The 70,787-nt window shown below is 48.6% G+C and overlaps 1 protein-coding gene and 1 long non-coding RNA gene across 2 annotated transcripts; both read right to left on the bottom strand.

The window, feature by feature from the left end:
- Positions 1-36,901: 36,901 nt before the first annotated feature.
- On the bottom strand, positions 36,902-40,048 carry LOC115524001. Its single transcript, XR_003971905.1, has 4 exons — positions 39,986-40,048; positions 39,658-39,887; positions 37,408-37,537; positions 36,902-37,139 (listed from the first exon to the last, which is right to left on the bottom strand). It is a non-coding gene; the product is annotated as an uncharacterized LOC115524001 (long non-coding RNA).
- Positions 40,049-56,003: 15,955 nt separating this feature from the next.
- HES1 (hes family bHLH transcription factor 1) lies at positions 56,004-58,540 on the bottom strand. Its single transcript, XM_030330125.1, has 4 exons — positions 58,174-58,540; positions 57,942-58,037; positions 57,589-57,676; positions 56,004-56,928 (listed from the first exon to the last, which is right to left on the bottom strand). Exons 1-4 carry the CDS (start codon positions 58,279-58,281, stop codon positions 56,378-56,380), a joined length of 843 nt encoding a protein of 280 aa, XP_030185985.1. The 5' UTR covers positions 58,282-58,540; the 3' UTR covers positions 56,004-56,377.
- Positions 58,541-70,787: the final 12,247 nt, after the last annotated feature.

Here is a 70,787-nt window from a genome sequence, read left to right as displayed (position 1 = left end):
TGGTCTGGTGTTCTCACAGCCCTCCCCCATGGCACTCCCTGCACCTTGACTATTTTGCCCCAGGACACCGTGATGAACAGGAGAGCGGGGATTTCACGTCATGAACTTTCATTTTTCTTTGTGTCGGCCTTGCAGTGCTTACCGTACTCATATGGCACATGTCCCATGAGTGGATGAATTGGTTAAGTGCTCTGTGGAACATCCCTGACTTGGTAATTCTCAATCTGTTAACCAATGGCCTACGGGTGTGCTTGTGTCTATGGAGCGAAATACCTAACAGCACCGAGTTGCTGTGTGCAAATACGTGCTTTAAGGGACAGATGGGCGCCCGGGTGGCTCAGTCAGTTAAGCTCACGACTCTTGGTTGGCTCAGGTCATGATCTCACCCTTTGGGGGATAGATCCCCATGTCGGGCTCTGCGTTGACAGTGTGGAGCCTATCTGGGATTCTCTCTCTCTCTCTCTCTCTCTCTCTCTCTCTGCCCCTCCCCCCACTCACATGCACTCTCGCTCACTTTCTCTCTCTTTATTTTTACATAAACATGAAAAAATTAAACAAAAAAATAAAGAAGACCACCAAAGACTTCCAGGTGGAAATGTAGCCCAAATGAATTGGAGTACTCTTGGAAACCAAAAGGGGATCATGCCCCTTACTCTTCCATATTCCTCATCGTTCCCTACATTTACCGAACACTCAATGTGTCCAGACTGTAGCTAGGGATCTTACCTAAATCATCACCAACTCCCTTTGAGTCGGTCTTGTTATGCTCATTTTACAGATGAGAAAACTGAGGCACAGCAATGAAGTAATTCACCCTAGGACTCCTAGCTCGTGACAGAGGCAAGTGTTAGAGTCTGAGCTGTCTGACTCCAGAGCCCCACTCTCAACCCCTGAAGAATCACGGAAGCTTTGTCCCGGGTATACATTGGCGCTCACTGAGCATCTATGACACACTAGTTCCTGGTGGTTCAAATACATAAATGGAAGAGACCGGGTCACTGCCCTTGAAGTTCCCTAAGGAGGGGTGCGGTAGGAGCTCAGGCAAGCACACGCATTGTTGTCATAAGAGATGAAATGAAAGTGTCTTAAAGAAACACATGCGACAAAGAAGGAGCATGCAGCATCTGGGAGATGAATCAAGAGAGGCTTCTTGTAGGAGGTGGCTTGGGAGGTGAGTCTGGAAGGATGGGGAGGGGGGGATATATATCAACAGATCTAGACAGTGGCTGCGGCAGAGAGAACCAGCAGGCCCAGATGGGAACAGAGGGACGGGAGGCTGGGAGGTGAGGTGGGGCCAGCCCACGGAGGCCCCCGCCAGCTGCGGTGAGGGTGCCTCCAATCTGGTAAGCAGAGCTGGGGGCTATCTTAAATGAGCAGGTCCAGATGGAGGAAGCTCGGCCTGGTGGGTCTACAGCTCCAACCACGAGTTCAATGTCTCTGTTAAACGAGTTCCAAACGTGTCCCTTCTTTCCGAAGCTTCTGCCTCCACTGTGGGTGTGTAACAGTTCCCTACTCAGGCTCCCGCATCCCCGGCCCACCTCCATTCCCTTCTGATTTTGATTGGAGAGATTCTGGGGAACTTTATTACCCTTCACGTATTTGAAGGCGGTCGGTTGCTCGTTTCTCAGTCCTGCCTGCCGGAGCCTCTCTGTTCCCGCTCTGCACTCGTCCGCTCAGCAACCTTTACCTGCACCTCTGCTTCCCCGCCGCCCCCCCCATGGACCCCCACATCTTCAATATGACACAAATGGCCCTTTTGGCCCCTCCCAGCCCACGTAAACGTTATTGAAATCCCGCTGTCTATAAAGCGAGTAGAAATTCACTCATGAGAATCTACTTAATGGCTTGGAAACGAAACACTCACTGCCCAAGGGTTCAACCCACACGGCGTTCGTGGACGGGACTTGAGGTTGCCATTTCTGGGACAGGTTGTCTTCCAGGTCTGCCTGAACGTGACCAGTTGGCCGTCCAGCGAGGAGACCTGGTGCCTTCTCTCCTTCCCTGCGCCGCTAGCTGGGGCGCTTCCAAACCTCCCGCTGGAGCTCTGGTCACACCTCAGGAATTCGGTGCACCCACTTCTCCTCTCGGTCCCGTGGCTTCTGTTTGCTCATGCCTTCTCCTCCCTGTGGCTTACGGAGAGTGTATGGCATTCCAACACAGTCTTTGAGGGGGTGTCTGACTTATTCATCTTCGGAACTACTCCGCCTGGTGCCCGGCACACAGGAGTTATGCACGAAGTGTTTATTGACTTGCTTCTTCCCAGTTCACTGGGCTTCATGGATTTGAAATCTGTTTCCCAGCACTCCTCGGGTGGCTTCACCCACGAGAACAGTCCCAGGCATCCTGGCGCCCCTCACCTGGCTTCGTGGGTCTTGTTCCCTGACCCCTGTGATCATGTGTTCAGCTCCATTCTGAACCTCCTCCTCCTTATCATGTCCCCCTAAAGCTATCAGGCCTACAACTCGACTCTCAAAACGGAGACATGGCTTTTAAATTACTTTGTAAACTCCAAAGTACTGTGCAACTGCAGAGGATACAATATAATGGTGAGTTTTCTATGAAGGACCACAGTAGTTAAGAGGAGTGGTGGGAAGGAGGGATAGAGAACTACTCTATATGGACATGGCAAATGGCAGGGAGCTGAGTATAGCAATCTTAGGAGAATAATCCTTTTTTTTTTTTTTTTTTGCTTAAGAAATATTGATGAGATATATCTTGTGTATTTTTGGTTGGAAAACAAAATGGATTTCTTTCCGTGGTATGTTTATGATTTCATTCCAGCTACATCCAAAAACTATTTGACCCACATATAAGAAATCACCAACTAGGAAAAGGGGGACAAAATGTATCTATTTGTCCCAGCTTTAAAACTGTGCAATTTGTAAGGTGAAGGGGTTGGAACAGATAATCTGTAAAGTCTCTCCTGACACTGGTAGTCTACGGTTTATTGAAAAAAACCAAACCCTTCTCTTTGATTTCTTGCAGCACTGAGTTCCCTTCCCATGTGTGTTTTCTTGCTACACATCTTGTTATTTGCCATTCTTTGTTTAAGTATGGTTGTCTCCAGGGGCACCTGGGTGGCTCAATCAGTTAAGCGTCTGACTTCAGCTCAGGTCATTATCTCACAGTTCATGGGTTGGAGCCCCGTGTCGGGCTCTGTGCCGACAGCTCAGAGCCCGGAGCCTGCTTCGGATTCTGTGTCCCCCTCTCTCTCTGCTCCCATCCTTGCTCACACTCTGTCTCTCTCTCTCAAAAATAAACATTAAAAGAAAAATTAAAAAAAATTTTTTTTAAAGTATGGTTTTTGCCACTGGACCAGGAGCCCTCCCAGGTCAGGACTGTATTTTGTTCCCCTTTGTGCCATCCTAACACAGTGCCTGGCACGTAACAGATGCTCAACGAATATTGCCAAATGATGAGGTTGGAGATGCTGAAGACAGGAGATCAAGAGGTTGGGCTCGCGAATGAAACAGAACACTCCTGTACATGGAAAGGACTATTACTGGGAGAAAAAGATTTCAAACAAGCTATCTGAAAATGTTGTTCAGGGTCCGTTCTCATGTCACTGGATGTTGGTGAATAAGGTAAGGCTGAAAGGATAGCGTATCTCCACTGTACACGATATTTTCAGTTTACACAATTTTTTGACTTCTTTTAGATTTAGCTAGTGTCTGCTTGACACATTTTAATATTATAAGAAGCTTCACAGGCTGATGGAGAAAATCCTGCCATGTACCCCTGACCACTTGTTCAGGGGCACCTGGGGTGCTGTGGTTGGTGGTTCATCTTTCCATCCGAACTAAGGTGATGTCAAGACATCATTTATTTTACTTTATTTTATTTTATTTTATTTTATTTTATTTTATTTGAGAGAGAGAGAGAGAGAAAGAGAACGAGTACATGAGAGTGGGAAAGGGGCAGAGGGAGAAGAAGGGAGAGAATCTTAAGCAGGGGGAGAATACTCAGCATGGAGCCTGATGCAGGGCTCGATCTCACAAACCATTAGATCATGACCTGAGCCGAAATCAAGAGTTGGACACTTCAGCCACTGAGCCACCGGGGCACCCTAACACATCAGTTCTTAAATGAAAATGCACTCATTCAACCAGATATATGCCTTTGAAGAGTAAACATCCTGATGTTTGGCAACATATAAATACCAAGGGCCCTAGCATGGGGTCCATTAACTTGAAGGGGTCCAAGAACATCCTGAAAGTAGATACAAAAATATTGAGACCCTGCCAAGACTGCTGAGCTAGGGGGCTGACTGAATGATCTCTTCTGCATCAGAATGACTACTGTGGCCTTAGTTTGGTCACTGCTTTTTTTTTTTTTTTTTTTTGGCAGCTTACATAACTGTTGGATTTACTTCCCTTTGTGAAAAGTTAACTTCTTCTTCAATAGGATCATTCAAGTGGGGAATGTTGTTGGAGGATGCTACCCATTTGGTAACAGCCAGCATGACATCTCATGCATCAGAGTCCCTGGGTCTCATCTCCTTCAGGCCTGGAGAGGATCCTAGACAGGTAGGTTCCAAGGTCTATTGGCCACTGGAAGCCTCCTAGCCAAGGAGGTTCCATTCCTGAACAGATTCAGTGGGCAGAACGTACTCTGTATACCCAAGTCAAGAGCCTGGAAAACGATTGAACAAGGGCTGTGCCTTGCTTGGCTGAGCAGATAGAATGAGAAGAAAAAATAAAGAGGAGGACTGAATTAATTCAAAAAGTAAAATTCAGAGGTAGATAAATAGAAAGGGGAAATGTTTTACTGGCCTAAAATTGAGGAAATGTGGAATTGTGTATATAGGGACTTATGTAAATCAGTTCAATCCTCTAGTTCTATAAATAGGGAGGGTAAGGATTCTGAGAGGGGCCGGGACCCCCAAGATCACCCAGCTAGTTAGAGACATATCTGGAATTGGAAGCCGGGTCTCCTGACTCTAGTACTGGTAACGGGACACCATGAAGTAAGCCAAAACTTGTTTCACTAAGATCCTCTACGTTTATTTAATAGAGCCGGAGAGAGAAGAAACAATAATTTAATCACTTGTGATTCACCAATTCTCTTGGCCCTGATTTCCTTCTCTTTCTTTCTCATAAGAGTGTTGATTAAGGTTCAGCTGTCCTCCCAAGCTCTCCCTGTGGCTTTGAATCTTGCAAGAAACTCTAATCTCCTGCTTTGTCTCTTGGGAGGAACCTGTAAAAACACCCACCCGAGGGCTCACCAGGGCAGCCCCTCACGGAATGAGGTCTTATCCAAATCTCTTGTTTCTTTTCCAGTCTTTAAACATAGGACAATTCAAACCTTTCTCAGGTGGCATGTGCCTCCTTGTGTGACTGGGTGGCAGATAATATTATTGAAGCCTCATTTCCCCTCCCTCTTCCACCCCCAGCAGACACACACATCCGGGATTTCCCCGTGCCCAGAAGCTCTTCCTCTCCAATCCAAACAGATGGGACATAATCCCATCACTCCGCTGTTTCCAGGCTGGGTATGGCAGCCAGCTGAAAGCAGAGAGCCAAGATATCAACTCCTGCGGGTCACCAGGGACAGGGGATAAAGCTGGAAGCATAACCAGGGTCAGCTTATGAAGGTTTTAAGTACTAAATAAAAGACTTTCCCCCCCTGATCCTACAGGCTGTGGGATGGCCAGAGGAAGTCTTTAAAGGGGAAACACCAAACTTAGATTTAGTGTTTAGAAAAGACTGGCTGAACTGTGCAGGAGGAACGTAGTAACGCTGAGTTCAGCAGCAGGGAGACCAATACCCAAGGGACAGTGCTGATGGCTTGACCTTGGCGTTTCCAATAAGGATAAAAAGGAGATGGGTGCAATGGGACAAGAAAGAAAGGGAGGTTTGGTAGGATCTGGCTGTGGTGATTGAAGAGTGGAGGGAGCCATGGAGCTGGGGGAGGAAGTGAAGGAGGGGAGGTTGAGGAAAATGACATATGGGGCCTGGGAGCTACAACATGTCTAGGGGAGGATGGGGGGCAGAGAGGAGCGACAGAGGTGGGGCAGTGGGGGAGAGGGAATGACTGTTCAGCTTTCGGTGTGTTGAGTTAAAGAGCACATAGAAATGTCGGTGGGCATGCCCTATAGGGAGTTGAGACGCAGGTCTGGAACCAGGGAGAAATCACAGCTGAGCCTGTGGACTCCCAAGCCACATGGGGACAGAGCCACAGGCATGAGGCTCAGATTAGTTTATACCTAAACGGAGTCCAACCCCCTAAGCACAGTGTCTTCATCCTATACACTCACTGTGCTAATCCTTCTAAAGCACAACTCAGACCTGATTACCCCACTGATGTGCACAGCCTTCAGTGCTTTTTTTTTGAGAGAGAGAGAGCACGAGTGGGAGAGGGGCAGGGAGAGAGGGAGACAGAAGATCCGAAGCAGGCTCTGAGACATCAGTGCGGAGCCCAATGTGGGGCTCGAGCTCACGAACCGTGAGATTGCTACCTGAGCGGAAGTCTGACGCTTGATCAATCGAGCCACCCAGACGCCTACGTCAGTGGCATTTTAAGTGCAAAATGAAAGATTTCTTCCAAGGTCTTTCATGACCTGGCCTCACCCTGCTGTTGTAGAATTATTTCCTCTACGTGCCAACGCCCTTAGACTCCTTAGAAATTAAACTGTCTTTCCTTGAGTGTGTTTTATTTCTCATGTTTATTCTCTTCTGTCTGCTTGGAATGCTTCTTCTGTCCCTTCGTGTTGGAATCTTATTTGTCCATTCTTCAAAGTATCAAATGAAGTATTTCCTGGTCACCCCCATAAGTGGCATTTTGGATCCTTATACCTCTCAGTTTGAATTGTGATCATACCTTTGTTCTATGACACCCCTCCGCCCACCGCCACCACATACCTTGTGACCCTCCCCAGCCCCCAAAGCTTCCCTGCTGTATGCTTCAAGGAAGGGACACACATGCAGAATGCGGGGAACAAACAGGTCAGCTCTTGGCTTTTGAGTTTCAAAAAGGGAGAATGCAGAGCTACAAGAACCTGGACCTTGAGTCTGCACTTTCTATGATGGGTAACAGATTTGGAAGACGGGACGAACCAGCAGGCTCCCTTACCCCTAGATTAGACAAAGATTCTCCAGACTGTGGGGAGAAGAGAGCAGGAAGGAACTTGATGAAGGAGAGAGGTTTATGGGATTCTGCATCAAAGCCAGGTCTGGAGGGACCACTCGGAAAGGGGAGGACTCATTCAGAGGTCATGGGGGCTCTGCTCTGGGGGGAGGGGGGCAATGGCTGGCACTGGTGGCCGGAACAGTGCCGCGGATCACCCAGTCTCCGTCCCAGCAGGTCTCCATCCCACTATCATATGTGTTGAGGAACCACATCAGATGCCTTCCTGTTGGACACCCACCATGGACTCTCCATCACGAACCACTCCTGTTAGTGCCCAGAGACTTTGTATGGCCTGTCTGGCTTGTCCAAGGCGACTACCTTTCTACCTTTCCATCAGCTTGGGCCCCTTTTAAGCCCCATGAGAAAGAGCAGGACCCCAGACATCCAGAGGACTGCTGGTGGCATGAACTTTCCCCCTCCACCGTGTCTGTTACGTCTGTTGACGTTACATGGCAACAGCTCAGAATTTCCCTCTTGCGGAAATGCAGTCCTGTTACATATTTCTCTGTCGGCATCACGTGATACTTTTTCCTGTATTGTAGATATTAACTGCCACTGGACATCTTCCGTTTGCTTCTGGAGATGCACTCTCTACTCTTCTCCACTCTGCTTTCCTCCACAGAGGCTGGTCGGTGTGAGCTTCCTGTTGGGTTTGGCTGACGGGGAGCCCCAGCATGAGGCTGGAGAGAGTGGGGAGGGAGGTCAGGGCACGTATGTTCTCCAGAGAGCCCTTCTCTCTGAGTTCCTGTAATCACTCCCTCTTCCTGTTCCTTCCCAAGGGAGGCAGTGACAGTCTCTCGGTTACCAGCCCTCTCAGGATACCCCACTTAGCTCTTATTTCCCTGTACCCTGCTTATGTCTTTGTAACTAGTGCCTTTGTTAAGCCTCTGCTGGAACCCTGCTGCAGACTGTATTTTCCAGAGGTGGTTAAAACAATATCTCCCATCCCATATGCTCTTCTTAACAATGTGACTTTGAGGGGCGCCTGGGTGGCTCAGTCGGTTGAGCATCCGACTTCGGCTGAGGTCAGGACCTCGCGGTCTGTGGGTTCGAGCCCCGGGTCAGGCTCTGTGCTGACAGCTCGGAGCCTGGAGCCTCCTTCGGATTCTGTGTCTCCCTCTCTCTCTGCCCCTCCCCCGCTCACACTCTGTCTCTCTCTCTTTCCTTCAAAAATAAACATGAAAAACAAAAACAAAAACAGTGTCACTTTGACAGTTCTCCCTCAAGAGGAAGCGACACTGTGACTTCTGAATTAGTCCTAAAAGATGATACAGCTTCTGCTTGATTCTCTTGGGACACTCGCCTTTGGAGCCCTGGACTGTCTCGTAAATTGTCCCGGCCAGGCTGTGAGGAAGCCCAAGTTGCAGAAAGACAACAGGGGGATGCCCTGAGAGAGAGATTCCTGGCCAGTCTCTGCTGCTTCTGCTACCCCTGTCTGACTGCGGGAGAGACTGGAACCAGAATTGTCCAGCTGGGCCCCTCCTGATTCCTAGCTCCCAGATACTCTGAAAAATACTGAAATAGCAGCAGTAGATAAGCAGGACAGACCCTGACTGATAGGTTTCATACACACCTCTCCCCTGTGAGCCATGAGTTTCTTCTGGCAGCACACCTTATTACATTTCCTGGAGCAGCCATCACACGGCAGTTCATTCATGACTATGAATATTTGTGAATGGGTCCAAGGGATGTGGCTGATTGGAGTTTGGGTCCTCAAGGAAGACTTGAGTGCTCGGCTCACTTGATATAGGAAAATGGAGAACGTTGCAATTTTTTTTTTTAATGTTTATCTTAGAGAGAGAGAGAGAGAGAGAGAGAGCACGAGTTGGGGAGGGGCAGAGAGAAAGGCAGACACAGAATTCGAAGCAGGCCCCAGGCTCCAAGCTGTCAGCAGAGACCTGATTCGGGGCTCGAACTTATGAACCTTGAGATCACGACCTGAGCCGAAGCCGGATGCTTAACCAGCTGAGCCCCGAGGCACCTCGAGCATTGCATTGTTGACCACCTGAAGGCAGATGTGTCGATTCTATTTCTCCTATTTGCAATCCTGGAACCCCAGTGACCGAAAGCAGATGTCCCTCTGATTTAAGATACTCTTTGAAAACAGAATCTGCATGAAGAAGTAGAACACTAATTGTGCCAAAATGAGATTGCGGACTTTCCCAAAGGCTTATCTAAAGCCCTCACTAAATGCAGCTTCCCTGTTTTCTCCCATTTGTGTGTGTGGATTTTGTCAGTTCGAGGCCAGAATGAGAACTGTCCTAAATGGGGAAAGGGAGTTAGAAGTGGGGAAAGAGGCCACCGCTTGGATAACATTCCTGAGATGATGGGTTTGAAAAGTGGGTGTGCCAGAAATTTCCTGGAAAGTTTATTTTTGCTGAGTTTGAAGCCTGACTTCAGACCATTAGAGCTCTTGGATAATGCCAGTTTGTTGAAACATGGGGAGGGCCAGCTGTCCCTAGAAAGGAGGTTCTGTCTTGCCAGCTCAGAGTTTTGTGGTCTGGCTCGCCTATGTGCTTAAACACTTAACTTTTAAAGCAAATTGTAAGGAAAGGTCAGACAGGCTCTGTGTCGTGCAGATGCAGGGCCGATGGGAGTTCCTGTCGACCAGTGCCTCTCCCAGGCGAGCTTGTGAAAGATGCAGGTTCTGACCTGGGCCGTCCGGAGGAGGGCCGAGATTCTAGAGTTGCTCACCGGCTCCCAGGTGTGGCCCATGTGGGTCCACAGACCACACTTTGAGGAGCAGCCTTCTGGAGGTTCCCCAGTCTGACCCACCCACCTCCTGTTGGGTTTGAAAGGTTTTTCCATGTCAAGAATCTTCTGGCAAAATGAAAATGCCCTCAGGTTGGGGTGGGGTGGTGAAAGGGTCTCCACCTGAATTGGTCACCAAATTTGTCATTACTATTTAAAATAAACGTTCATGGGGCGCCTGGGTGGCTCAGTCGGTTGAGCCTTCCACTTCGGCTCGGGTCATGATCTCACGGTCCATGGGTTCGAGCCCCGCGTCGGGCTCTGTGCTGACAGCTCGGAGCCTGCTTCTGCTTCTGTGTCTCCCTCTCTCTCTGACCCTCCCCCATTCATGCTCTGTCTCTCTCTGTCTCAAAAATAAATAAACATTAAAAAAATTTAAAAAAAATAAAAAAAATAAAATAAACGTTCATTATAATAACGACTAAGCTGACTGAAAGGGACCCTTTGCTTGGGCTCCACACTAAGGGCTGTCCTGTTGTACTGACTCGTTTAATCCTTATAATCACCAGGTGAGCTGGGACCTCTGGTGCCCTTGTCACACACGAGAAGGGGGAAAGTTAAGTTACCTGCCCAAGGAGCAGCGCTGAGACTGGCTGTCACATCAGAGCCCCTGGCCCCATGGAGGAGGACACAGGAGGCCCCATATGTAGCAGGACGGTCAGGTCCAGGAGGAGGCAGGGTTAGAATGGAGGTGTCCTCCTAGCCAACCTCTTAGAAATTTCCAGGGACAACGTGGCTGCGGGTCTAAGCTACCACTTTATACCCAGAGTGGTGTTGTTTGGTCCACATTAAACCATCCATCCCGTCTTTACTTGTCACTTACAGACCCTGCACTAGGCTCTGGGGTCACACGGCTCCAAGCCCTGTGCCTGCCTTCAAGGCGTTCAGAGTTTCCTGGGGGAGGCCGGACTGCATCAGTGCCTGGATGCCAGAAACAAAACAGGCAACCACAGGCCGCTAATCTCATTTCCATTTTCCTGGCTTGGGAACAGACCCTTTCCAATGCTGCAGTTACGAAGTGCCTGCCCCCAGGTACTTAACTCTCTCAAGGATTTCACTGGTGCCTTGGTAGCATCTCAGTTGATATCCCTCGCGTGTCTCTGCCTCTCTGCCTTTGCTTACGCTGCATCTGCCTTCTAAAACGCCTCTCTCCCTTCCCCTCCTGTCTATCTAAATCCTACCTATGGTACAGGCGCTAACTCCATGAAAGCGGTGTAGATGTCCCTGCAACACACACCACGTGGGCCTCCATTCATCTAGGGTGATTCGTTTGCCCGGGACCGAAGAGTTTCCTGGCATATTGAACTTCTGCCGCGTAAGGAATTATCGCCACATAGAACGACACCCATATTAGCCTACGGTTCTGTAGGTGGAAGTCCAGGCATGACTGGGTAACTCAGAGGCTCAACGGCTGAAAATCGAGTGTCTGCCAGGACGAGTCCTCATCTGGAGGTTCTGGATAAAAATCCATTTCCAAGCTCACTCAAGTTGTTGGCAGATTTCAGTTTCCTCCAGTGTAGGGCTGGGGTCACCATTCTTTCGCGGCCGTCAGCCGGAGGCCACTCAGCTCCTAGGGGCAGCCACCCATATTCCGTGTCACGTGACCCCACATCTCCAAAGCCTTATTGAATCCCCTGTACTTCCAATCTCTCTGACTTCCGTCTTTGACCGCCAAACCCAGATTTAAAGGGCTCCTCTGATAAGGTCAGGCCCACCCAGCTCATCTCTGTATCTTAAAGTCAACTTATTTGCACCTGGAAAATCCCTTCACAGCAACACCTACATTTAATGTTTGATTGAAAAAGTGGGTGAAGTTGTGTGTACAGCAGGGGCCAGGAATTTGGGGAGTCATCCTAGAATTCTGCTTAGCACATCTGAGATGAAGGCTCTTGGTGCTAAAACTAGGACAGTCCCAGGCAACCTAGGACTGTTGGTTACCCTGTTAGCGTGACTGGTTATTAGCAGAATTGGCTATTCATTTCTCTTCTTGACTTCTGACCCCAGCCCGCGGGTCTGCACTTAACAGGGTTCTTTTTTGTTTTTTTTTAATGTTTATTTATATTTGAGCAAGAGGGGAGAGAAAGAGAGAGACAGAGACAGAGAGGATGAGCAGGGAAAGGGCAGAGAGAAGGGGAGACACAGAATCTGAAGCAGGCTCCAGGCTCCGAGATGTTAGCACACAGCCTGATGCGGGGCTCGAACCCATGGACCATGAGATCACGCCCTGAGCTGAAGTCGGACCTTTTAACCGACTGAGCCACCCAGGCGCCCCAATAGGTTCTTGATAAGATGCACTATATCTGTGTGACGAGGTGGCTAATGCTTTTCCACATGTATTGGGGCCACACATTGTCAGGGACAATTAGGGTATAGTGTTTGAGATCGTGAACCCCAAGCCAGACAAAGCTGGATTTGAATTCTAACTTACCAGCTTTGTGACCTTTGACTAGACGTCTACATTCTGGGAGCCTCGTCTATTTTTATTTTCTCCTATAAAATGGGGAGCGTAATCATACCCACCTGATAGCGTTGCTACGGAGATTAAATTAAATCATGTACATTAAGCATTGCATTCAAGGCCTGGTGTATATAGTAGGTATCCAGTGACACCAGTTATTATTATTATTATTAATTATTATCATCATCACGCCAGAGCCAGTTGAGTGCTACCAAACAGGTACCTCCTGGTGGCATCTGTAGGTGAGATGAGGAGTAAGAAGGCTGTCTGTCTGACCGTTCACAGTCCCCCGGCACTTAGAATAATGGAAGGGTTGGGGCGCCTGGGTGGCTCAGTCGGTTAAGCGTCCAACTTCGGCTCAGGTCGTGATCTCGTGGTGCATGAGTTCAAGCCCCGCGTCGGGCTCTGTGCTGATGGCTCAGAGCCTGGAGCCTGTTTCCGATTCTGTGTCTCCCTCTCTCTCTCTGACCCTCCCCCGTTCATGTTCTGTCTCTCTCTGTCTCAAAAAGAAATAAACGTTAAAAAAAATTAAAAAAAAAAAAAAAGAATAACGGAAGGGTTTTCCTGCCGTGGTGTCCTGGCCAGTAGGTAATTCCTTCGGCAATTTAGTGCAAGAAACACATCCTCCTTCAAGGTAAAACTTGTGGGTGGTAAGGTGGTACAGATGTTAAATGTTTTCTGTGGCTAATATTAATATTAGTCACAAATATGATTCCGGAGGGTAGCAGGGGGTGGACCGGTAATTCTGACTCCTCTGAACATCTTCAGCAGCCTCTCTGGATGAAAGGTGCCCGTCGGATGTGGCATTTTATGAAATTACCAAAATAGTAGCAATCTGCTGCTGAGACAGCTGTGGGCTGTCTGCAGTCCAGGGGGATGTCTGGGAGCAGTCAGTGTGCCTCAGGGCACGGGGCCTTTGGGAAGACATCTGGAAGCTTCACATCCAGCTTCATACATGGCAAATCCAGGATGAAGTTGTTTATTGAGGAATCCCTCGGTTCCAGGGCATTTCACGGTGAAAAAAAAAAAAGGCAGCCTTATACTGCACACCTGTGCCGTGAGACGTGTGCTAAGGGTGGGGGCGGGGAGGGGGGTTTATCGTTTTCATTGAAATAATTGCAACTTTAAATGATTCTTTGCCAAACAACACACAGGCACAGACAAAAGGCAGACAAGCATCCCCTTCCCTTCCTCCTCCTAAAGGATACAGCTTTAGCCTCAAAGGGGGACTTACTTTGTCCCGGATCCAGCGAACGAGGTGGTCACACCATCGGCACACCAATAACAACGACAGACATTATTTTCTACTTCGCGGCCATAGACAAACACTGAGCAGTGGGGCAGAGAATGCCTGGAACATTAGCAACGGGGGTAGAAAAGGAAGACAAACAGAACTGTGCCCCGAGATTTAGACGTGGCCTCAGGCAGAGCTTAAAAAAAAAAAAAAAGGAAGAAGACTGGGGCTCCTGGGTGGCTCAGTCGGTTGAGCGTCCAGCTTTGGCTCAGGTCATGATCTCCCGGTCTGTGAGTTCGAGCCCCACGTCGGGCTCTGTGCTGACAGCTCGGAGCCTGGAGCCTGCTTCGGATTCTGTGTCTCCCTCTCTCTCTCTGCTCCTCCCCTGCTCGTGCTCTGCCTCTCTCTGTCTCAGAAATAAACATTAAAAAAATTAAAAAAAAAAGAAGAAGCTTCCTCTCTTCCTCCTTCCTCCTCCTTCCCCCAACACAAATGTTCCAACGCAGGATTCCCTAATACCTAAGCTTAGTGGAGCTTAGCGAACTGTAACGGGCCCAAACAGGGGCCACTGTGACCTCGGCAACAAATCGCTCTGTAATTGTCAAGGGAGAAAGAGACTTCCCTCGCGCCCTGCCCCTCCTACACTCCCTGTAGCTTACATTTAAGGAGCTGAAGTTGAGGGGAGATTTTTTTCTTAAGGGCCGTGTCGGTTCTGTTTATTTATGTGGATTCCGTTTCCCATCACAAGCATTATTTTTTGAAATATTTTTAAATCGGCAGGCCGTCCTGTCCTTCTTTTCCGCGTCATTTGAAAGAAAGTTCCATCCCCAAATAACTTGGATGTTAATTTATAGTAAGCTTTTCTCGTGGTTGTCTCTGGCTGTCCGTGGGCCAGAAAGGACGTCCCGAGGTCATTTAAGCCCAGCAATTTTACCCAGCATGGCTAGTTATCAGCACCAGCCTGGCGGTTCTGGACAGATGAAGTCAGAGTCTGGGGGTCAGCCCAGAGAGTGTGTGTAGAAAGAAGCCTCTGCCCCTCACTCACTCCCCTACCCCCTTGGCGGGTCTGACGTGGGTCATCCCTGGATACACATCTGGGAACCACGGGAGGGCTAAACCATCGCCCCCTATTTATAGATGTGAAAACTGAGCTCCAGAAAGACAGCCGTGATCTGTGGATCTGATTTAGTGGTAGGGCTCTCCTGACTCAGTCCGAGGCTGTTGCCATGGCCTGCCAAATCACCCTGGCTCGGCAGACGCTGGGATTTTTCCTCAACAACTGTGATCCTGACTCCAGGGCTCAGGAATGACCCCATGGTGACAGGGAGTGCCAGCATACTTTGAATTTACAGGAAAGTTGCCTCCTCTGGCAATCACATTCACGTCACCAAAGTCTCTCTTGGAAGGAACCCGGACTTGCTCCATCTCATGTCCTCTGGGTCATTTCTCTTGTCTGGTGTGTGCGTCCAAGACTGGGAACAACAACATCACCACGGGTGGCCCCTCTCTCACTCATTCTTGCTCTCCTTTTCTTTTCCTTTCTTTCCTTTCCTTTTCTTTCCTATTCTTATGTTTATTTACTTTTTCTATTGTTTCCTTTTTTTTAATGTTTATTTATTTTTGAGAGAGAGAGCGAGAGTGTGAGCAAGGGAGGGGTAGAGAGAGAGAAGGAGACACAGAATCGGAAGCAGGCTCCAGGCTCTGAGCCGTCAGCACAGAGCCCGACGCGGGGCTCGAACTCACGGATCGTGAATTCGTGACCTGAGCTGAAGTCAGATGCTTAACCGACTGAGCCCCCCAGGCCCCCAGATGTTTTTTATTTTGGGGAGGGGGAGGGGCAGACAGAGAAGGGGACAGGGATTCAAAGCAGGCTCTGCACTGACAGCAGTGAGCCCGAAGTGGGGCTCGAACTCAGGAAACTATGAGATCATGACCTGAGCTTAATTCTGATGCTCAACTTACTGAGCCACTCAGGCGCCACTCTCTCTCCTTTTAAAGAGGAGAAAGCAGTTATTCCCTTCAGCCACTAATCCCTAGAGTATGTTTATTCCCTGGGCCTTCAGAGCACCCGCAGAAGCAGAACGAAGGGGCCGGGTGCAGACCCACCTCCGTGGGCCAGAGTTAGAGCTGGGCCCCCAGCGACCTTCTCCTCAGGGTGCTCCTGGGAAGGTCAGGCAGGTGCCATGTGCTCTGGATGGAGGCCTCTTTCCCTACTAAAAAAATAGTGTTAATCAGTGTGCCATCTCTCTTTAGTTGGTCACCGCGGCAGCTTTCAATTTTGATGTTTATGTCAAATAGTTTATTCCTAATTTAGAAAACCAATGATCTTAGCACCGTTTCCTCTCTTCTTCACCTTCTCTATACCCCCTTCTTTTTTTCCCTTTTTCTCCTTTCTTCCTCTCAGCCTTTTTTGTTTCTTCCCTTCATCCTCTGTTGCTATGGTTCTCCTCTCCCTCCTCCCCACTCATCATCATCAGCCCTTCCCACCCAGAGCTAGCAAACTGAAGGAGGAGGAGGAAGGGGAGGGGGAGGAGGGGGAGGGGAGGCAGGGGGAGGAGGAGAGGGAGGAGGGGGAAGCAGGAGGGGAAGGGAGGAGGGGGAGGGAGGAAGGGGAGGAGGGGGAGGGGAGGGAGAAAGCGGAGGAAGGGAGGGGAGGGGGGAGGAGCAGAGGGAAGAGGGGGAAGGGAGGAGGGAGAAGGAGGAGGAGGAGGGAGGAGGGAAGGGGGGAAAGGGACGAGGGGGAGGAGATGAAGGAATTGGTGAATGGGCATAAGTATGATGGTCACAGCTCGGGTTTGGGCACCTGGGTGGAGGTCTGGCACGTCGGTGCGGTCCAGTTTGAACTGCTTAAACAATGTGCTTTTTCCTGGAACACCCTCCTGGCACTTTCCATTTGATGTGGGGAAGCTAAGTAAAGGTTACAGTCCATTTTGAGAAGAGAGTGAATTTGGTGGTCACAGCATTGAGCCAAAATTCTCTTCTCTCTCTCTCTCACCCCCCAATCTCAGAGATTATTTTTTAGTCCTACACCAGATAGACCTCAGCTGCAGCTTGAGGGGGCCGAGCACACCTGTGAAGAGCCAGAGTAACACCCCCCAACTTCTACCCCAGACCAGTTCCTTCTCTCACTGTTTTTTAAGCACCACAAGTCTGTAAGCTGGGGGTCACCCTACATTCAGTGCCTTGCTGAGCCATATTGCACAACGAAGCAGAAGAAATCAGCAACACATCCTGTCTTTATTTAAAAATTTAATATTTTATATATCATGAATGTTTTACATTACTACTTATTGTTAAAAACATTGTGGGGGCACCTGGGTGGCTCAGTCGGTTGAGCATCCAACTTTTGGTTTCGGCTCAGGTCATGATCTCACAGCTTCGTGGGTTCGAGCCCCGCATTGGGCTCTGTGCTGCCATTGGGGAGCCTGCTTGGGATTCTCTCCCTCTGCCCCTTCCTGCTCTCTCTCTCTCTCTCTCTCAAAATAAATAAATACACTTAAAAAATAAGAAAATAAAAATATTGCATTAATGGGCGCCTGACTGGCTCGGTCGGAAAAGCATGTGACTCTTAATCTCTTGGTTGAGACTGAGCCCCAGGGATTACTAAAAACAAAAGTAAATAAACTTAAAAACATACTGCATTAAAATATTTATCCTGAGGGGCGCCTGGGTGGCGCAGTCGGTTGAGCGTCCGACTTCAGCCAGGTCACGATCTCGCGGCCCGTGGGTTCGAGCCCCGCGTCGGGCTCTGGGCTGATGGCTCAGAGCCTGGAGCCTGCTTCCGATTCTGTGTCTCCCTCTCTCTCTGCCCCTCCCCCGTTCATGCTCTGTCTCTCTCTGTCCCAAAAATAAATAAACGTTGAAAAAAAAAATTAAAAAAAAAAAATTTATCCTGAGTTTTTTGACACCTGCTTCCGTTTTGCACCCCGGTCTGAGCTTTGCCTGAGCTCCTCTCACATCACCCAGGACAACTTAATTTGTGACCAAGTCCTAAGTTCCGCCATTTCCACGTGTAACTTCCTCTGAAGGTCTTTCTCTGTCTGTCTCTTTTTTTTTAACTTCCACATCTTTCTATCTCTGTCTCTCTGTCTCTGTCTTTGCCTCTTTATCTCTCTGTATCTCTGTTTCTCAATTCCACTGCCATCATTTCACTGAGGCCGCCATTATTGCTAGCCTCGACTACGGCGATGGCCCCCTCACTTGATTCAACTACCCTTGCCCCTACCAATTCTTTTCTCTCTAGTGATTCCAGCGTGACTTTCCAAAATGCAGACTCTATTTGACGTCTTCTGGTGTCTGCCCGCTGCCCACCAAATAGCATCCATTAGCTTAACACTAAAGGTCCTCTTGTACTTTGCCTCAGCTTTCCCTCCGTCTTTTCCTTCTGTTGCTTCTTAAACACATGAAACAGCAACTATTTCAACCCACCTCCCCTGTTTCTTGGTTAGGGCGTTGGAACACAGATATAGAGGAAACATAACAATAGATCTCTTGAGCCAACAGGTATTTGTGAAAAAGCAGATTCATGGTCAAAATAAGTCTGGTTTTCTATTTTCCCTCCTTGGGGATTCAAAATGATTATCAGCATATGAAAGCCCCAGAGAAGGACGAGATAAAGGAATTCTTTACCTGTAATACGAATTTCCCTGAAATTCACCCATTGAACCTTTTTTTAAAATTCAGAATTAACCTTTTAAGCGATATGCTTTGCAGAACAGGTGGAGAAAACAAAATGAAATTGAAACGAATTGAAACGCTTTGAAAAATGTTGGACGATCCATCTAAAAACGAACGTCCTGGGGTTGTCACTGTTTTTTCTTCATTCCATCATCCATCGTTCATGCAATCAACTCTGAGGAAATCCGAATGAATATGATATTCAGTTTTGTCCCCAGGCTGTTTACTGGGGAAATGACAAGCCAATATGATAAGAGAGGTCATAGCGTTAGGGACAAAACAAAGGCACAGATTCTGCTGGCGAGTCAGAATGACCTTTGAAGAACAGAGACATTTGAACTAGGTCTTGAAAGAATAAGAGATTGTGGATGGAGAGGGTAAAGAGATACTTTCCTAAGAAAGGGACCTGAGCATATAAAGGGCACAAAAGGAAAATCTCATATCCTGGAAATGGTGAATATGGAACGTGTGATGGCCTGGGGTTGGAGGTGGGGAAGAGAATTCCTGGAGAGGATGAGTTCCACGTTACACAGTCACGAGGGCACTGTGTGAATGACTCTCCTTTGTGTTGTGCAGTGTACAGCCCATACACCCGAACATGGTGGCCCGGGGGCAAATGTTAGTGAGTTGAGCAAGGTCACATCCTAGAGGGATGCTAGAGTTGAGACTTTAGTCAGAGGACAGCCATGGCCTACCCGGGTAATATTGCTTTCTGGTTAACTTTTTTTAAAAAAAATGTTTATTTATTTTTGAGAGAGAGAGAGAGAGAGAGAGAGAGAACAAAGGATGTAGGGGCAGCGAGAGGGGGACAGAGGATCCAAAGTTGATCAAGTTGAGGAGGATCAGGTTGACTCTTGAACAACACAGGTTTGAACTGTGTGGGTCTACTTATGCACACATTTTTTAAAGATTTGTTTATTTATTTTGTGAGAGGGAGTGGGGGAGGGGCAGAGAGAGAGGGAGAGAGGATCCAAAGTGGGCTGTGCACTGACAGCAATGAGCCTGATGTGGGGCTCGAACTCACGAACTGTGAGATCGTGACCTGAGCCAACGTAGGATGCTCAACTGACTGAACCACACAGGCGCCCCTGTTAACTTCTTGAAATCTACACAATATATGGATTATTTTTTAATTTTAAAAAGGTCAAACAAAACATAAATTTAGAGTTAAAAGCACAAGCTCCACTCTTCTTTTACCCCTCCCCTAACCACGATCATACCCTCCGTGACCCGCTCTCAGATGACACCTCTGTCAATAGTTTGGGTATATCCTTCCAGAATCGACGTGCATGCACTGGTACACTTGGAATATACCAGCTAGTAGGTTTCTTACTTAAGTGGGATCATCTCCTGCGTGTTGTTCTGCAACTTGCTCGTTTCACCTAAGGATGCATTCTGAAGAGCTTCCAATTTCATTATAAGTAGAAGTTAATCTTGTTCTTTTTCGTGGCTACCGTACTGGGTATCGTGGCCTCTGTTGTGGGGCTTTCGTGAATGGGCACAGCCTTTCACAGCTTTCAGGGGACATCCGTGCTGATTATTTCATGTTTCTGCTGTTCACAGACCTAGTAAGTAGAATCAGACAGCAGTAAAAGGGGTTCTGAGTCCTTACAATAAGTGTCCCGAGGCACTCTGGATGACACCATTCTGTAGAAGATCCCCTATACTCTGCTGTACAGATGACTCTTGAACACCACAGGTTTGAACTGTGTGGGTCCACTTACGTGCATATTTTTTAAAGGTTTGTTTATTTATTTTGAGAGAGAGAGAGAGAGAGAGTGGGGGAGGGGCAGAGAGAAGGGGACAGACGACCCAAAGCGGGCTCTGTGCTGACAGCAGAGAGCCCAATGCAGGGCTCGAGCTCACAAACTGCGACATCATGGCCTGAGCCAAAGTGGGATGCTCAACCAACTGAGCCAACCAGGCGCCCCCACAGATTTTTAAAAAATAAATACAGTGCAGTACTGAAAATACTTTCTCTTTCTTATGATTTCCTTAACACGTTCTTTCCTCTAGCTTACTTTATTGTAAGGAGGCGGTATATAATACATGTAACACACCAAATGTGGATTAATCAACTATGCTGTCTACAGTTGGCTTTGGGTCAGCCAAAGTACTAAGGCCATTAGTAGTTATGTTTTGGGGGAGTCAGATATGCAGATTTTTGACTGTGCCCCTAACCCCTGAGTTATTCAAGGATCAACTGTATTTTCTTCCTATCACTACCATCACCTGGGATAATATTTATTTTTTTCTATTTGCCATCTGTTCTGCTCTCCCTCTGCCAGAACAGGAGCTCCATGAGGGCAGGGGCTTTGATCTGTTTGTGACTAAGTCCCCACAGCCAAAACAATGCCCGGCACATAGCGCTCGCTCAGTAAATGCTTGCTGGGTAACCAGAGGCACTGAATGACTGGCTTAGTTTCGTTGCTATAACAAAATTCCACAGACTGGATGGCTTGTAAACAATAGAAATTTCTTCCTTACGGTTCCGGGGGCTGAAAGTCCAAGAGGGGGTGTCTGATAAGGGCTTACTTCCTGGTTTATAGCAGGCCACTGTGTCCTCACATGGCAGAAGGGGTGAGGGAGCTCTCGGGAGTCCTTTTTATAAGAGCATGAATCCCATTCGTGAAGGCTGCACCCTTACAACCTCCGCACTCCCAAAGGCCCCACCACCTGATATCCTGACGTTGGGGGTTAGGGCTTCGACATAGGCATTTTTGGGGGACACATTCAGACCATAGCAATGACTGAGGAAGCTCTTTCAGGTTTGTAGTCTGTGTCTCCAGGGAGATGACGAAGTTGACACCAGTCAATGCCCCAACCCCGTTGAAGGTGCAGATCAGGCCGGGGTGTGGACACAAATAGAGATTGAGGACACAGTCTCACGAGTCTTGGCACCAGGGCACAGAGACCTAGACTAACCCTAGGGAATTTACACAATTCTTTTCATCATTCAGTGAATTTCTTTCCAAAACCTTCAAACGCCGAGGAGGAACAAAAGTAGGGGGATTGTTTATGATCTTTGGTCTTTTTTTTTTTTTTTTTCCCCTAACCTTGAAGTTGAGTGAACAAAAACAATGGAGCTCAGGGCAGAAGAATGTCGAAAGTCGCGTTTGTTTGTTTCACCCAAGTTCATCCAGCTGTTTAAAACCCGAGGAGGAAATTTATCATGGAGCCGTATTAACAAATGCTGGCTTACTGAGAGTTTGGCCCAAGTTCAGAGGGTATTTGACATCATGCATGGCTTGCCACCCTCTTCTCAAGACCAGAACAAAAGAACTGCAAATATCATTTCACTAAGTCTTAGTCTCCTCATCTGTAAAATGGGACAGCGAGACTTACCTTAGTATTTGAGGGTCACATGAACCAGTGGGTCTGCCAGTGCCCTGTAGACGGGCTTGTGTTGTACAAGTGCATCGTGGCTCCATTATAAAGGGCTCTGAATTCTGCATGGAAAAGTTGGCATATATTACTGGCAGGAAAATTTACTGAGATATCTGTCTGGAATTTGTTCTTATTGTATCTTTCCCTCTCTCGCTCTAGGTAGAGAGGTCTTTTGGTTTTCCTTGTTTCAGGATTCCTTGGGCATAGGGTTGAAAAAGAGAATTCTCTCTGCTTTTCTGGCCTGACTGCGGAGAAGATGGTGTTAACCTGGGACGGAAGCAGCCTGAGAGGCTGGGGAGCAAGAACAGAAGAAAGAGAATTGGGATTTGGGGTGGGGGGAAGTGGCTGGAGAGGTCCTCTCATCTTAGCAGAGAGGTGGCTTGGGTTCCAGGCCTTTACTCTCTTCCTTCCCCGGGCCCCGGAGTGGAGGCGGAGCCTCAATGAGCCCAGGAACCCACATCTTCTGCAGAGGCCGAGGCCCAGGAGCAGGAGAGATGTCGACCTGTGTAGACTCTGAAGTGCAAGGACATCAACAACCAGAGGCTCTTACGGCTGCTCCATTTGGGCATCTGGGGCCCCTGCATGTCTCCCGGGGAGGGTGGTGCTGTTGCTACTTCCAGGATGAGCCCCATTCACTCATGACTGACTTGGTGCATTTCTCTACCAACCCTTTGAAATGGCTTCTCCTAATCAGAATTAATTTATTTGTAGAACAATCATGTGGCATTTCTTTCATGCCACGGTCATGGAACAATACCCATTACCTGCTCCCTTTAGAACACAATATCAGAACTGCCCTCGGACAAGAATGTTAGGTACATGGCAGCATCTGGAAGCGACACGTTCTGAAAGAACCAGTAAACATCAGGAAATCATTATCAGGAAATCATTGTCCTGTGTTTACTTCTGGCACTAACAAGCTCTGCGACCTTAAGTAAGTCACTTCCAATCTGTGCCTCCATTTATGTACTCATTAAATGAAGGGAGCCGGGCTAAATTCCTGGTCTGTGTTCCTGCAAAGTTGGAATGGGTTTGGGAAGCATGAAATAGTCACGAAATCATATTCTTAACTGAGGATATAGTTTAGGAGCTGTTCCAGTACTGTGAATTTCCGCCTCAAAAGCAATTGACTTTTGGGAAAAGCAACTTCTGCAATTTCAGGAGACAACCCAAGTAAGTGTGACATCATATCCGTTACCTGCGTAAGCAACACTTGTTCGCGCATTTGTGGTCTCTCCGTCGGGACTCTGGTCTTCCCAGGAATGTGTACTTCTTGGGATTTTCATTTGTAAAAAAAAAAAAAAAAAAAAAAAAAAAAAAAAAAATTTCGCCTTTGAAAAAAACCCGATCCTTCCATAAGCGGCTCATCTTTCACCGGGGCTGGAGCAGCGTAAACATGACCGCATGAGGCTCCAAGTTTATGTTTTCTCAATGACTTCCAGATCAAATTTGCTGTGTTTACAAGATGGAGACACTTTTTCTAACCGCCAGGACTGCAAATTCAGATGGAGGGGGGTAGGTGGGGGCGATGCCCCAGCTGGGATGTCTCTGCTTCGAGTTATTCTTGTCTCCAACAATGTCTCCACGAATGCCCCAGCAGGGTGAACGCCTAGCCCGGCAGCTGCCTGTGGACACTGGCTTTTCATACTCAAATTGAACCAAGATGCTTTCAGATTATTTATTATTATTTTAAACGATAAGCCCCAGGCTCAGAGGTGGGATCCTGACCACAGAGGTAACCATCCCCAGCCCGTGCTTGACAATTGCTTGACTTCTTCCTACATCTGTCTCTCTTAGTTCTTGCCTCATCCAGAGCCCATGAATCCCATTTTGAAGTTTCTCGTAATTCCCCTGAATCATAACAGTGTTAACCTAACTCCCGGGAGCCCCTGGGTGACTGTGAAGTTTGTAGGTCATCTATCAGTGTTCTGCTAAACTTCAAACATGAAGCCTTTGAATCTTTTACCTTGATATATATATACGTATGTATATCCCTTTAAAACAACCATTTCACTTAAATCCCCTATGTTAGATGTTTAAAGCTTATAGGAGATGGCACTGTCTGCTACCTCTCGGTGGGGAAGGGGGTTGGGGGCACAACACAGAGAGGAAAGTGCACTTGCCTTCAGGAGCCTGATTCACAGTCAGAAGCTGATCTACCAGCACTGCCTGGCCGTGTGACCTTGGCCCCATCTGACTCTCTGAAGCCCAGTTTCCCATTCTGCCCTTTGCCTTCCAGGGATAAGCTGGGTACCATGGGCATGCCAGGCATGAAAAGATACTATGCCTAATAAAATACCATGGAAACAAAAACTCTGCGACCATCAGGCTCAAGGTTCTCAGGGAGGTGGCGAAAGAAATTCAGGGATGACGTCCGTTGCTATGCAACTGGGGTATTTGTAAAAACAAATTAAAAAAAAAATTTTTTTTAATCATTAACATGGCTGAAACTCAGACATGAAGCATCCAGGGTGTCTCCAGCATCCTCTTGGAGTCTGCCATTCCTGTGACAATTTACTCCCTCTCTGGGGTCCCGGTTGTCCTCGTCAGTGGGAGGGGTGGGCATGGTGGTGGCTAAGGAGTCTTGCGGCACCGGAGTGCTGCAGTGTTGCTCCATAGGAAGAAGGGACAGGATTAGAGGCAAGAAGGGGAGAATCTGTAGTTGTGCCTCTGTTGAAGAATTTTTGGAAATAAATAAACAAATAAAAATTTTATTAGTAGGAAACACAGATCTAAATATCTTACTGGAGGCTTTGATTTCAGTCAAAATACGTATTCCTCGATCACCCCTCCCCCTCACACAGAGAACACGTGCGTATGAATCATACACACATTCTTTTTTGTTGTTGTTTATTGATTTATTTATTTTGAGAGAGAGAGAGAGAGAGAGAGCAGTACAGGGGCAGAGATAGAGGGAGGAGAGAGAATCCTAATCAGGGTCCTCACCATCATCATGGAGCCTGATGCGGGGCTCAAACTCAAGAACCATGAGATCATGACCTGAGCTGAAATCAAGAGTCGGATACTTAACCCACTGAGCCACCCAGGCGCCCCCACAGGCATTCTTATTTCTGCTTGTCTGCCTGACTTCCTCCCTTCTTTTCTTTTTTCCTCCCTCCCTCCTTCCCTCCCTCCCTCTTTCCTTCCTCCCTCCTTCCCTTCTTTCTTTCTTTCTTTCTTTCTTTCTTTCTTTCTTTTCCCTTCCTTCTTTCTTTCTTTCTTTCTTTCTCTCTTTCATTTTAATCTGTTTTAATAAGCAATTGTCTTATAGTATATTATTTAAAATTTTTTTTGAAATTGAGTAAGTAACAATATTATATTTTTAAAGGCAAAATAAAGGACTTATAAAGGAAGTAGACTGTGCTCCTTTGTATTTTCATTACTGTAATCTTGTTTCTGCAACTCACAGGGCAGAGAGCTCTGAGGGCTTTTAATCAAATGACACGCCTTGACCTGGATCTGGAGGCGTTTTCATAGTTCTGGCTCTGATGGCGATTGCTATGTGACCTTGAGACAGTCACTTCCCCTCTCTGGACCACAGCTGCCTCGTTTGGAAAATGAAGAGGTTGAACCTTACAGCCTCTAAGGTAACTTGTAGACTTAAAGCTCTCCATATAGGTGTCTCACATTATAAAACCCAACATCTGAAACAATAAATAGAATCTATCCTCCCCAAATATCTTTTTACTTATGGAAAAGGCCAATAAAGGTAAAACTGCTTATATTATACAAGTGAATTTTTAAAAATAACTGCTTCATTTTAGAAATAGTTTGATTTACACATAACATTTCAAATTCTCTTGTACCTATAATTGATAAAAATCTTGTCTAGCTGGGCATTTCAGTGATGGTTCTTTATCCCTAGCAGCTGACCCTGTCACATCCATCAGACAGAATCACCAGAAACATCCCTGTAATGTTCGGCTGAAATCTCTAATGGGTGTGATCAAATCAGGCTTAATGTTCGCTTTGGCGAACAGTCACTTTGAAAGCGTGTGTTGCTCTCTCATTATCATTTTATTTCTACCATTAGCCACATTAAAAAATATAAATCACGACTAACGTCTTTTCAGAACGAAGGTTAACCCTCTCACCTCAGAAACTGATCATCACTGTAAGTGAGAAGGAGGGCCACGGTGGAAGGAAGAAGGGACACAGAATGAGGGGAGCAAGCATGGTGTGACCTTGGGTAAGTCACTTCCCTCTCTGGGCCTCAGTTTCCTCATAAGTAAATGTGGGGCGGGTCTAGGTCCCTCCGAAGGACCCTTTGGCGCTCATGTGCAAGGCTGTTGTATAGTCATCTCAGCATCACTGGGCTGTCGTGTGTAAGAAAATGATCCCTTACCGCATTTCTGATGAGTGCCCCTCCCTCAGTTCATCCCAGGGTGTAGCCAAGAGCCTCCTCCCAACAACCTCAGCTCGCATGCTTTCTGGGTGCATCAACTTGAGACCTGGTTTTCCTATTTAGTCCTGCAGGAATAACGACAAGTCTGTGGGGAGGTCTCGGGGTCCTGGGGAACAGAGAATACAAATGGGGTCCTGGGGAACTGGAGAAAAGGCTCTACCTCCCTTTAATGATCTAGGGAGGGGCTTTCAAACTTTCAGAGACACAGAAGTCCTTTTACCAGATGAAATGTACCGAAGAACACAGTATATAAAACACAGAAAAGCTGTACCTGGCCGACATAAATTTATTTTGTATGGTCACATTTATGACATTTATTGAAAACTCAACAAGAGGTTGCCCGTTTTGACTAATGCAAAATTTTGAGATGAGAGAATACGGGTGACAGTTGCTGGCTTACCAGCCTTGGCGTCTGCTAAACGTCTCTAATGTATTTTGTTGCATCATTTCCTGGCTGCAAATAGGAGCTTTTTTTCTGAGGGTGGCCCTGCCGTCAGGGGACACTCCTCAAGTACACAGCGATAGCAAACTTTTTGTTCTGAGGTTGACCCTAACTTTCTCTTAGTGGTTGGTGATGTGTTTAAGTAGTGTAATTCCTGCAATAGCATGTATATTATTTCTTGTTTTGGCTACAACAATCTTTTAATGTTTATTTATTTTTGAGAGAGAGAGCGAGAGAGAGAGAGAGAGAGAGAGAGAGCATGAATGGGGGAGGGGCAGAGACAGGGGGAGACACAGAATCGGAAGCAGGCTCCAGGCTCTGAGCAGTCAGCACAGAGCCCACCACCTGCAGCTGAACTTGAACTTGAACTCACCTGCAGCTGAGATCATGACCCAGGCCGAAGTCGGATGCTTAACCGACTGAGCCACCCAGGCGCCCCTGGTTTAGAATTTTTCTAACTATATTATAAAAATACAGATCTAACTTCACTTGTAGAATTTCCAAATCACTTGTGTGGAAGGCCTTTGGGCAGTGGACGTGGACAATTCTGAAGGCTTCAGGCAGCCTTATCGTGGGACATGGTGAAATGTATTCTCTGCCGCACAGAGGCAGGGCGAGAGGCCCACAGTGAACTGCAGGCTGCTGATGTGTGAAGCCGTGTTTTAAAGCCAGGCTCTCAAAGCTCACTGGATCTCTCAGTTACCTCCCTCCTGTGGTTTCCTATTCCCTTGGCAGAGTCTTTTTTGAAGGCTGTAGCCTCCCTTGGGCAGGCTCCAGACCTCACCTGGAAAGATGGTTGGGGCCAGCGTGTTAGGGGAAGTCCAGCCCTTCCCTGAGACCACTGTGGAAGTAGGAGTAATGGACATAAAACCCTCTAAAGAGAAGGCGAATCCTAAATATGGTAGGAGGGTCCCTGGAGCTGCCTACCCCAAACCCCCATCCTTCCCCTGGTCAGTCTCCTTCCAGTGTCTACCCTGGAGGTTCTAGACTTTATTTTTAGTAATAAAGCCAATATTTCCATAATACTCCAGTGTGCCAAGTTGTATATTAGGCGCTGCAGGGACACAGGGATGAATAGTTTCCGGCCAGGCTCCCAGCAGCTAACAGTCAACAGAAACATGAGCTCCGAGGCGGCTTCACCTGAAGGAGAAGCCGGGTTCGTATTATTTTCCACATTGATGCGGCTTGTCTGAAAGATCTTTCGATATTAATTCCTATTTTAGGACCCAGTAAGATCTATTTGAAGGTTCACATTCTTCTGCCCCAGCTCCACTCCCACCTCTGAAGTAGGAGGAAGCACACTTCGGGGTGTCTGTGCATGATTGATGGCCCGGGTCTCTCTTTGTATTCCTTGGCCTGTAGGTTTAGATCTCAGATTGTTTCAAAATGTCCAGAAGCAGTCAACATGTGGTATCTCCAACATCTTAGAGACACGAGGTCACAATATCATACGGCTGAAGGACTTATTTAAAAAAAATAAATACGGGGCGCCTGGGTAGCTCAGTCGGTTGAGTGTCCGACTTCAGCTCAGGTCATGATCTCACAGTCCGTGAGTTCGAGCCCCGCGTCAGGCTCTGTGCTGACAGCTCAGAGCCTGGAGCCTGCTTCGGATTCTGTGTCTCCCTCTCTCTCTGCCCCTCCCCTGCTCGTGCTCTGTCTCTCTGTCTCTCAAAAATAAAGATTAAAAAAATTTTTTTTTAAATAAATAGAACCTTTCCACCATTTTTTGGTTAAGGCTGAAGGCTCTGCTTCTTGGGCAGTGAGGGATAGGATGCCAGGAAGCAATTTTGCAAAGGAAAATAATGAGAATATCTTGTTTAAGCCCATGTACTATTTCTCCCTTCCCGGGGTCTCCCTTGGTGGAGGGTGGCTGGGAGCCTTACACGTATATGCATTGCACAGCCCCGCTGAAAGTCAGACTGTCTCTTAGATGAGGGATGGGACTTAGCAAGTGATTCCCTATCTCTGAGCTTGCAGGTTTGTAGGGATACTGAAAGGTGTTAACGATGTGGAAGATGAGAGGAAGTCTGTGAACAATTTTCAATATTTCAAAGAGCTTTAATGGGAATTCTGCATTTGCCCAGATCTGGCTTGCAGTCTCATCGAGACACCCACCCCCTCTTTTGTTTTTTAGCTATGTGGTTACACCAGGGACTACCTCATGCAAACCAGAAGCTCTGCTGGACCAAATGGTATTGTGATGAATCACCTGAGCTTTGACAAAAGACAGATCTTGGGTCAAGCCTGTGCTCATCCACTTCCTAGCAGAATGACTTTGCTGGAGCTACCTGATCTCTCTGAACCCCTATGTCCTTGTCTGTAAAATAAGGATAGTAATGATACCCACATCACAGGGTTGTTGCAGTTGGTCCATAGTAAGTCCTCCATTAAAGTTAGCTGTTATCGGGGCTCCTGGGTGGCTCAGTCGGTTAAGCGTCCGACTTCCGCTGAGGTCATGATCTCGCAGTTTATGAGTTTGAGCCCCACGTCCAGCTCTGAGCTGACAGCTCAGAGCCTGGAGCCTGCTTTGGATTCTGTCTCTCCCCCTCTCTCTGCCCCTCCCCTGCTTGTGCTCTGTCTCTCTCTGTCTCTCAATAATAAATAAACGTTAAAAAATTTTTTTAAAAAGTTAGTTGTTATTGTTAGTAGCTTTGATTCATGAAAAATGAGAAATTGTGAATTCTTTAATAGAAGTGGCACAATGGAGCTCCTGGCAGGCTCAGTCAGGGAAGCGTGCGACTCTTGATCCCAGGGCTGTGAGCTCAAGCCCCACGTTGGGCATAGAGATCACTTAAAAGTAAAATTTAAAAAAAAGTAGCACCTTGGTAGGCAACAATCCTATGAAACTTGTAGCTCAGAGGCGTTGATTGTTTACAACGGGCGACAGGCTTTGGATTTTCTGTGTGACCATGGAGTGGACTTACGTGCCTGATTAAAATTTGATTGGGACACTTCCATTTCATTCCCTTGGACTGACTATGCTTATCTTCTGGTGTCATAAAACGAGCTCAGGACCATCGTGCAGGCCGCGTGCCCCATGGTGACCTCTTTCTAGGCCACTTTTGTGTCCTCTAGATGGAAAGCTGTTGATTGAAAGGGAAGAAAAATCCCCTCTGTCATGATGGCTACAGATCACATTCAATCAGGACAACATTCTATTGATTCAAAAGCCACACACACACACACACACACACACACACACACTTCCAAGTCTGTTGATACCGGTGGCCGGGGGAGAATGGGGGAGATATTCTGGGGCAGTGTACCTGAGAAGAAGGTTTCAATCGCATCACCACCCAGTGGTGGGTGGACGTAACTTGGACAGATATAGTCTGTTCTAGAGTTTTTGCTTAATTCTCAATAATCTCATTTCTACTCTTTGTCCTTGAAGGTCTTTCTTGGCAATGAGTTGAGACTTAGGTTTTTTCTCCTTAAAGCAAAAAAAATACTGTGATCCTAAAGCTGCTCAAAAAATAAAGACTGTAGAAAATGTGTGTGTGTGTGTGTGTGTGTGTGTGTGTGTGTGTTGTGCTAACAGCAGCTCCAGAAAAAAAAGGTAAAATTTGTTTCTTAACTTTTCTTCGTGTTGATATGTTACGTGACTCGAGGGCCAGAGGTTTGCACCTAATATTCTGGTTCCCTGTTTATCGAGGTTGTGTGGAAATGTCCTGCTGAATGCCAACCGTCTTCCCCTCCGTCCAGACACACAGCTCTCCCTGGGCTCACTTTGCACTAGATGCCCTCTAGCACCTCTCTCTTAGACTTTCTTTTTCACCACCCAAAGATGTTGCCGTGAATAAGGATTTTTTTTTCCCCTACAACTGAACACTTCAGCTTCACGACAAATGGGATAAATTCATTTCCTTCTCTACTATAGACACTGGACGTGTAATAGCTCATCGAAAGGGGTGGGGAAGCTCACTGTTGAAATCCATTTCGTGTTAGTCTTGACTAAAAAAGAAAGGAATGGAGATTAACAATCCAAAAAATGGAGCTGGTTCATTAAAATGAACTCCAATTGTGCCCAATTCACTCCTGCTTGATTATAATGATGAAAACCTAGGTTTTACCAGGATAAAATGAAGTCCTTCTTATCAGAGAGGAAAACTGTTTCCCAAGATTGGCGGCAGAAGTGTTTGTTTTTCTGGAAATAATAAAAATAGGGCCTCTCAAGTGACACATTAAAGGAAGTTGCTCTCCACACCTAACTACGTATTAGTGGATGTTGGAATCCAGGAAAAATTTTCTCACATACGAATCTAAACTTAAGCCAAATGCATTCAGATTTCTACAATGGGAACTTGCAAAGTTGCAAATACCTGAACAGGTACACAATCTCTAAGTAACTCTGATTTACTGAAGACATACTAAAATGCTCTGTGCCTGTGTTGCATGATTTATTAAATGGGGCAATTAGCATGCTCTAGAATTTCCCCCTCCCCAGAGGAGAGGAATTTATCCTTAACGTGGTTAGTGCTACACAGTCACGTAGATACAACGCTGTCACTAAGCAAGACATCACCTTTTAAGAAGACCTCCCGGAGAAATGAAGTGATTATAAAGGAGGCAGAGGAAGGGGGGCAAATAGAACTATAGGCTTTCATATCTGGAACAATTCCAACTCTGCAATAGAAGAGAGCAAGTCTCTAAGAGCGAACTCCGCTGGTCTCAGTGATTACAAGGGACACTCTCCTACAGGGAAGCCATTTGCCCCTGTTGCAAACTGTTTTGCCCACCACCAGCCTTTGGACAACCTGTTAGTAAAGGAAAGAAAGGTTCTTTTATGTTTAAATCTCCCAGCCTCTGAAACTGCCCTTCAGAAACCCTATCTTTTCCCTTCTTTCTTTTCTTGGCAACACTAAAAGTCCTTTGTAAACATCCTCCCGGAAAAGTCTCTGTAGATCTGTCTGATAAACTTCGAATGGGAGAGAGTTTAAACTCCTGTCTGAGCACAGATTAGATGGAGAGCTTAAGAGATTATTCCCTCCAGAGAAGTAGCCAAAATCACCAAGCATGAAAAGGTGTCAAGGAGAAATAGAAATGAGGCAGTCCTGGTCCTTCTACACGGGGCTTTTTTCTGTCTCCAGAACCCAAAGATCTTACGAGCCTTATTGTTGATCAGGAGGAAGGAAGGTCCAGACTCTTGATTCTAAATGCACAAAATGGGGAAGCAAAGGTAATGAAACGTTAAGAGATGGGCTCAAAGTTAGAGCTAACTGTCATAAAAACCACTCCATCCAAACAGAAATAGCCCATTGAGGGATGCCTGGCTGGCTCAGGTGGTAGAGTGTGCGACTCTTGATCTCAGGGTCGTGAGTTTGAGCCCCACATGGGGTGTAGAGATTACTTAAAAATCTTAAAAAAGAAAGAAACAGTCCATTGAGTCAGAAATGAAAATTATTATTATTATTTTTTTTTTATTTTTAGGAATTTGTTGATAACTCAACTTTTATTTAACAAATCTGCCCATCTCTCCTTCCCATTTGTCTTCCATTGTAAGGGGAAGAAAATGCATTTGTCTACTGGAAACATTGATTTCTTCCTAAATTTAAGATTTCTCTGGGCACCTGCGTGGCTCAGTCAGTTAAGGGTTTCACTTGGGCTCAGGTCACGATCTCGAGGTCTGTGGGTGTGAACCCCACATGGCGCTCTGTGCTGACAGCTCAGAGCCCGGAGCCTGCTTCAGATTCTGTCTCCCTCGCTCTCTGCCCCTCCCCCACTCGGGCTCCATCTCTCTCTCTCTCTCTCTCCCTCTCCTTCTCTCTCTCTCAAAAATAAGTAAACATTAAAAAAATGTAAAAAACAACATTGAAAGACGATGTGGTTCATGGCGGGTTTCAGGGATGGCTCTTTCAGTCTCTCTTGTCCTACTCTGGTTCCTTCCCCTTGGAATGTAGCCAGTTACTTTCTAGGCAGTGAACGGTGGAAGTTTCCCATCCCAGAAGACATTGGCAGAGACTAGATGGTGGTTACTCCAAAGTGGAGGGGATTCCTCTGCTGCAGGGGAGTGGTGGCCAGAAAACCCCAAAGGGGTTTGAAGGGCCTTTCTAGTTTGAAGCCCCCTCGGTCCTATCCTAGAGGGCCCTGTGGTTCAGAAGTAACTGGTGTTAGGTCAAGATTTCAGACTCAGATATTTACCCTCTTCCCACCCAGAAGATCAAACAGCAGGTGTCAGCACTTAGTAGGGACAGCAATATGTGGGCAGTCTGTTAGGCCAGGTGTTATGTGACTGTGGATAATGCTGGTCTAGACAATGTTGAAGCGAAATAAATTAAATCCCTGCTCTTGTTTGAATGGCATCTCTTCAGTGAGACCATGATTCCAGGCTCCCAGATGACAATGTCCGTTTTTGAAAATGCAGCTTTATTGAGGCATACGTGCCATAAAACAAACTGCATACATTTAAAATGTGTAGTTTGGTGTTTTGCCATATGCATGCACCCATGAAACCATCACCGCAATCACGAGAGTGAATATATCCATCACCTGCCAAAGTTTCCTCATCTCCCTTTGCAATTCTGCTCAGCACTTGGTGCCCTATCTACCCCTTGCCCCCGTCTCTAGGCAGCTGATGATTCACCTTACGTCACTGCAGATTAGTTTGCATCGTGTAGAAGGTCATAGGAGGACAATCATAAAGGACTCACTCTCTGTATTCTGACTTCTTTCACTCAGCGTCATTATTTTGAAGTGCGCCCCTGTTGTTGTATATATCAATAATTTATTCCATTTTATTGCTAAGTAGCAGTCTATTGTATGGATATACTGCAATGTGTTTATCCGTTCGCGTATTTTTTTTTTATTTTTTTTTTTAACATTTATTTATTTTTGAGACAGAGAGAGACAGAGCATGAACAGGGGAGGAGCAGAGACAGAGGGAGACACAGAATCTGAAACAGGCTCCAGGCTCTGAGCTGTCAACACAGAGCCCGATGTGGGGCTCGAACTCACGGACCATGAGATCGTGACCTGAGCCGAAGTCGGACGCTTAACCGACCAAGCCACCCAGGCGCCCCTATCCGTTCACGTATTGATAGACATTTTTATTGTTTGCAGTTGTGCGCGATCCCAAATGAAGCTGCCTTGAATGCTTACTTAAAAGTCTTTGGGTAAATGCCTGGGAGTGGACTGGCTTGATCCTATGTTAGGCTTATGTTTAACTTTTCCAAAATGGCTTGCTGTCTTACATTCCCACCAGTGATGTGTGACAGTTCTGGTTGGTCCACATCGTGGCCAGTTAGGGTTTTTGTTTGTTTGTTTTAGACTACGTTTCTTGGGTGCCTCATGAGTACATCCTATCTCATTGTGATTTTAATTTGCCTTTTTCTAAGGACAGACGACACTATCTTTTTGTGTGTTTTTGCCATCTGTGTTCTTCTTGGATGCAGTGTCCGTTTAAATCTTTTGCCAATTTTGTATTTGGCTCGTTTGTTTTTCTATTATTGAGTTTTAAAAGTTCTTAAATATAATTTGGATACAATTCTCTTATCGGATCTGGGATCTGCAAATATTTTCTCCACATTGGGTTTTCTTTTTTTCTCAAAGGAGTGTCTTTTGAAGATAAGTTCTTAATTTTGGTAAAATATAATTTACTAATTTTTTGTAAAGCTCTGTTCTTTTGGTGTTGTGTCTAAGAAATATTGGCAGAACCTTGCGTCACAGGATTTTCTCCTACGTTTCTTTTTCTTTTTTTTTTTTAAGTTTTATTTATTTTGAGAAAGATAGAGACAGCATGAGTGGGGGAAGGGTAGAGAGAGAGGGAGAGGGAGACAGAGTTTCCCAGGTAGGCTTGGAGCTGCCAGCACAGAGCAATGTGGGGCTCGAATCCACAAAGCTGTGAGGTCATGACCTGAGCAGAAACCTAGAGTCAGACGCTTAACTGACTGAGCCACACAGGCACTCCTTTCCTCTGTTTCTTTAAGAAATTTTGTAGTTTTTGGTTCTATATTTAGGCCTAAGATCTATCACAGGTTATGTCTTGAATATGTTGTAAGGTATAGATTGAAGTTTTGTTGTTGTTTTTTTTTTTTCTTGCATTGTGTATCCAATTGTTTCTGCCTCTCTGTCAAAAATCGATTGAATGTATGCGGGGTCCACTTCTTGATTCTCTGTACTGTTCCATTGGACAGTTTGCTCATTGATATACCAATATTATGCTGTCTTGATTACTGTGGCTTTTAGATAGATGTTGAAATAAGATGGTGTATACATCTCCAACTTTGTTCTTTTTCAAAAGCGTTTTGGCTATTCAAGCTTCTTTGCGTTCCTAAATTGGCCAGAACTAGCCTAGTAGGGGTACGTACAGACGAGGGTCTAAACTTCTTTAAACCACATTCGCCATCATCTCCTTATGAGAGAGGATTCAGAGAGAGATACCTGGTAATTACACCTTTATTTAGAAGTACAATACAAAGTATCTTGGAAGAGAAGTATTTAAAGAACTTGATGGGGCGCCTGGGTGGCTCAGTCAGTTAAGCGTCCAGCTTCGGCTCAGGTCATGATCTTGAGGTCCGTGAGTTCGAGCCCCGCGTCGGGCTCTGTGCTGATGGCTCAGAGCCTGGAGACTGTGTCGGATTCTGTGTCTCCTCCTCTCTCTCTGCCCCTCCCCTGTTCATGCTCTGTCTCTCTCTGTCCCAAAAATAAATAAACGTTAAAAAAAAAATAAAAAAAAAATAAAGAACTTGAAAAACAGGAAGCGAGGGAGGATAAGCTTCATGGAAGAGATGAAATTTATCGGTAGAAATTTGATAAGTAGGGAGTAGATGGAACCTGAGGTAGCACCTAGAGAGAATAATATAAAGTACATTGAGCAAGAATTCCAACTAGGTTGTGAGAAAGGGCGTGTAAAGAATACAATGGGAGACACAGCTGAAAAATGGGTTGTCTTCAGATTGTAGAGGGCTTTGAAATCGAGGTTGAAGAGTCTGTGCTTAATTTTCTAGGTGATGAGGACCTGTGAAGTTTTTTTGTTTTTCTCTCTGTGTGTGTGTGTGTGTGTGTGTGTGTGTGTGTGTGTTTTCAGAGAGAGGGTTTTTAAGAGAGATGGGATTGTCGCTGGAGTTGAACCAATGGCAGCAACTGAACCACTTCAAGCTCACATCCTGCTACAGATCCAATCATATCTTACCTGCCGGGCACTAGAGGCCGGAGGAGGAGGAAGAGGGGAAGGGAGGGTTGGGACTTGTGGGAGAGGCTGCCTGGCAGTAAGGCTTTAATTTCAGTGGAATGTTTTCATGGGCATTGCCTTTCCCTTCCTGGATGGGTGAATGAGTGGAGTTTCCTTGGGAGTGTTTTTCTTGGGCACTTTCATTGGGTTTCAACTGAAAACACAGGATATTGGTATGATCTTCACGGTTTAGGTTGAATTGCAGGCCACCCCCAAAACTTCCTTGAGGTTACATTTTATCCAACCCTTCTCACTGTTCAAATGCCTACCGAACACAGATTTATAGAATGCCAAAGCTGGAAAGGGCCTCCAAGACCATCTGAACCATGCCTCTCCTCTTCCTCCCACTGTTCTGTAAAAAGTAAGAGTGGGAGAGTAACTCAATTCCAATAGAATACCTCCGATCACACCGTTTACTCTAAAGAACCCTTCAACGGCAGCCCAACATCGTTAGCCAATGCGACCATGCATCCTGGTTGGCCCCAAATAGTTCTAGTTCTTCCTTGTGCCTTTGGTGCAATTATTCATAGTGACCCCATTCACTCTCCAGAGTGAGCCAATCTGGATGAGAAGTAATGTGGACCCCCTAAGTAATGCTTTCCAACATATGGGCCACGGTGTGGAACCAGGCATTGAGGAAGGGGTCTTAGAGTTACCGCAGGGGGTTTGTAAGTCCATTGTGCTTATATAGTTTCTCAATCAGCAGAGAAAAAGTAAGACTACTACCTTTATTGGTCTAAGATGGATGTTTAAGTTGAGTATAGGAATCACTGGAAAATATTGGGACATGATGACCTATGGGATCCAGCCTTCTTTATCTGGCCTCTCCCCTCCCCTGCTCATCTCCTATCCTCCTGTGGTCCTGCCCTAGGGATAATTCTTGGTGGCCTGACTCTGCCATGCTATTTCAGGGCTCAGTGCTTTTGAACATGTTTCCCTCTGTTGGAAGAGGGAACCTCTGTCTTGTCTGACTGATGAGCGCCCCTCTTTTCCACGCTCAGAACTTCCACTCTCCTGTCCTCCTTCCCCACACAGGGCAGGGCTGAACTCTCTCTCTCCTGAGCCTCACTGTGCCCTGTGTTCTCTTCCGTCCTGTCTCCCATTAACACTCGCTACGGGCTGTGTTTATGTGAGTGTCTCCCTCTTGGACTGTGAGCCCCTCAAGAGCCAAGGCTGTCCCTACACTCAGCACATTGCCTGGCACAAGGAAGGGATGCAGGGAACATTTGTCAAGTGCATTCATGTAGTCAGTATTTATCGAACATTAACTTTATTCCAAGCACAACGTTGCAGGGGCCCCAGCAGTGCATGCAATGATATCCCTGTCGCGGGGCATTATAGCTCAATCCGTGAACCGATGTAGCCGGAGCGTGTGGACCGATCTGTGCGTCATGCGTGTGTGTACACGTGTATCTGTGCCGGCTGGAACCCTGGGTTCTTCTCAGGAAACCAGAACATTTCAGAACAAATCAGTCTTTTTCCATGCGGCTCCTTTGTGAATTAAGCATAAATCTCTGATCTATTTTAAAGCAGGGAAAGGGAAGTCTGTGGAGGCTAAAATAACTTTCTCAAGGTCACTGAGTTGTGTGGTTGGTCCCTCCCCCCCCCCCACCCCCAGGGGAAGCCTTGCCTGGGACCCAGCTCAGACAGGAGGGGGGGGGGAGGGGTGACTCTGACCCCACCAAGCCCTGCCCATTCACGTGGGAGGCGAGGGGGTCCCCAGGGTTGCCTGTAGGGGACAGGCAGGCTGTGTGGGTACCTGTCACCGGGCAGGAGCCCCTCCCAGGAGCTGGTCCAAAGCCTCAGAGGCGGAGCAGAAGCCCAGCAGAAGCCCGTGTGCTGTTTGTGGTGAGGAGGGCTCTGTTCTCAGTGGTTTATTTATGCAATTCCTGGAGTGAGAGAGAAGGTTTGCAGCTGGGGCTGAAGTAAATACCAAGTCCTGGGGAGCTCAGCAAATGATAATGCAAAGCCCTGAAGCAAAAGAAGAGGGAGGTGGAGAGGGAGAGGGGGGGGGGGGGGGGGGGGGAGGAGGGGTGGAGAGAGGAAGGAGGCGGAGGGGAGGGAGAGAAGCTGAGATCTGGTGCCCCTCAGGCTGAGTCCTGATTGAGCTGTGGAGAGGGAGGAAAGATTCGGTTTGCCCTGACAATTCTGTAAAGGTGTCAACCCCGCTTTGCCACCCCAATTCATTTCTGCCTTGAAACAGACCTCCCCACCTCAGCTCGGAGCATTCTTTCTTCTTGCATTCGGAGGTGTGACAACTTTGGGCTGCCCTGGGTTCCTTATTCAGGACTCCCCTCCTTCCTGCCCTCACCACCTCCTAAATTCCAGACTTGACCGCTCTTGGGACAGAGAAGAATGAGGGTAAGGTGTGGCCTCCCAAAGGCCAGAAAGGAAAGGTGACAGCTCTCACCACAGGAGTGTCAGTCTCCAGGGCAGGCCGGGGACAGTGGGAGGGCCTGCACCCCAGCAGAGGCCCAGGTCTGCCTGCCCTGGCCGTGGCCCGGGGAGCTTGCCCAATCTCCCTTGAGGTAGCTACTCCAGCTCTGAGCCTCTGTTAGATTCCGTAACAGGCTCTCCCAGTTCCAAGCAAATAAAGAGCCTCCCTGTGGCTCCAAGAAAGTGACTTGCAGGTGGCCGAGAAATGCCAGCTGCTGTCAGGTAACCTGAACCCTGAAACCCAGATTACTCAGCAAGCCTCAGGCTGTGCCAGGGGCCTCCCTCCGGCAAGCCCTGGGCCTTCTCTCACCCCCAACGCAGTTTCTTTCTGTCACTTCAGTCTTCTGCTGATGGGCCAAGGCCTCCTACTGACTTGCTTGTCGTGACCACACATGCCCTTCCACTTTTGGGGGGTCACTTGCCTCCTCTGTGGGCCCATCAACACACCCAAATAGAGCAGAGTGCAAGGAGGCCAAAGGGATTGAAACAGCTTAAACTGGAGAGAAAGGGGAAGCGAATTCTTGCGCACTGAGGGGTTGTGATGTGCGGGGAGAGCAGTCTGGAATGCTGGGTCTGAAGTGTGCTGGGACCCCATGTGCGGTGACTGCCCCCATCCTCCCTTCCAGACACTGGCGACAATACAGAAAACGGAGGCTGCTTCAGCAGGGCCCGACACAGTGGACAGGGCCCTCCCCAGAACTCAAGAGCCCAACATCAGCTTCTTGGGACCAGCCTGATGGCACAGGAGAGCCCAGTGTTCCGGACGCTCTCCCTGTCTTCCCTCCTTTTCCGCTATAGACAGCTTGGCATAGATTTGGTGCCCGATCTAGTGCCCAGTACATGATAGGTGCTAAACACATTTGCTGAATGAATGAATGAATGATTAAAACATGAACCGGATAGAGAGGGGCGTAGAAAGAGCTGGAAGAAGCAGAAATTGAGAGTGGGCCGAGCCTGGGAACCAGGGTGGAGGGGTGAGAGTTGAAGGGGGGTTCTGTGTTCTGGGGCAGATAAAGTACACTTGCAACTCACGAATCATACCCATCTAACTAGGACGCTGACATAAATATTCCACAGTTCACAGGGTCTGCCCATACTGACCCCCATGTGGCAGCAGGCGTATTGGGATAGCAATTCAGGGGATTCTGGTCTCAAAGCTGGAGGACCCCTAGGACCATATGGTCCGATGCTCCCAAATTACAGATAAAGAAACAGTTAAAGGAAGGCAAGTGACATTGCCAAGGTCATCATGAGTTGGAGCAGGGACCATCTCCGGGTCAGGTTCTTCTGGCTCCACCTGTCCTCATCCAGGGGATTGGAAGAGGCAGCTTTTCCTGGATGACATTGACTGATGGCTATGACTCATTAGCACATGGAACCAGTCAGACCTGGCCTTTCTCTGCCCTCTCTTTTGAAATTATCTTCAGCCCCGGAGCCTCTTGTAACCTCTTCTCTACTTCACCAGGTGCTCTCACCTCCCAACCTGCCTGGAATCCCCAGCCTTTTAAAAAAAGAAGCACGTGTTTTGCATGAATCACCTCAGGGGGCCCCTTAGAAGAAACTCTTTACTTACACCTAACCTCCCAGAGACTGAGAGGCCAGTGTCTCATTCATGTGTTTCTCCACGGTGGCAGCACATAGTAGGGGCTCAGTCAGAGTTGAGTGTTGGGGGCAGGCAGAAAAGGATGGAGACCAGAACTCCAGGCAGCCTGGGGAGCCATGAGCTTTCTGACCTTTGGTTGTGGGTTTTCTCAGCCAAGCCCTGAAGCCTGTGGTGTGGCAAGGAGAAGTGACTTTATGTGCCTGTAAGAGAAGCAAAGGTGTTTGCTATTAGACCTGCATTTATACTCAGATATAGTCAAAGGACTGAAGGAGGCTCCCAAACCCAATTAAAATCAAACCAGATCAAGTTAGTAGGTAAGTCTTAGGCATCGGGGACGACAGCTGGAATAGGCTGGTGAGCCCCTTGCCTTTTAATATGAATTTCCAGACACGCAAGCGCAAGCTTCCTCCAATAACAATGCATGACTCAGTTCCGGTCTAATTCTGGAGTTAATATCTCCCATCCACACGCAGTCAAGAGCAGCTGGGTGACAGGCACTGGCATGGAGACATCATGTGGATTTTGTTTTGATGGCTCTTTTGGACTGGGGTCTGCAAAAATACATATTCAGTTACTTAAACGTTTCAATCAAAGGCAGAAAGAAAAACACGAGGAATGGCTTTCAACCACACTTCAAAGATGGCAGCTAAGATGCTCTTATAAGGTCATAACCAAAGTCAAGGAGGAGTTTAGAGATTCCCAGCCTGGACTTGTTATAGCCCATAGTGTTTTTTGTAACTTCAACTGATGTCATAGGTTGTTCAAAATACAATTAAGTATACTTTAGCCTAAAGATTTACACACACACACACACACACACACGCACACACACATCATGTGATGCCTGATTAGCCACATTTGCCACATTTGCAGTTTTGCTAAGGGTTGGCTTGTGGGACAAGAATGAACAAGAAATTAAGTAACACACAGGCAACTCATATCCAAATGTGGCAGGTCACTGAAATTACCTTTGAAAGAAAAAAAAAAAAAGAAAGAAAGAAACCTTTACAAAATAAAAACCCTCAAATCAGAAAAAAAAAAAATACAAAATGTCGTACAGAGAGGAAAATTACTATTAAAGGAAAATAACAGATGGAACCAAATCCTGAAAACTTTCAACGTTTGACTGTCATTGTTCCACGGTGGTTAGGGATAATTTGAGAAATAAAATAACATAACTTTCCTAAGTTACTGTAGCAAAATGCATTGAAGTGGACCAAGCCGGGTTTTAATTGTGTCATATAAAGGGCGTGGTGGGAAAGCAGGCTAAAACGAGGGGTGGGGTCTTTTTGAGGGGTCTTGTAGGCCCCTCCGAAGGAGTTTGAACTTCATGGGCAGTGAAGGCTATGGAAGATTCTGAAGGGGAGAGGGGGGAAGGTGGGAGCTGGGTTCAGTTGGAAGTAAAGCCCAGTTCAGAGGATGTAGCAATGGCTGATGTGCAAAGGGGAAAGACTCTCTAGCTGGGGTAAAGATGACGGGATAGCTATGGCGGGATTTCGATAGAATTATCTGAGCTCTTGGTGGATGGTGATGGCAGGCAGGTGTGACAGGAAGGGAGAAATAAAAGACAGTTCTGAGCCTGGATATCTGGGAGAACTATTAGATCCTCAAGTGCTACTCTGGCCAGAATGGTAGCCACTGGCCCCCCGTGTCTACTGAGCACTTGAAATGCGGTTAGTCTGAATTGAGATGTGCTCTCAGTATAACACGTATACCTATTTCAAAGACTAAGTACCAAAAGAGAACATAAAATATCCCATTAATAATTTTGCATGTGGATTACATGTTGGAATAATATTTGGGGTATATTATAGGGTTAAATAAAATATTAAAATTAATTCCACTTAAAAAAATTTTTTTTTTCATTTATTTATTTTTGAGAGACAGAGAGAGCACAAGTGGGGAGGGTCAGAGAGAGAAGGAGACAGAATCCAAAGTAGGCTCCAGGCTCTGAGCTGTCAGCACAGAGCCCGACGCGGGCTCGAACTCACAAACTGTGAGATCATGACCTGAGCTGAAGTCAGATGTTTCACTGACTGAGCCACCCAGGCTCCCCATTTTTTTTTTTTTTTTTAAGTAATGTGGCCACTGGGAGCGCCTGGGTGGCTCAGTCGATTAAGCGTCCCTCTCTTGATTTTGACTCAGATCATGATCTCACTTGAGTTTGAGCCCTGCATCAGACTCAGTGCTGACAGTGGGGAGCCTGCTCGGGATTCTCTCTGTCCCTCTTTCAGCCCCTCCTCCCGCTTGCTCTCACTCTCTCTCTCTCTCTGAATACATAATTTAAAAAAACAATGTGGCTACTAGAAAATTTAAAATTGCCCACGTGGCTGGTGTTCGATATTTCTCGGGCAGTGCCCCTCCAGTGGTTTCCCGTTACGCTTCGATTCAGATCCAGATTCCTCACTGTGATCGTCAAGGCCCTATGCGATCTGACCTCTGCCAGCCTTTCTGGCCTCAATGTGGGGCACACTCCCTTTGCTCTGCACGCTTCGGGCACGCCGGCCTTTCTGGTCTCCCAACACGCCAGTCTCTTCCCTGCCTCGAGGACCTGGTCCTGACCGTGCCCCTGCCTGTAACGTTCTCTCCCGAGCCCTTGACCTGTTGGATCCTTTGACCCTTCACACGTCATCCAGCTCAGATGCCTCCTTCTCAAGAGAGCTTCTTTTGACCGCTGTTTCTGAAACCGCTTTACCTCCTTTCTGAAGCAGCCCTCGATCTCCTTGCCCTTCTATTTTCCTCAGAGCCCTTCATCTGTATGGGAATGACCTTGCTAACTGTTTTGTTGAATGTTTTTCTATCTCTTCCTGACTACTATTTAAGCTCCGAGAAAACAGGGACCCTGTCTTATTCTCCTTTGTATCTCCAGTGTCTAGGGCTGTTCCTCGGACATGACGCGTGTGCCATAAATATTGATGATGAGAAATACAGAAACATTCAGAGGAGGAGGGGTTGGGGAGTTGTCTCGATTGTTATTTGTCGTATAAAAACCACCCCCAAATTGAGTGGCTTGAGAACTGACACTGACCAGCCTGGACACTGAGAACATAAACCACATCTTATTGTCTGTCTTAACCTGACTTCATGCTATTTCTCTGCCTTCGTTAGCAGAACTTTTGTTTTCCTCTGCTTCATTCGTATGACTGTATTTCTCCAAGAGTCTTTTGCCCAGGGAAACGGTTCATCTGTTCATCAAAGGAACGTCCCATCAACTCTTCAATGGGAGATATCGACAGATGGTCTGTGCCCTGAGATTCTCTGAGTTGCTTGGCTGGAAATCCTTGCTTTGCTGTTTCCACCAATTTTGGATTGTCACGTGGTGATCCTTTGCCCAATCCCAATTACACCTCCACACAGAAAGACTGCCTGAAACCAGGCTCCCGGTTTTCAATAAATTCTGACCTTACCTCCCCCCTTGGAGGGACAAAGCTTTGGTAGGTGTTCTCTGTTACTACAAGAAGCAATGAATTCAGCTTTGTCTTATCAATAGATTGGGTTCATTTTACTTGGGGCCAGCTTTATAGGCTTAAGAGAACAACATTCTCTATCTCCCATCATCGCGTGAGGTGACTGGGCTCAGCTGGGCAGCTCTTCTGTTCCACATACTGTTGGCCATGTGGCAGGCCTCTTGGGACTCCACCAGCTGCAACATCCAAGATGGCGCCCTCGAACGTGTGGTGCCTTGGTGGTGATGGCTGGGAGGCTGGCCTCAGCTAGGATGCTGGGAGGGCAGGACCTCTCTCTCTACGTGTAGTCTTTAAAAAAAAAAAAAATTTTTTTTTTAATGTTTACTTATTTTTGAGAGAGAGAGACAGAGGGTGAGCTGGGGAGGGGCAGAGAGAGGAGGAGACACAGAACCCGAAGCAGACTCCAGGCTCTGAGCTGTCAGCACAGAGCCCGACAACGGTCAGGCAGGGCTGAGAAGGTGGGGAGCCTTCTCCTCGGTCCTCAGGCTGAAGCCCCAGGGCTGACTCAATCCTGTTGCATGACCAAAGGGGCCCAGCAATGTTTTCTGAGCAGCACCACTTGCCAGGTGGGCCCTGGGCTGATCTCAGCAGAGGGATGCAGAGAAAAGCACCCGATATCCTCTGTGAGCCAGTCTAGCACTGAGAGACCCAACAAAGACACTCAGGACTCAGGAAGATAATAACTAAATGCTGAGCTGAACTGTTCCAATTACTAGGATAGCCGGCATTCAGAAAAGAAAAATATTTTCTCTAAGCTGTTGTCTAAAAATATGAACGTTTCAGCTATCAAAGTGGCATAACCACTTTACAGAGTGTTTGGAAAACGGGGAAAGGAAAAAAAAAAACCCACCCACATTCTCCTTCCCTAACACAGCCACTCTGACAATGGCAGTGTGTTCCCCTCCCAGCCTAGTTCTGTGAGTGGGTGCCGTGGGTGCACTGGGGAACCTGTTAAGGAATGCGTAGCTTTGTGCGACTTATTCACAGAGTTACAGAGAAGACTTCCCAGTCCTTTACAAAGGGATCCCACTGGGAGAAGTGACTCAGTCACGGCCTTTCCTGGGTCTCTTGTCACTCATCAAACCAGATATTAGCAGGTATTAACAGTGTCCTGGGAACCGGGCAGGTGTCAGTGGACCCCTGGTAGGGCAAGCAGGTGTGCTGGGGTCCGAGGCTGTGCCTGGAGGTAGGAAAAGGAGGGAGGGGGGTGGTGGGAGGCAAGGACGAAGGGAAGACAAGCAAAGACAAAGGCTGCCTCGGGGTGCAAAGTGGGGGCAGCCTGGCCCTTGCCCTATTTGTGGCCCTGGGCGCCGTGATCAGCCATTTATAGACCTTGCCCAGGCCGGCCAGAGTAAAATCTTCTGTCTTCCCTGACTAGGCCCACGAAATCGGGTCGGGCTTTTTATTTGACTGGCCTTCAGGGCTTCGGGGGTCACCTCTTAAGTGACGCCTTCCCTGATTATCCATTCTGAATTAGACCCTAGCCCCACTTTGGTCTCCTTTGGGCACTGCATCCTATTTTAGCTATCCTCTCAGTATCTACCGTGAGCTGACAATCTCTCCTTTACTTATTTATTTATTTATTTATTTATTTAATTTTTTATTGTCTTCTCATCAAAGGAAGGGACTATGTGGCGTGACCTCGCCTATCTTTTTCCTTGCAGAAACCCTGGTGCCTGGAACAGTGCCTGACACAGAGGAGGCAGTGCAGTAATGCCCGATGAATGACTGACTAAGCCAGTCCCAACTGGGAGCTGCTTTGTGGGCCAGTGCCCTGCACTGGTGTGGAATGCCGCTCACGGCAGGTGCTGTGTCCGGAGCTCCAGGCAACCTGAATGGACGCCAGCGTCTCCTCTAAAGAAGCCCCTCTGGTAATACGTGCTCATTTTAGTCTACCACAAAACTGAATGCAGAACACCGGCGGCCACACATGGGAAAGAAAAGCCCACACATATTATATCTAGAAAGGCAGCAACTGCTTCTTGGGGATGTTCTGCTTACAGGCACCCGGATCGATCTTGTAGCAAACAACTGTATTGAATCGGGGACTTTTCTGGGGGTGGCCTCAGCCGTAGCTGGCACTTTGGAATCACTTGTTACACCCTTCTGTGCTTCTCCCCCACTGGTTTCTCTGGGTCACAGTGTGACTCATTCACCTATTAAAGCATAGCTCGTTTTCAAACCAGCCACACAAATTCGATCTTCAAAATCTGATGCTCTCCTTACTTTTTAAAGTTTGGGATTTACTTTCCAATTCCCCCTATGGAGTTTTTAAAAAAGTTTATTTATTTATTTTGAAAGACACACACATACACACATGGGTGAGTGAGGGGCAGAGAGAGAGAGACACACATACACACACACACACACACACACACACGGGCGAATGAGAGGCAGAGAGAGAGGGAGAGAGAATCCCAAGCAGGTGCACCTCGCTGTCAGCACAGGGCCAGACACATGGCTGGAACTCACAAACCCGGTGAGATCATGACCTGAGTGGAAAGCAAGAGTTGGATGCTTAACCGACTGAGCCACCCAGGTACCCCTAGAATTTTTGATTCTGAAAAATTCCTGGTAGTTCATTTGTGCTGAGAATCATTAAGTTTTATGTTTACAAAAACTTGCCTTCAATTGCATTAATTCTCTGACACTTGGGAGACCAGAGGAAGGAAGGAACCTCCAGTTCTCAAGCTCTGAGAGATTTTAGTTAATGCGTATTAAGGCAGCAAAGCAGGAGTGAGGAGAACCGATTTCCAGCTGCTCCAAATTGGTTCTGGTTACATATGTAGCAAAAGTTCAGGCACCGTGGAGATTGAGTTTAGGCTTCCCTTGGAAGCTGGCAGGGAAGGGGTACTCATGCAACCACAGAGACAGGCTTTAGACAGTGGGGCTCAGTCCTGTCCATTGCTGCAGAGAATGAGACAAGTATAGCCCTCTAGCCAGAAGATGTGGGTTCCAGAGACCCACCTCCGTTACTTTCTAGCTGCCTCCTTAGCCAGACCAACTACTATCTTTGAGACGAATTATCCACATTTGCTATCAGGTTAACATGACCAGTCTTACTTGCTTTGGGGATCAAATGAGAAGGTGTTTCTGAAAACACTTTGTGAACCTTGAAGTATTGTTCAAACGTTGGTTTTTATTTGTATTCATATCCTGCGTCTTACTATGCTAGCATATAGCTTTCTGGATGTCTTCCGTATGGTAGGCACTGTGCCACAGGCTGGGAGTACAGAAATATATGTTGTTTCTGCCTCCAAAATGTGTCCAGTCTGGGCTGGGGAGACAGAGAAACAGACACTATAATCCAGTATCATCAGTGCTGTGTGAGAGGCCCCAGGACAGCGCCAGAGGGGTCAGGGCCAGGAACTAGAGGCATCTGGATGACCTTCTAGAAGCAGGTGAATTGAGCAAAGTCTTGCAGGACACATGGGGTAGGAGGTCCCTAGATGGAGAAGTGGAGGTGGGACACTCCCAGCACAGGACAGTGTGTGTGAAGGGATAGAAGGCAGAGAGAGCATGGAGAGCTTGAGGCACTAAAGCTGATTCGCATGCGAGTGGTGCGTGGGCAGGATGCAGCTTTCCTAGAGAGACTCAGGCAGGTGAGTTGCCTGGGAGCAAATCACACAAGTTTCTCAGTTGTGGAGGCAATAGGAAGCCTTTGGAAGTTTTCTCACAGAGATGTGGTTGCTTGGCTGTATGACGGGGTATGGCTGATGGGTTGGAGGCGGGTGTGACTGAGGGCAAGGAGATCAGTCTGGACGAGGGGAAAGCAAAAGCCCCCTAACTCCTGCACAAAAGCGTTGACAATGGGGGTTGAAATTCCCAAGACAGGGAGGCCTGAGGGGAAGTTCCTGGTGACCCCTGATGCTCAGGGAGGAGATAGGCGGGTGGGACGGTGGAAGTCACATTGAGCCTGGGGAGACAGGGTTGGGCATCTCCCAGGCACAGGGTTTGAGACATACTGACTTCCATGTGGAGACGTCCAGTAGGCAGTGGGGTCGATGGTTTGGAGCTCAGGAAAGAAATCTGGATCGGAGACAGCAGATCTGATGGTTTTCATGCAGATGCTAATCACTGCCATGGGTGGCTGAGCCACAAGAGAAGCAGGACATGGATAGAATTGTCAGGGCCCGTGACCTTCATGGGGCAGGTGGAAGGAAAGAATACAATGATGGGTGCTGAGAAGTTGCCAGACGGGTTGGAAGAAGTCAGGAGGAAGAGGTGCCCCAGGAGCTAAGAAAGGAGGGAGTTTCAAGGATGGATGGAGTCTGTACCCAGTCAAAACCTCACAAACTGTTGGACAGAGGAAAAGACAGAAATGTTCACTGAGTTGCCCCCGCTGGAGCATTCTGTGGAGAGGGGGACACAAAAGTCTGGCTGAGAAAGGTGGCCCTGAGAGGAGCAAGACAGCTGAGACCATGAGGGAGGTTTCGGGGGTCCGTGGTGAGAAGGGAGAGAGAAGTGGCAGGTGGAGAGAGGTTTAAGCTTGAAGTTGGCTCTAACTGTGGAAAAATAAATGTGCTGGTACGCTGAGGAAAAAAAAAGTAAAAAGGGCAAGGGAGGTTGAAAGTCAGGAGTAAGGGGCACCTGGGTGTCTCAGTCGGTTAAGGTTAAGTGTCCGACTTTGGCTCAGGTCATGATCCCACAGTTCCCGAGCTGGAGAACCACAAGGGATTCTCCACTGTCAGCACAGAGCCAGTTCAGATCCTCTGTCTCCCTCCCTCTCCCCCCCACCCCCCTCTCAAAAATAAACATTAAAAAAAAATCAAAAATAAATAAATAGAAAGAGTTGCCATAGTGTACCAAGCATGATATTAAAAAAAAAAAAAAAGTCAGGAATAAAAGCAGATAGTTTTGTGGACCATCATCTTCCACGAAGGGGGGAGGGAAGCATCAGAGCCGGTCCCTGAGAAAGGAGGGAGGACCAGCCAGGTGAAGGCAAGCTTGAGGGAAGAAGTCAGTAGAGAGGAGGAGGAACGGAGATTAAAGAGAGCTGGATGCCACCAAGGACAGACTTCTACCCGAAGGAGGAAATGTGGTTTGCCAAGGGTCTAGGGAGTCAGAGATCGTGTCCTCACTCACAGCCCATGGGATCATTCATGCTCCCCGCCCAGGTACAAACCCTGACTTTGGGGACCCCGCTTCCCAGCCCAGGAGTGCACACTCCTCACCAACCCCCCCTCCTGCCCAGGCACCCTGGGTGGGGAAAATGAAGAATCATTAATCCACCAGGCTCAAAAGAAAGGCAGAACCAGGCAACGAGCGGGTTCACACCCAGACTGCAGGTAGAGGGGCATTTACTGCAAACAGAACAGATTTCCAGGGAGTACAGTGGAGAGGCTGGGGTGGGGGTGGGAGGGGGGGTCCCAGCAAAGCAGGGAAAGCACAAAGCTGGGGTCTGGAGCCACGCCAGAGGCTGTGTGCTAAACATAAAAAGCTGGCTTTTAAAAAGTAAGTTGAATTCAGCCCACCATCGGGTTAGAAAGTGATTGCTAGATTGGATGGCTATCAAATGGATTGTTTTGAAATCCAACTTCTCTTTTTAAACCAATGTGCATGTGTAAATATGGCTATGGCCTTAGGTCTTTGATAAGGGAGTCCTGTGGCAAGAAAACTTTGTTAGCGTTTTTGAAAGGCTCCCGGCATTGAACTGTTTCAAAACATCTCTTCTTTGTGTGGATACCTTCTGTTTTGAACTTACCATGAAATCTCAAAGACATCACACTAAAGTAGTTTCAGAGTTCTCTAGAGGACCATGTTATCATACTGCCCCTCCAACCTGAGCAACCCATCTTGCCCCTACCCCTACCCCAAACAAGAAAACAAAGATATCACAAATGAGACTTCAGTATTTTTTTATGTTTATTTATTTATTTTGAGAGAGAGAGAGAGAGAGAGAGAGAGAGAGAGAGAGAAAATCCCAAGCAGGCTCCGTGATCTTAGCTCAGAGCTCCGCATGGGGCTGGATGCAGGGCCCGATCTCACGAACCATGAGATCATGAGCCCAGCTAAAACCAGGAGTCGGCCGCTTAATCAACTGAGGCACCCAGGTGCCCCTAGTTTCAGAGTTTTTTTAGAGGCTTGTTGTCCTCTGCAAGGCATTATGGCCAATTCCACAATTACTTTCTTATGTAGAATTTTAAGGGAAATAGCTGTTTGATTCTGCAAGACTTTATTTGTATAAAAATAATCATAGGGGCCCTAATTATGGAACAGAACACAGGAAAGAATAACTTTGAGTGTTGAAGAGTATTTCTTCTTCACAAATCTGGTATGTGGGAAGCCTTCCTTTACATTTTGTATCCCATCCCTGAGCCCGTCTATCTGTTGGCATTCACTAAAACGAAGAAATGCCTTCAGCACTTTTCCATTTAACTTTTACTCCTCAATGTCATACGTGGCAGTTGCTTCTGAAACTAATTTGACATTGTCTTTGCCCTCCCCTGCCCCTGTTAAGGAATCGTATTCCTGTTACACATTTTGATGCCATAAGGATAGATTTTATAGCTAAGGGGGAAAAGCTGAGAGAAGAGAAACTATGTAGGAGGAAACATAACAATTTGGATGCTGGCATTTGTGGACCCCAGGAGTTTTTCACTAGGCTGGAGTTTTCTGTAAGCAGGACTTACCAATGTCATGTCTCACCTGGGTGACTAAACAAGGAAAATTAACATGAAATCAGATCACCTTTGTGAATAATAAAATAGTAAGTTACAAATAGTATTCCGTAAATAACATTGCTGTCATTAAGTGATACTTGCAATTTTAAAGGGGAAAATGCATTGATCTCTGCTTGACTAAAGGCAAATTATGACTGGAAGCATATCCAGACATAGAGTAGCTACAGTAAAGCCTTATTATTAATTTAGGCTACAAGTACTTACTTGGGTTGCAATCCTAGCTCTTTTTCTTACTATAAAGAAAGATTTATATAGTTTACCCTTGAACAATGCAGGAGTGGTAGCACCCCCCCCCCCCATTCTAAAATCTGCATATAACTTTTGCCTTCTGGAAGCTTAACTATTAATACTAATAGCCTAGTGTTGACCAGAAGCCTTAGTCATAACATAAACCATTGCTTAACACATATTTGTTTGTTATGTGTATTATATACTGTATTCCTATGGTAAAGTAGAGAAAAAAAATGCTATTAAGAAAATCATAAGAAACAAAATACATTTATAGTACTCTACTGTATTTATTAAAAAAAAAAATCCACATATAAGTGGATCTGCTCAGTTCAAGCCTGAGTTGTTCAAGGCTCAACTATAGTATAATTTTGCAAGATTCATGTTTAACCTGTTTGGAGAATACATTCTTTAAATGACTTTAATGCATTAGTTTTAGGAGAGCAAGTGCTTTTGTAAACTATGAATTCAGACTCACTACAAGGATTTGCAAAGTTTACTGCTCTCCCTATTGGATATTTAAAATTCAGACTTTTCACTAATTCAGACTGACATTCTTGTTTAACGAGACTAATTCAGTAAGTTTATTTAATTCAGTAAATGTACTAGTGGAAAAATTCTAGCCAGTTAGGGAACTATGTTTCCTAAATGGAAGGAGTCCTGATAAACAACAGATCACATTCTTCTTTTTTTTTTCCCCCAGAAAAGAAATGGGCAAGTGAGAAGGATGGGAAGCGAGTTTTTAGGATCAAGAGGGAATGTGGTGGTATTTTTAATTCTTGTTACTCTGTTTTCCCAGGAAGATGACAAGATATTACAGTAAAGGATGGGGTCTTAGGAGCAGGTATGTGAGCAAATCCTGTCAGATGCAGTCTTCCTCTGATGTGCCACGCAGTGAATGCGACTCTCGATCCCATGGCCGGTCTCCAGAAACTAACGTGTGGCCCACTTGCTTACAACAGTGGAAATACAATGCGCGTCTATTTGAGTTTGCTTCCATGTCTTTAACTGCAGATGAAAATACTTGGTTATAAAATCGTCCCACGCCTTGGTCAAAAGTTTTGAAATATGCCTGATAAAGGTTCTTACAGCCACAGAGCGTGTGTCAAAATGCTGAGGAAAGAGAAGCACAGACCAGGGAGTTGAGAAGGATATTAGAGACTTCCGGTCTAACCTTCTCACCTTATCAGGGGGGAAACCGAAGCCCAAAGACTCAAGGGGACATGCTCAGCATTTCACGGGTAAGGGCCACTTTGGAACCAGTTCCTTGACCACATCAAGGTGATTGTGCTCATTCAGAAGATATTAGTATCATAAAATGATTAATCTTGAAATTAACCATTTGACAATCACTTTTCTTAGGTGGAATTTGATAGTTATCTACTGTGCCGGCAATGTCTGTGGTCACAAAAATTCACAGATTAATTCTAATTTGGAGGACCAACAATGTACCTGCTAAGACATGTACCCTTCTTTTGTACCACCAGTGCATACTACCCCACTTTGATGGCACTTAACACAGAGCAATTATTATTATTATTATTCATTTTTTTTTTACTGGTTTGTCTCGCCTACCAGACTGAGAGCTTTATAACTGCAGAGATCACGCCTTTCTTCTCCCTTTATTCCCATAGTGCCTGGCTCAGTAATTATTGAATGAGTACATGAAATTCGGAAACTAAGGAAGAGGCAGTGGTCCTTTCACCTGGGGCCTGGTGTAATTAAAAGCAGTCCCTGAAATCACTGGGCAAAGTCCAGGCTTGGCTTGCTAGTTTGGCGAACACCCTTGCCTCACTATGGTTGCTCAGGAATCTTACTAGCTGACGTGCACGGAGGCCTCAGTGCCAAGCACCATTCTCAATGCTTTACATGCATTTATACTTTATCCTCACCACCCTATGAAATACTACCCCATGAGCCCCCTGTTACAGAGGACGCTCAGAGAAGTTAATCTGCCTTGGACTTACAACCTAAGCAATCTGAAGCCAGATCATGTGCATTTAACCCCCAGGCTATTCTGCAATAAACCAAGGACTAAAGCAGACAGCTTGGTCCTCTTTTTTTTTTTTTTTTTTTTTTTCCTCTAAGCCAATTTATATATTTGCAAATTGAAATAGGACAACCATGGCATCCTTCCTGAAATTTCCCCAAACTGGACCTAAATATTTACCTATCTCTGCCTTTTCTTTCACCTTCCTATTCCTCCTTTTTCTTCCCGTTGAGCTCATCTTTCACCTCTCTGCTTCAAGTGCCAACTCCCTGAAAAACTTACCTGGTTTCCTCTCAAATCAGAATTAATCTCTCTGTTCTTAGGTGCCCTTTGTTTAAAGTTCATTTTTGGCACTTACCTCATCATCCCCGGGATGAGTCACTTGAATGTTTGTCTATCTTCCTAGCTAAACCAGAGCTCTCGGAGGGCAGGGGCTGTGTGGGGATTAGTCCCATCTTTGTAGCGCTTGCCTCGGGCCTGCTAGACACTTAGTAGGTGCTCAGGGTTTTTAGAAATGAGATTTTTTTTTTTTTTTTAAGAGTCTAGAGTCCCTGTCTGGTGGCTCCTTCTTTTTTGAGACGCCGGTGTGGGCTGAGATGCCCTTCCCCCTTCCGCCCCCCTCCCCCCCTCCCTGCCCACTCCTGCCCTGGCTTGGCCTGACGCTTGGCAGTGCTCGGCAGGCCGCGAGGGCCTCTGGTGCCCTGACACTGGCCTCGGCCCAGTTTCCCCGGCTTCTAAATGCGGCCCGGAGCTACCGGGGGAACTGGAAAAACACTGGCAGGCCGCCCCACCCCCAGGCCCTGGCGGGGCCGGGCGGCCGCATTTCTGCGGCTAAGGCCTGCTGCTTGGGAGGCGCTGGGGCCTGGGGCGGGGGAAGCGGGGGAGGCGGCCGGGCGCGGGCGGCTGCCTGCCTGTCAGCGGGAGCGGGCGCGGGCTCGTGTGTCAGCGGCTCCCTCCTCCCTCTCCCCCTGCCGCCGCCCGCCCGCGCGCCCGCCCGCCCGCCGGGCCTCCCGGCCTCCCGCCGCCGCCGCCGCCGCCCGCTCCCCCCGCGGCCTGGCAGGTTGCCGGCTGCACAGGCGGGGGTTCGCGCCGTTCTCACGACCTCTCAGGTTGCCTGAGCTCATCTGGGAGCTATTCATTTCCTGCCAGAAAGCAGCCAGGCCTGCTAAGCAAACCACCTTGGCCGCAGGGCCGCCGGGGCTGGCCCGGCGTGGCCGCCCTGGCCTGCTCCCGCCCGGGCCGCGGGCCCCGGCGGCCTCCCTGGAACCCCCGGGCCGCCCCGGCGGGCGCGCGGCGGGGGCAGCTCGGCGGCCCATCTGGTTGCACTTAGGAGCCGAGGAGGAAGCTAGCAGCGGGTTGTTACCGGCCAAGGGGTGTGGGAAAAGTTAATTGACTTTAATGACAGGTTTCCCGGGACGGTGGTGACGATGAGGGGGTCCAGTTTAACCCCTGGGTCCCCGCTCCAGAAACACGTGGGGGGTGAAATGGGGCGCGAGAAGGGGGCGCGCCTCGGAGTCGCGTTTATTCACTAGAGAAGGCTCGCGTCTTGACCGGGAGAGCTCCCCCTTCCAGTTCAGCGCCTCTCCCGCTCCGGATGCTGCCAGAGACCGCGGGGGGCCGGGACCCTGGAGGGTCTCCATTGAGACGATAATCGCACTGCGGCGGAGGCCGGCGGCCCGCATCCGGACGTGGAGCTTGGAGCTGGGCCTTATCTCCGGGAGCCATCGGCACTGCCCGGGGCGGCAGAGAGGGGCTGCTGGGTGTGTCTCAGGCCGTAAACTAGGCCAGGCCCCAGGGATCCGGGTTGGACGGTGGGGGGTGAGCAAGATTGCGATCGTCTTTGAAGCTTCATTCTCCCTAATCCCCAAACGACTTACTCCAGAAACAACCTGGGTGCGGGAGGGCACAAGGTCTTGGAAATAAACCCACTCACTGGACTTGGAAATGTCCCAGATAAGGGAAATGACTCATCCAAAGTGACACAGTCAATTTAGTTGTGTAGCTGCAAGAGGAGCCTGAAATTCCCATAGAGGCCTGGGTGTCCCCCTTCTGCCCATATTGTACAGGAACAAATGCCTCATCTGAGTTCCCCAAATCCGGGAAACAAGACTATCAAATTATCAAATGAACAATCGTTTACTGCTTTTCCTTAAATTTGTTAATTCCCACCTCCAAGATCTTTGCATTTTTGATATTAGTAAAAATTCATTTATTTCAGTCGTTCCCCTTCAGCACAGGGAAAGACAGGTTTAGTTTTAAGTTGGTGTAGAGATTGCACGTGTGTGTGTGTGTGTGTGTGTGTGTGTGTGTGTGTGACTTTTTAAAGAATATAAATGTATTTTTGTAAAAATGAGACCCTGATGTCTCCATTATTTATGTCAGGGCAGTTAAGGACTTCTAGTGGGGCCGGAGAGATTTGCCAAATGAAGCATTTAGGCTTGTGTTGAGTGTCTTAATAATTGTTACTATGTTTGTGTTTAAACAAGAGGGAAATCATGGGAAAATGGTATGGTAAAGAGGAGTGTGTGTATGTGTGTATATTCTGGGGGGTGGGTGTCGGATACCTTTCACATAAGAAGGCAAGTAGGAGCCAAATTTTACGAACTATCTTTGAAAACTTTCCCTGTGGGTCCGAAGCTGGATCGAAGGTATTTGGGTGGAAAACTGCTGTCTGCTAGATCATTCCTGTGATAGAGCGGCTCTCCACACTGGCCTGTGGGAAAGGCCAGAGCAAGGCGGGGGAGAGGTAAAGCTTTTGAAACAAGACAGAAAATCGTTGGCTTTATCTTTGTTAGGAAGGCTTCAAAGATTGATTTCTCCCGCCTCATCCTTCTCCTCCCAGAAGCAGTTCTGAAAGAAGGGGCATGAGGGGAGGCCGGCGGGAGGGGCCGGGCCGGGAGGACTGGCCGGCAGTGGGGGAGGAGGGCGCGCCCGCCAGACCCACAGCGCGGCTGATGTGTCTGGTCTCGCAGGGCTCGTGGTTTTCATTTCCCCAACACCTGGATGCAGTCAAACACCTGGCCAAATCTGACAAAATCTGACAAGCCTTTGTGATGGGATTTGGAAGAAATTCCCTGCAGATCCTGGCACAGTTTAAAGCTGTCCGCTTTGAGTTAGGACTTGTTAAGGAGGGTTATGTGAGCTGAAACCCGAGACAACCCTTTTGCTTCTATCTGGAGCCCACATCTTGCCTGGAAATGGGGCATGACCAAGCGAAGGGGTCGCTTGCTGTTTGTATTAAAGGGAAGATGGCCTGTGTGCCTGCCAGAGCGGCCTCCACATGCTTTCTCTATTAGAGCCAAGCGCAGAAACTTATCAAAAACATATGTCTGGTGTTAATCATCTGGACTCGGGCTCCACTTGGGAGTCTAACTAGCTGTCCCTTGGCAGAAGGAATCTGTTGACCTTCTCAGCTTGCTTGAAGAGGGTGCAGAGAGGCATTTCAAACTTTTAGAGGCTGGTACAAGGGAATGTGTAGCTGCACCTAAGTATTGCCTAATTAAACAGGCTCCAACACTAGAAGGCTGAGGCTGCATCCATTTACATTGGGTGTCCATGCGTTTCCCAGGATAGTAGTGCTGCAGGGGTCTCTCTCAAGGTGCTGGGGGCACACATTACTCGACTGATTAACTTCATGACTTCAGTCTGGTTCTTTCTTCTTCAGAGGAGCTAGTGTGAGAACCGGGACTGAACTGCAACTAAAAAAATTCTGAAATCCTTGAGGAGATTGACCACAAATTGATTAGAGTAGCCATAATAGAGGAGTTCTTGCAAATTTAGTGGAATTTAGTTCGTGGAGGGTTGGTAAAGGCTTGATGGATTGTTAAAAATGTTCTTTTAAAAACAAAAGGGCCAATGACTGAATTCTCAGGTTGCGTGTAATCCAAATTCTGCCAAGAACCTTTTTTTTTTACACATATTCTGAAATAATCAGTTCTAAGACATAAAAGCCTTCACGCTTTTTTCTTTTATTATATTTTCTCAAATAAACTTCCCAAAAGGAAGATATTTTAAGAGCATTTTCAAACATCTTTGGCATCACATAAAAAAGAAATCTCGTGTAAAAAACGAAATGTCATCTGAACTTTTATAATACAAAGGCGCAATCCAATATGAACATATAAAATATATACAAATATAGTGCATGGTCAGTCACTTAATACAGCTCTCTACAAAAAAGTAACTTTTTAGAAATTAAAAAAAACCAAAGTAACCACTTAATCACAAAAGTCCTCTTCTCTCCCAGTGTCCAAGTTCCTGTTGTGTATCCCGAGGGAAGAGAGGTGGGTTGGGAGTTTAGGTGGAGGGGTGACCTGAGCCCCTCAGTTCCGCCACGGCCTCCACATGGAGTCTGCCGTGAGCGAGGGGCCGCTGGAAGGCGACACTGCGTTCGGGCCCACGGAGGTCCCACTGCTGCTGGTGTAGACTGGGATGACGGGGCCGCTGTGAGCGAAGGCCCCGTTGGGGATGAGGAAGGCAAACTGGCCGTCCGGAGCCGGCACCACCTGGAAGCCGCCGAACACCTTAGCCGCCTCTCCGGCCGGGCTGCCCAGCTTGCAGGGCGCGCCGCCGGGAGGGGGCGCCGCGCCCCCGGGGATGGGCACGAGCGGCGGTGGCGGCGCGAACGGCGCGTGCTGCGGACCGCCGGGTCCCGGCGGGGGCGGCGGCGGCGCCTGCAAGGCGGGGTGCGGCTGCCCGGGGTAGGTCATGGCGTTGATCTGGGTCATGCAGTTGGCCAGGTGGCCGAGCAACCGGGTGCGCACCTCAGTGTTAACGCCCTCGCACGTGGACAGGAAGCGGGTCACCTCGTTCATGCACTCGCTGAAGCCGGCGCGGTACTTCCCCAGCACGCTCGGGTCTGTGCTTAGCGCGGCTGCGGGCCAGAAGGAGACAGACGGGTCACCCAATGGCCCTGGCCCCGAGGCCACCGCCTCCGCCCTGGGAGGTCCCCGCGGTGCTCCTCCCTGACCACCCGCCCGCGGAACTGCCCCCGGCTAGAGGGAGGTTGTTTAGAAAAATCGTCCACCTCTCCACACCAGCTTGGCGACCGAAACCGAGGCGGTGCCTCTCCATTCCTGGTCGCTCCATTTTAACCCATACAGCCTCACATCTTCCCCCTATCCTCCGTGCGCGCGATGTGACCTTGGGCAATGCCCTCCACCACCACCTCCCCCCCACCCCGGCCCCGCCAACCGGGCCTCATTTCCCCTTCTGTAATAGGAAAGCGGGGAGTGCTAAACCAGATGACCCCCAGACCCGCCACGGTTCTGAGTCTTTTCGTCGGCACCAGCTTCCCTCACTGCCAAGCCGCCCGCCACCCTCGCCGCTACAACCTCCCTCCCTCCCTTTCCGGAACAGTAACAACTTGGAGTTGTGGCTATAAATAAGCCCCAGACCGTGGGAACGCAAGAGTGAGCCAAGGCAGTAAAATGTAGCTGAATGCCTCTCACAACCACGGGCGGAAGTCTGGAAGAAATCACCGCGGGGCGAAAGGGACGCCCGCAGAGGGGGACTCGCGGCAAGCCGCCCTCACCCGTCATCTGCGCCCGCTGCAGGTTCCGGAGGTGCTTCACTGTCATTTCCAGAATGTCCGCCTTCTCCAGCTTGGAATGTCGCGAGCTCTGCACAGAAGAGGCAAGGCAGTGAAGTGAGAGCCCCGCCAGCCGCCTCGGTGTGCTGTGGTTCCTTCCCACACACCCCCCCCCTCCGCCCCCCGGCCGCGGCGCCGACATCCCTAGACCCGGGAGGGGCCCGGCCCTCCCGCCTCAGGGAATGCAGTGCCAGCGAGGACGATCCCGTCAGCGAGGGGGTTTCACGTTGAGTATCTAAGAAACAGTATTTTGTTTTAATTTAAAAAAAAAAAAAAAAGCAGCATTGCCCACTTACATCTTTCTTAAGAGCATCCAAAATCAGTGTTTTCAGCTGGCTCAGACTTTCATTTATTCTTGCTCGTCGTCTTTTCTCCATGATAGGCTTGGATGACTGGAAAGAAATAAAAATAGAGCCCTGAGTTCCCATGGGATCTGCCATTTCACCCCGGAGTTTAAAGGAAGAAAGGAGCCCCCCAACCCCGACTTAATTTCTTAGGGCTGCAGAGAGATAGTGGTACTGCCCTTACCTTTCTGTGCTCAGATGCTGTCTTTGGTTTATCCGGTGTCGTGTTGACACTGGCTGGGGTAGCAGCCACCGGGGACGAGGAATTTTTCTCCATTATATCTGCTGGCATTTTCTGTTGCTTTTTTTTTTTTTTTAATCCCTAGAGAATTTTATTTTTGGAGTCCTTCACACAAAAAATTGTTTTGTTTATGTCCCTTTCACTGGAGACTTTCACAAAACTACTGAGCAAGTGCTGAGGGTTTATTATAATATCTTATGGCTACTTGGTGACCGGTAGCGCTATTCCAGGACCAAGGAGAGAGGTAGACGGGGGATTCCACTGTTATCTGCACCAGCTCCGGATCCTGTGTGATCCCCAGGCCCTGGCGGCCTCTATATATATCTGGGACTGCACGCGAACGGCTCGTGTGAAACTTCCCAAACTTTCTTTCCCACAGTAACTTTCAGCCAATGGGAGGAGGAGACACGCGGCACCGCTCGTGGACCGCGCCCCCCCATTGGCCGCCAGGCCTTGTGCCTGGCGGCCAATGGCGCGCGCCTGAGCCCGGGGCACCGGAGGCTACAACGTCAATCAAAAGGATTTTAACCCTTTGCTATTCTCCCTGCTGGGCTTTGCTTTACAGGGGATTTTTCCGCAGGTTTTGCTCCAGTCTAGTTTATTTCTTTTGGGGCCAGCGTCTTTGCTCTTTATTTCCTTTCACGTGTGTAATAGAGCTGCTTTGATACTAATAAGAAGTTCATTTGAAATATATTCTAAAAAAAGCTTTAGAAGGACAGGGATAAAAGAAGAGAACTGTGCAAGGGCGTGAGTTACCGATACATCTAAGTGATTTCCCGCTCAGACTCTATACATTGGGGTAAGGAAGATAATGAAAATCGATCATGCAGAAAAAGGGCAAAAAAAAAAAAACACCCCACAAAAAAAAAAAAAACCTTTCGCATGCAGAATAAGGAAAAAAATGCCTACCTTACACTTGGCGATTTTTCAGAGCAAGGTGTTCTTTTTTTAATCCCCCACCCCACCCCCGCCCCTCATTCCTCTTCTGCAGTTGGGGCCTTGGATCCCGCGCTTCCCCAGGAAACAATCAGAATAATTTCCAACTGGGCAGAAAGGAAATGGAATTTCAAATGAAAGATGAACAAGGGGGCTTTGATGGCAAGGCCTCAGGGACGCGCGCGCGCCCTCGCCACCCTTTTCCTTTCCACCCACAGACTCTCAGCACGTTGAGGTGGCGGGCCGGGCGGCAGCTTCTCCCCTCCTCCTCGCCCGCGGGCGGCCGGGGCAGCCTCGCCACCCGGCGCGCGCGGGCCCTTTAAGAGCTACACCAGCCGAGATGCAGTTTGACATCAGCCGGCCGGCGAGGGCGCGCCTGGAGCCGGAGCACGTGCCAGGATGTTTTATTGCCGCCGCGGCTGCGGCCGGGCCGGGAGGATGTGTGTGTGCGTGCGTGTGTGAGTGTGTGTGCGCGCGCCCCGGGGGCAGGGAGGCGGGGGGCGGCGGCGGGCGGCGGAGCGCGGGGGCTGGTTCTCGGTCCCCGGGAGAAGCCAAGAAGGTAAATAGCAGCTGCTGTGCTCGAGCCTGGGAAAACCCCGCCCCCTGCGCCTGGCCGGGGCTCATTGGCGCGCGCTGCGTGTGGGGTGTGTGTGTGTGTCCGGGGCCCCCTCCTCCGGCCCCCGCCGCGCCAGGAATCCGAGGGGGCGGCGGGCTGGGAGCCGAGCCCCGGCGCTTACCACCGCCCCCCGCCTTTCCCCGGCCAAGGTCAGCCCTTCCGGGCGGGGAGCGCACGCCCCGGGGTGGATAGTGGGGAATTATTCCAACCCCCCACTCCACCCCTGATTTCGGGCTTGGGGTTTTAACTCCGCCGAAGGCCTCGCTAGCAACAGCCCGGGGGAGGAGTGGGGGCATTCTTGTTTGCTCCTTGCCCCGGCCCTCCCTCCCTTCCCCCGCGGGGCCCCCGGCGCCCGCCGCGGTCACGAGATGCCTGACCGCACTTAGGAAGCGGCCGGGTCAGCCTCCTGCCTCCGCTCGGCGGCTGCGGTTAAAGCGGCTTCGCGCCGCCCGCCCCTTCCCTGGGTCCAGGGCGGCCGGGCAGCTCCCCCTCGCTGCGCCCGGGAGGCCGCCGGCGGGCGGCCGGGAGGAGGCGGGCGGCGCGGGCGGCTGCGTGCTGCCGGCTGGCCGGGCCGCGCGCCGGGAGGAGCCGCCGCCGCCGCCGCCGGGTGCCACGTGGCGGGCGCCGGGCCGGGAGCGCCAGGGCTCTGGCGGCGGCCTCCCTGGGGGATTTGCCGCGCGGGGCGGGCGACGCGCACTGCCCCGGCCGGCCGCCGCCACTGCCGCCTCCCGCCGTCCCGCCCGCCCGCCCGCGCGGGGCGCGGGCCCCCGCGCCCCTACCCCCTCCACCCTTCCCGCCGCCCGGGAGCTCGGCGCGCTGCTCGGGAAGCTCGGGGCAGCCCGGGAGCCCAGCATCTTGTTTGATGTCGCGCTCTCCCCGCCCTCCCAGCCCTTCTGCAGGCTTGGAGGCCGCCAGGGGCCTGGCACACATTTCTCAGACACTTCATTCCTTCCTTCCTCCGAGCTCCCCACTGAGATAATGGTGTAAACGGTTCCACCAGATCTCGTCCGGATGAGAATCAGCGGTTCCTGACTCGGGGTGACCTTGGGCGAGCCCCTCTCAGTTCTTTCATTCTGTGGCGCGCGCTCTGTGCCAGACACCGTGTTAAACCCTGGGATTACCAGGATGAGAGACACAGTGGCAGTCTGCAAGGAGTTTACAGTCAACTGGAGGCAGACGGACCCTGATTTTCTGATTGATGGCCAGGCGTGCCTCTTATATTCCTTTCTCTTCGGGCTTAGATGATGGCCTGAGAGAGCAGACCCTGAAGGAAACACTAAACCACACCTATATGGGCAACAGTGTTGCTGGCCAACCCGGGGATACAGGGATGAACAAAATGTTTATTACCGTCAGGAAGTCTGCCGCCTGGAGATACTCATTAGGTGCAGCTGACCTCTGTTTCCCAGGCTCTTTCTCTGGTAGGTTCGAGAGAGACATTTATGTGTCTCAACAGAAGTAAAATGCTGTGGAGGTTTAGGATAGTTAAATTATTAATAAGTTGGGGGCATCCTGGAAAGCTTCCTGGAGGAAATGGCCTGTGCTTTGTATCTTGGAAAACAGGGAGGATTGGGGCACTGGAAATGTGAGTCATGGGGCTGGGGAGGATGGAAGTACCCATGGCATGAAAGGCCTACACTCTGGAACATGAAGTCCTCATTTGGGCATCATGGTCTGGAGTCCAGGGTGTCTGACAGGCAGGATTAAAAGAAGGAACTGAAGGAGGAGGCTTGAGGCCAAGTCACAAGACCCTTAAATATCTTGCTAGAGGACTTTAGCCTTATCTTTAGACATTGGACAGCTATGAAACGCTCTTGAATGGAGAAGGGACATCAAGATTCTCCTTTAGGATGATGGCTCTAGGAAAAGTGTGGAGAGTGGATTAGAGGCAGAGAGCCCAGTGAGGAGGTTCAGGCTGGTAAGGAGGTTCCTAAGTGACAGGTGTAGACTGACACTCACCTGGAAGCACCTGCCTAGAACCAGCTCACCTGGGCGTTGACTGTACACTGTCCAGTGATCCAGGTTCAGCAGAAACCTGCCTACCCTTTCGCGCAATGTTCCCCCACGACCTGGAGTCCAACTAAAGAGTCATTGTGACTCTGACTGAATCTATCTTCCAAGCCTCATTTCCATCTTCCAGGACAACCCTCAAGTCTGCAGCCAAGCCTTTACCTCATTGCAGGCTTGGTTTACTCACTCTTGCCCCTCAGGCGACTCTCTGGGATTTTTGTGTGTTTTCTTGCCACACTGCAGAGTGGGCTGTGCCCTATCATGTTCTGAAGAAACGGGTGAACAATGTCTCCTTTGTTGACCTGCAACCTGGCCCAATGGGACAGGACTTTCCTTTCTTATTTTAAGCAGATGGAAAGGTGGTGATGACAGAAAATTGTCTGTTGCTTTGGAAAAAAAGTGGAGTTTTCCCGGGTATTTGCAGTGCTCTTGGTGAAAGGTGAGGAGCCTGTGAAGTTCCCCTCCTTTCTGCCATGCAGACTTCGCAGGCTCCTTAAAATGCTCTACTCAGCATCTGACTTTTAAAAACTGCATAAATACTCTGACCCAGATTCTTCCAAGGAACTAAACCCTTCCCAGGGAAGCATGTTAACCCTTTCCAGGTTCCCCCCAAATCTGTGAGAGCCAGTGACTTCCTCCACCAAGTGCTGCTATGACATTGACATTGGGCCCTCATTAACTAGCTGGGTAAACCACCCCCTGTCCCTTCTAGCCTAAGAGTCTTTTTTGTCCCCGACTGTCCTCTCCTCTGGATTTGGCACCCTGAAGGTGCGTGGAGAATGTTGAATATAGTCAAGTTAAGGTCTCACTGCAGGGCCTGAAGCAGCCTCATGGGTTAAATAGTTAATCAGCAACTCTTTCATTGCCACTTTAGGAGTGCTTAGACTGGTAGGATGAGCAAATAACTTAAACACACACACACACACACACACACACACTCACATTTTTTGAGAGACAGAGGGGTCAGTCAAGCAACCAGAAATTTGCCATGAATTTGTCTCTGGGCCAAACAAACAAAAAAACCCAACCCATGAAATCTCTGGCCCTCCACCCTCATGATTCAAGAAGAAAGTTTCTTTGCAAATGTACTTACATGTTATTTTTCAGTATCCTGATTTGGGGCAGGGAAAATAGGGCCAAGATGACACTCTTTCCAGCCCTTCTCAAATGGGGACCTAAGCTCCTAAACTCAAGAAAAGACTTTTGGAATTGGAAGCCTCCTCTTAGATAGAACAGCCTTTATATTTCAGTCCTCCTCTCCAACCACCCCCCCCTCCCCAAAGCAAAGGGAAAATTGAACCCTGTTCATCAACAGAGGTCACTGCTTTGATCCCACTGTGAGACCAGCAAAACACAAGGAATCTTTCCCACTGTATCATGTCGGATAAATACAACCAGGGGCCGCTCTGTTTATCCCCCTTCCCCTTTCTGGCCCACGAAGGGTGATTTTCTGTCTTACTACATCACCTGTTTGCTCTAAACCATAAAACAAATAACTGCGCCTCCAGTGAGACTCCCCTTTGTCCCTAGGTAGCAGCCTGGTTTGTGGGTTTGGTTTAAAGCTACAGAAAACACAGAGAGTGAGAGAGGAAAAAAGGTATTTTGCCTGAGGACTTGAAGCTTCTCCCCCCCCCCCCCCTTCGTTTTCCTCCGCTTGACTGACTTTCTCACACTCGGATTCCCTGCAGCCTGCCAGAGCCGAGGTAGCTGCCCTGCCAAGAGCTATCCTGGGAGAGCTATTGAAAGAGCCTTGAGTAAGTACACACGGGGCGGATTTCTCCTCCCCTCAGTACCTGCTCCGCACCTGTACAGGGAACAGTCCCACACATATCACCTGATCGCAGGCTTTTCAGAGACCGTGAGAAAAATAAAGCCCAGGATAGAAGAGATGTTTGTTGTCTCTCTGGAGCTGCAGCCAGCTCCCTGCGGTCTGCGTCCCAGAAACAGCACATTCCCCGCCGATTGTGCGGCGGTGCACGCGTGTTTGCCGGCGCGCGTGCCCGGTGGGGAGGGGCGGGAGGGAAGCCAGGGATCACCTGCCTGATGACTGCCTCGCTGCCTGCGTGTTCTGGCATCTGCCTGACGGGCAGTTTCATGATCCTTTACTAGAATCATTATTGTGTGGTCCTTCTACTAGATAAGCGTCCATATATGCCCATCACGGCAAAATTCACAACCAGGATTTCTTACCTTAAGAAGAACCCCCTACGCTGAACCTAAAATAATGCCCGAAATGGAATTCCGAATGAAGCCTACATGCACCTTTGGCAGTAGCTTAATATATACTTTTTTGAATGAATGGATCAATGAATGAGTGCATGATTTCTTCCTCAGGGGAGGGTCCATAGCTTTCAGCAAAATTTCAAAGCTTCTCCTGACCCTGAAAGGCGGAGGAAACTGATCTAGACAATCTCCACTTACAAGTCTGTACCTAAGCCCAGAGAGGGCATGGGACTGGCTTAAGGGCCTACAGCAACGTATGACCAGAGTGGGGGCCAGAAGCCGGCTCAGAGGCCTTTACCACACCACAGTGCTGCGGTCCATGGGAAATCTGGGGTGGGGTTTATGGAGTTGTGATCACCAACCACCAAAGCCTGGATTTAAAGTGATTAGGGGCACCTGGGTGGCTCAGCGGGTTGGGTGTCTGACTTTGACTCATGATCTCTTGGTTCATGGGTTGGAGCCCCATGTCTGGCTGTGCCGACAGCTCAGTCCTGGAGCCTGCTTCGGATTCTGTGTCTCCCTCTCTCTGCCCCTCCCCCCGCTCATGCTCTGTCTCTCTCTCTGTCTCTCTCTCAAAAATAAACATTCAGAAGATTTTGAAGAAAAAAAAATAGACACATTAATAAAGTGCTTTGAATTTCCAGAACCTTTTTTTTTTAAATTCTGTGACGCTAGTACTGCTCTGCCCCCAATTTTTGCGTGGAGAAAGGGACAGGCAAGAAAGCCAAGTGTTTTTTAAGAGAAGATGATTCAGGAATGCTTGGAACAAGAGTCCTGGTTGCCATGAAGAGGCATTAGAAACAACTGCGTCTGCATTCCATCTTTGATAAAAATAAGTTGCTACTTCTGAACAAAACTGCCGGGTCGGTCTCCAGCCGGGCTGGGACCTCGAACTGCAAAGGAGGTGGAGGCAGAATACGGAAGCTTTGGACATTGGCTAATAGCAGCCTGTAATGCTCTCTGCCCCCCACCCGCCTTGGAAAAACTTGAGTGAGCCAGTGAGAATGTGCACTTTTCCAATGGGCCCTGAAAAAGGATGGTTGCCAAGAAAGCCTTTTCCAATGGGGTGGGGGCAGGGCGCTCCAGAATGGCTCCACTCCCACGTTTGGCTCCAGCAGCAGCAGCAGCAGCAGCCCCAGTAGCAGCAGTGAGCTGGGAAGGCTCTAAACGCCGCCGCTCACCTTTGCCCCCTGAGCAGGGCTGTGGTGAGGCGACCTGCAAGCCCAGAGACGAAAGAGAGAAAGAGCGCATTCCCCAGGGGCCACAGGGATGTTAACTTGCAGTTAAAGGCTCAGAACTGCACCAGGGCTGGTGCCCGAGGGGGTCTCTGGAAGGCTCAGGAAGGCGGGGTGAAGCCTGGCCCCTTTAAACCCAGGACCTGCATTGTTTGGCTTGCTGATAGCTGCTCAAATTGTGACTTCGGATCCAATTGCTCAAAAGATAAACAACAGCAACAAAAAACTCAGCTAGCCAGGAAAACCATGTAGGTAAAACTTAGCGCCTGAAAGTGATACAGTATGAGCGTATGCAACATGTTTTTAATTAAAATCTCCATCATTATTATCCTCATATCATCTCCCCCCCACCCGCCCCCGCCACTTGTAGGAAAAGGGCTGGGGGAGGCAAGGGAAGGGACCCAAGAGGTGGTATAATGGAGCCCAAGAAGAAGTGACTTGTCCAAGGTTCAACACCTCCCCAAGAGGAAATAGCAAAGCCAGAATTAGGCTCAGATTTTCTGCCCACCCACCCAGAAACCTGCCTCACTCTATCTCTATAAGAACGTTTTGAAAGGTCATCTACAGCAAATCTACAGCATTACCACCCAAGATGGATTTTCGAATCGAGAATCCGACCATGGCTGGTGAGTGATTTTTGGTAGTGTGACAGGCTGTGCCCAGCACAGAGCGTGGGTAAATCCCAGGATTGCTGCACTGGGATGCTTTCTTGGATTCAACTACCCCCCCCCCCCAACCTCTGGAAGAGAAAGGATCCTGATTTCCAAGGATCTGAGTTCCAGGAGACAGGAGGCCCCGTGCAGGGGTCACACAGAATAGTCCTCTTGTCTCTCAGTCAGCCAAGCCCAGCCATACACCATTGCTCTTTTCTTCTCATTGCCAACCTTGTCCCCTTATTTGCACCCTAAAAGGAAGATGGGGGGCAGGGGAGGATATGTCTAACCCCTGAATCTGTGCTTCGTCAACACTGGGCTTTTATCCGGACCAGAGAAGATGTGATGCTAGGAATATTGTGGTGATGTTGGAGCAGGGAGACATTGAATGGCTGGCTGACGTCACACTTAGCAGAGGGAAAGGTGAGAAAAATCGTGGGTTTTCCAAGTGGCTGATAGATGGCATTTGCACGTGAAATATACATTTTCCTTTTAGAGATCAGGCTTAGGGAACGAGAAAATGGTTTAGGCAGCTGCCACGGCTGTAGCTTAAGACTGGTGGTTTCCAGCATGGTTGGGGGCCTTCCCGTCTTGTCCCCAGAGTTGGAGGTAACTGTCCCTTGCCTGACAGTTACTTGAAAGTTGACAGGGTACTGTCTAGTCCATTACAGCAATTTGTCCTCATATATGGTTTTATGATCTAGACTAGCATGATTTTGATAGGAGGCCCAGGGAGGAAGAGAAAATTCAAGCAGTCAGTGCAGGAGACATTTGGCTAGGTCATGGGCTCTAAGGGGCACAGGATATAGGATATGCAAGCTTTCTAGAAAATAGTACCTCTAGGGGTGTCTGGGTGTCTCAGTTGGGTAAACCTCCGACTTCAGCTCAGGTCATGATCTCACGGCTCATGGGTTTAAGCCCCGCTTTGGGCTCTGTGCTGACAGCTCAGAGCCTGAAGCCTGCTTCCGATTCTCTGTCTCCCCCTCTGTCCCTTCCCCACTCATGCTCTGTCTCTCTCTGTCTCTCAAAAATAAATCAACGGTTTAAAAAAAAATTAAAAAAAAAAGTGCCTCTAGAGATACAAGGCAGGGCAGGGAGCATAGCAGCCGGGGGGAGAACCAACTTTTCTTTCTCAGCCATGGGCAAAAATAAAATTTCCAGAAAATGGAACAGAAGGGAGAAGAAAGATGTCTGTCAACTTGGTATAGAATATCAGTAATCCAGAGGACACGTATGTGGGGGAAGCATGGAGGAAGTGTCCTTTCTTATGGTGGGAAGCTGGGGGAGGGGGTACGGGGAGAAGGGAGGGGAAGGAATCCCACTTAGGGAGAAGATGACTGAGCAGGTTCTGGAAAGGATGCAGCAAAAGTGATGACCATGGCCTCCCCCGGGGCTGAGGCTGAAGCTTCTTATTCGTTCAGCATCCAGTGCCTTCCGAGAGGGAAACAGGGCCTGTGAGTGAGGGCCCTGTGGACCCCTGCTACCCGCATCACTTTTCCTCAGGAGCTAGTTTGTTCTGTGCTGTCTGTATCGCTGAGCAGCACCATAAAATCCCACAGGCTGGAAGAAGCAGCGGGATTGTTTGGGGGTGATGGCAGGGAACGAGGGCCATGGGGAGACTGCATCCTGCTCTGTGGTTAGTCTGAGGGTGGCGGTCCCAGAGAAGAGGTGGCTGGGTAGCTCAGACCTAAGGGGGAGGCAAGCTCCTTGAATCCTTCTAGCGCCAGGGAAAGGACCAAGGAAGGACCAAGTGTTCACCTCCATCGCCCTGACCACCGTGGGCAAGCGCCCACATGATGCGGCACATTTGGGGGTCCCCTCAGCCCCGCCCTGTGCGAGGCACTTGTGGGATGGGGAAAAGGAACCTCTCCTTTTGCAGGAGTGGACTTCCACAGGCCAGCCTTGACTGAAATCTGGCAGGAGGCGGGGAAGGCCAGCTCTGTTGGAACACGCTGGTGTGTGGCAGGCTCTTGATAAGTCCCAGAGCGTTGCCAGCTTCTGGAGGAGGTTGTCAGGCTGTACATGCATCAGACACACCCCCCGCTGTGGCCTTTACCTCGCTGGTCTTGCCATGTGTGTTGATGGTGGTGAGGCAGCTGGGTCAAGGATGCAAACCGTCCAGTTCCCAGTTGCCTGTTTAAACACTTAATTCAGTTCTGTGACTCTTTTTGAGCACCTCCCATGTGTCGGGCGCAACTCCACGCCTGTTTTGACCGTTGACTTCCATCTCTGCTGCTACTCCAAATGCTGGTCATCTGCACCGCGTGGTGAGAACCCAGGTTTCCGTCATAAAAATTTCCCCTTCGCTTCCCACATTCTTCGTGTCGATTGCTTCTCTGATTAAAAAAAATAATAAGCTATGAACCTCCTTATGGCGTCTGGCACCCTCAAATATTTGGAGAGTAAGTGCACGAATGAACTCTGACTTAGGAACACAGGTTTTCCTGGCAATTCGGTGGAACCCTCAGAGGGTCAGCATAGTTTTCCAAATTTTCCTCGGTCGCTGGATCAAAGGGGTGGGTTTATTTTGACCAGTCCCATCGGCCACCCCCAGACAGCCGGGCTGTCCCCCACAGACGGCTCTACTCTGTTGCAGTCAGGTGGATTTCGGGGACTCTGCGGCTGTCCGTACTTTCCCAGGCCTATCTTTATTGATGGTGATTAAAGGCACACCACCACATGGCAATATGAAAGTACAAAGCAATTCCCAGGGTAAGGTGCGTGGGAAGAAGTGAGATACTGAGCTCCCAAACCATTCTACTGTAATCACGGTCTGCCAAATCGATGTATAGTTAATCAGTAAGATTCAGGCAGGCAGGTTCCACCACCAGGCAGCAGATAGAAGGGGGGAAGAGGCTGGGGGGGGGGCAGGGGGGGTGGAGATCACTGTTCCTCCTGGAAAACTGGGAAAGAAAATGAGAAGGAGGCCACCTGGGCAAGGAGAGTCTGGTGGGCTGTCCCACCCAGGAGGCCACAAACCGTCCCGAGGAGGGACCGCTGCTGACCTCTTCTCCGGCCCTCATGCTCTGTTCACGCCAGCCCCTCGTGGAAGATTCTGGGTGACCCAGAAAGATGGAGTGACTGTGCGCAGACACACTGGGTTACATAAGTATAAATACGGTGCACAAAAACACCAGTCTTTATAGAGCACCCCAACACACCTGTTGTTTTACGATGCTGATGGTATTGATAAAGGGGGCTATAAAGTTGAGGGTGAAATGACCTCTTATATTTAAATAGCAGCTTCCTCTGTGAACTTCAAGTGTTTTACAGCTGAGACTCGACTGCCCTGGTGATAATTTCTGTTAGGAATGTGGAACGCATATCTCTCTATATGTTCAGGGAAAACTATAGCAGTGTTGGTTACGAAGCAAAGGCTCTGGAGCCCGGCTGCCTGGGTTCGTGTTCCAGCTTGTTCGCTTTCTAGCTACGTGCCATAGCTATTCTGTACCTCAATTTACTTACCGGTTAAATGGGGAGATCGCCAGTGCTTATAGGATTGTTGTGAGGACAAGGTATATAACGTGCCTAGAACAGTGCCTGACGTATTACAAATACAGTGTAAGTTTTCAGCTGTTTTGTCACTGCTCTCTACGTGTCTTTGGCATATAAGATAGGTAGCCTCCTTTCTCTGCAAAAATTCACAAGGTGTTAAGATTTCAAAGAAATGGATGGACCACCACTGTCGTAAATGGGTCCATGCGTATTTGACAAAGCCAAAGGCTTCAGCCAGTCTTTTATGAATCACAGGCTGTGGAACCAGGAGAAACCTGAAAAAACTATCTGGCTCCTTCTCCTTTGCCAGGGAAGTGGGTCTCTATCACCCGTGTACTATGGTTATGGCTCTACGGGCTGTAGACTTTTGGGTAGGTCTGCTTTGCATTAGTGAACTGAGCCTCAGGCCCACAGGAGGGAGAGTTCTGGAGGCAGGTAAGGGCATCGGTGTGGGCCTGGCATACAGGATGTGTGGGCTCCCCCCTCTTCCTCGGGCCCAGCTGGCCCCAGCCCCTGCCCTCCAGGCAGGAACGGGAAGGGCTGGAAGGGACACTTCATCCACAGGGGCAGACGTGGGCAGGCCCTCCCCGGATCTGGTCACACTTACATGCGTTACAGTTGGTGGCAAGATGCATGTCTGAGGCCTGCTTCAGTGGGTTCTTGTAGAAGACCTTAGAGTTTATGGTCCCGACTGGGTCACTTTTGAGAGTGAAAGGTCGTGCTGGTAACAGTCATGGCAGGACGCCTGGCATAACCCGGGACTCGTGGCCATCCTAGTTCTGTGGTGACACATGCTCCATTGTTTATCTGTCTCTTCAGCTGTCTTTTTATCAGAGATGCTTCCTAAGAAGAAATTTTATTTAAAAAAAATTTTATTTTATTATGTTTGTTCAGTATGTCTGTTTTTTTTTTTTTTTTTTTTTTTTTTGAGAGAGAGCACCAGAGGATCAGAAGTGGGCTTTGTGCTGACAGCAGTGAGCCTGATGTCGGACTTGAACTCAGGACCACGAGATCGTGACCTGAGCCGAAGTCGGACGCTCAACCGACTGAGCCACCCAGAGGCTCCTTTAAAAATTTTTTTTAATTAAGGGGCGCCTGGGTGGCTCAGTCGGTTGAGCATCCGGCTTCGGCTCAGGTCACGATCTTGTGGTTCGTGAGTTCGAGCCCCGTGTCGGGCTCTGTGCTGACAGCTCAGAGCCTGGAGCCTGCTTCAGGTTCTGTGTCCCCCTCTTTCTCCGCCCCACCCCTGCTTGTGCTCTGTCTCTCTCTTTCAAAAATGAATCAACATAAAAAAAATTTTTTTTTAATTTTTTAATTAAAAAAAATTTTTTTAAGTTTATTTATTTTGTGAGAGAGAACACGCACGTGAGCAGAGGAGGGACAGAGGGG

This window comes from Lynx canadensis, chromosome C2, assembly GCF_007474595.2.
Source record: "Lynx canadensis isolate LIC74 chromosome C2, mLynCan4.pri.v2, whole genome shotgun sequence".
Taxonomy (NCBI): Eukaryota; Metazoa; Chordata; class Mammalia; order Carnivora; family Felidae; genus Lynx; species Lynx canadensis.
The sequence above is the reverse complement of the archived record's forward strand: the minus strand, read 5'-3'. Positions and strand labels throughout refer to the sequence as shown.

Bases quoted from the DNA above. Each gene is read 5' to 3' on its own strand.
- HES1 (XM_030330125.1), bottom strand. From the start codon at position 58,281: ATGCCAGCAGATATAATGGAGAAAAATTCCTCGTCCCCGGTGGCTGCT. The intron at 57,677-57,941 runs GTAAGTGGGCAA...TCTTCTGTGCAG, and splicing joins TGGATGCTCTTAAGAAAGAT to AGCTCGCGACATTCCAAGCT. The intron at 56,929-57,588 runs GTGAGGGCGGCT...TCTGGCCCGCAG, and splicing joins GCAGCGGGCGCAGATGACGG to CCGCGCTAAGCACAGACCCG.